Source organism: Mobula birostris, chromosome 10 (assembly GCF_030028105.1).
Source record: "Mobula birostris isolate sMobBir1 chromosome 10, sMobBir1.hap1, whole genome shotgun sequence".
Classification (NCBI taxonomy): Eukaryota; Metazoa; Chordata; class Chondrichthyes; order Myliobatiformes; family Myliobatidae; genus Mobula; species Mobula birostris.
Window position 1 is genome coordinate 46,877,059 of NC_092379.1, and position 67,926 is coordinate 46,944,984.

A 67,926-nucleotide genomic window follows, 5' to 3' on the forward strand; every position below is an offset into this window, starting at 1 on the left:
GTTGATGGAGAAGATCCTGAGAGTCAGGATTTATGAACATTTGGAGAGATATAATATGATTAGGAATAGTCAGCATAGCTTTGTCAAAGGCAGGTCGTGCTTTACGAGCCTGATTGATTTTTTTGAGGATGTGACTAAACACATTGATGAAGGTAGAGCCGTAGATGTAGTGTATATAGATTTTAGCAAGGCATTTGATAAGGTACCCCATGCAAGGCCTATTGAGAAAGTAAGGAGGCATGGGATCCAAGGGGACATTGCTTTGTGGATCCAGAACTGGCTTGCCCACAGAAGAAAAAGAGTGATTGTGGACGGGTCATATTCTGCAGAGAGGCCAGTGACTGGTCGTGTGCCTCAGGGATCTGTTCTGGGATCCCTACTCTTTCTGATTTTTATAAATGAACTGGATGAGGAAGTGGAGGGATGGGTTAGTAAATTTGCTGATGACACAAAGGTTGGGGGTGTTGTGGAGGGCTGCCAGAGCTTACAGTGGGACATTGATAGGATGCAAAACTGGGCTGAGAAGTGACAAATGGCGTTCAACCCAGATAAGTGTGAGGTGGTTCATTTTGGTAGGTCAAATATGATGGCAAAATATAGCATTGATAGTAAGACTCTTGGCAGTGTGGAGGATCAGAGGGATCTTGGGGTCTGAGTCCAGAGGAGACTCAAAGCTGCTACACAGGTTGATTCTGTGCTTAAGAAGGCATACGGTGCATTGGCCTTAATCAATCATGGATTGAGTTAAAGAGCCAAGAGGTAATGTTGCAGCTATAAAGGACCCTGGTCAGACTGCACTTGGAGTACTGTGCTCAATTCTGGTCACCTCACTGTAGGAAGGATGTGGAATCCATAGAAAGGGTGCAGAGGAGATTTACAAGAATGTTGCCTGGATTGTGGAGCATGCCTTATGAGAATAGGTTGAGTGAACTCGGCCTTTTCTCCTTGGAGTGACAGAGGATGAGAGGTGACCTGATAGAGGTGTACAGATAATGAGAGGCATTGATCGTGTGAATAGTCAGGGGCTTTTCCCCAGGGCTGAAATGGCTAGTCCGAGAGGGCATAGTTTTAAGGTGCTTGGAGGTAGGTACAGAGGAGATGTCAGGGGTAAGTTGTTTTTTGTTTTGTTTTGTTTTTTTTTAAAATGCAGAGTGTGGTGAGTGCAAGGAATGGGCTGCTGGCGGCGGAAACGATAGGGTCTTTCAAGAGACTCCTGGATGGCGCAATGGAGCTTAGAAAAATAGAGGGTTATGGGTAAAGCCTAGGTAGTTCTAAGGTAGGGACATTTTCGCCACAACTTTGTGGGCCAAAGGGCCTGTATTGTGCTGTACGTTTTAATATTGGATTTCAGTTGGTGCAGTTAATGTTGAAATTGTTGTGGGGTTATTAAGTTTGTGAGGTGGTATCAGAGGTGGTATGTTTGTGGTGCCTTTGAGGCCTTCAATATTTATGTATTTGCTTGCAGCAATCCAACAAATGATTGAGGTCATCAGGAAGGTGCAAACAGACCACTCCCAAATGCATATCAATGGCTTCTCCATGGAGAGAGTCAGGAGAACCACAATGCACTGAAAACATAGTCAATGATGCCTCAACAATATCATCAAACTTCACCAGCAAAGTAAGTGAATCAATAATGGTATCCTCTTCCAGGCCTAATCCAGCACCGAGCCACTAATTTCCTATTCAATGAATGGACCCTATTCAACATCAAACCTTGAAGTGGGTGGCTACATCAGCAGAAGACTATGAACATACACTCAGTGGACTCTTTATATTAGGAATGTTCTCTCCTAATGGTGGCCACTGAGTGCAGAACATCATTGCTTAGTACAGCCCCTTAGGCACACGATGATGTGCCGATTATTCAACCTTCTCTTAGGTCAATTAACCCTTCCCTTCCTATATTGTCCAATATTTTCTATAATCCATGTGTCTAAGAGTTTCTTAAATGCTTGTAATATATCTGGCTCCACCACCACCTCAGGCAAAGGCCACCTTGCACCTATCAATCAGTTTCTTTGAAAAAAAAAAACAAACGCCAATCATTTTAAAATAATGCTTCCACATAGTAGCCATTCCTGTCTTTATAAGAAGTCTCTGACTATCCACTTGATTTATGCCTCTTACCATCTTGTACAGTTCAGTCGTCACCTCCCATTCTTCTTCTCTCCAAAAGATCGGGATATGGAAGGGAAGGGCTTGGAGAGTTATGGAATGAATGCAGACAACTGGGACTAGCAGGGAGTATGATATGGTTGGCATGAACCAAAGAGTCTAATTCCATACAGCATTACTCTATAACTATCTCACTTCCAACAACCTTCCTAACGATCTGGAACTAGTGTACTCAAAGAATGAGAAGCTGTTCAGCCTTCAACCCTTCCACTGTAGAACCAACATTACCCAATCTCAGCCATTAAGTTGCACTATGCAGAGAGTGTCGAGGCTAAGTCCTACATTATAATTAACTCAATCAGCAAAGCACAGGAAAGAAAGGGCCTTAAGCTTAGATATGCAATAAACAAAATGCTGCCTATCAAAACGTCCCTGCTGTAAAACACTCTTAATCTGTTTGAATGGTGCTATAACAATAAACACTTGCTCAACATCAGAAAAAACAAAGAGATGATTATTAATTACAGGAGCAAAAAGCCAGAGACCCGTGAGCCAGTGCTCATTAGGTGATCTGAAGTAGCAAGTGTCAGTAACTTTAAATTAATCGGCGCTACCATATCAGAGGATCTGTCCAGAGTCTGGCATTAATGGTAAGACTCTTGGCAGTGTGGAGGATCACAAAGAAAGCATGGCATTGCCTCTACTTTCTTAGAAGTTTGTGTCAAATCAGTATGTCATCTAAAACTTTGATAAACTTCTATAGATGCACAGTGAAGAGTTCCCTAACTGGTTACATCATGGCCTGATATGGAAACATCAATGCCTTTAAATGGAAAGGTGTACAGAAAGTCATTGATACAGCCCTATTGATTAGAAGCAAAGCCCTCGCCACCATTTACAAGGAGAACTGCCACAAGTGTAACGCCATGGTTCACATTTTTACTGTTATGCCGTAGGTATTTCATTTAGCAGTTCTGCAAGAGTTGCTGTTCTGCCTTCAACCTGTTTGGGTTATCTTTGAAGACGAGGGATGATGTGGAATGTGTGCCATTCAACTAGTGGGAGGTTTTCTTGGTGAGAGACAGTAAGGTTGGGCTTGAGGTTTTTTCTTGTTCGAGAAGAGATGAAGAGAGAAGACACTGGGGAGAACCGGTCGTAGCATACGATCAGTGGGAGACCCGTTTGTTCAAGATGGATTGCGACTGACGTTTGGAAGGTGGTGTGCCCTTTCACGTGGACCAAGGGCCCAGTGCATGAGTGACAGAGAAGTTCAAGGTGAGTTCTCTGTCACTCACGCACTGAGCCCTTTGGTCCACGTGAAAGGACACACCACCTTCACAAACCGAGGTTTGGGGTAGGATCAAGCACGCCTCAGTCTCATGAGTTTGGCAGGGCTGGTGTTGTCTTCCCTTGACTTACACAGCCAAGGAAACTGGGATGTTTCACAACAAAGCAGCATCCACCATCAAGGATCCTCATCATCTATGCTATGCTCTCTTCTCGTAACTACCACTGGCAGGAGGTACGGAGCTTTCAGTCCCACTTCAGGAACAGTTGTTACCTACAAGCATCAGGCAGCTGAACCAGTAGATAACTTCACTCACCTCAGTGGTCGATGAACTCCACAACCTATAGACTCATTTTCAGGTACTCTACAATGCATGCACACCCAAATAAAAGTTACTGTTCTGTTTTTGTTGCTTTTAATACAGTAACTATGAGAATAAACAGTTGATATTATGGGCTGAGGCCCTTCATCAACATCACACACACATTTAATGGATGTTTCTCTTCATCGCTTAGCATGAAGAATATGAAAGAAGCGAAGGAAATGTGGAAATTAGTGGTGCTGTTTTGGATCAGCAGGGAGACGAGCTATTGGAGACATTAAGGTGCTTTATGGTGGATAAATCCCCAATGGCTAGTCTGGTAGATTCTCAGGCCTTGTGGAAAGCTAGGAAATAAATTGTGAGGGCCATTGCAGAGATTTTTATTTCATCTTTGGCCATGAGTGAGGTTCCAGGGGATTGGAGAATGGATAATGTGATACCATTGTTTAAAATTATAGTAAGATAAAGCAAGGAAACTACAGGCCAGTGATCCTGACTTTGATGGCAGGGAAATTGCTGAAGGGAGTTCTGGCGGACAGGATCTATCAACATTTGGAGAGCTAGGATCTGAATTAGGAGAGTCAGTACAGCTTTATGCATAGAACGTAGTATCTTACAAATCTTTTGCATTGTTTTGATGTTACTAAATGTATAGCTAAGAGTAAGAGTGGATATTGAGTAGATGGACTTTAGAAAGGCCTTTCACAAGGTCCCTTATGACAGGTTGTTCTGGAAAGTCTGATTGCATGGGCTCCTGGGCAAGACCATGGATCGGATTCATTATTGCTCAGTGGTAGGAGAAAAGGACAATGACTGAGGGTTGTTTCTCAGACTGGACACTTGTGCCTAATGTCTAGTGGTGTCCCACATGGGTCACTGCTGAGACCATTGTTATTTATAATTTATATAAATGATTTGGATGTGAATGTATGATGCATTGCTAGTATGTTTGTGAATGATACTAAAACAGAAGGTGTAAATAAGGTAGGTTATGAAAAATTACAGAAAGATCTTGAGCAGCTAGCTATGTTACAATGGGTAGCAAAAATAAGGCAGTTGTATAAGACATTGGTGACGTTGCATTTGAAGTATTTTAGTTTTTCTGTTATACAAAAGGTGTCATCAAACTAGAAAGAGTGCAGAAAAGATTTCACTGGATGGTGCCTGTACTTGGGGAGAGGAGAGTGGGGTGTGCAGGGTTGTGGGGAGAGGTTGTGTTGACCAGGACTCACTCTATTCTCTGCAATGTAGGAGATTGATGAAGTGACCTGACAAAAATATATAAGATCATGAGAGACAGATATGGTGAAAGCACATTGTCCTTTCCTCAGGAAACTGTGCTAAAAACAATAGATGATAGGTGCAGTATGCCATTCAGCCCTTTGAGCCAGCACCACCATTCACTGTGATCATGGCTGATCATCACAATCAGTACCCTATTCCTGCCTTCTCCCCATATCCCTTCACTCCGCTATCTTTAAGAGCTCTATCTAACTCTTTCTTGAAAGAATCCAGAGAATTGGCCTCCACTGCCTTCTGAGGCAGAGCATTCCACAGAACCACAACCCTCTGTGTGAAAAAGATTTTCCTCAACTCCGTTCTAAATTATCTACCCCTTATTCATAAACTGTGGCCTCTGGTTCTGGACTCCCCCAACATTGGGAACATGTTTCCTGCCTCTAGCGTGTCCAATCCCTTAATAATCTTATATGTTTCAATCAGATTCCCTCTCATCCTTCTAAGTTCCAGTGTATACAACCCCAGTCTCTCCAATCTTTCAACATATGGCAGACCTGCCATCCCGGGAATTAACCTCATGAACCTACGCTGCACTCCCTCAATAGCAAGAATGTCCTTCCTCAAATTTGGAGACCAAAACTGTACACAATACTCCAGGTGTGGTCTCACCAGGGCCCTGTACAACTGCAGAATGACCTCTTTGCTTCTATACTCAACTCCCCTTGTTATGAAGGCCAACATGCCGTTAGCTTTCTTCGCTGCCTGCTGTACCTGCATGCTTACTTTCAGTGACTGATGAACAAGGACACCTAGATCTCATTGTACTTCCCCTTTTCCTAATTTGACACCATTCAGATAGTAACCTGCCTTCCTGTTCTTGCCACCAGAGTGGATAACCTCACATTTATCCACATTAAACTGCATCTGCCATGCATCTGCCCACTCACCCAACCTGTCCAAGTCACCTTGCATTCTCATAATATCTTCCTCACATTTCACACTGCCACCCAGCTTTATGTCATCTGCAAATTTGCTAATGTTACTTCTAATCCCTTCATCTAAATCATTAATGTATATTGTAAATAGCTGCTGTCCCAGCACCAAGCCTTGTGGTGCCCCACTAGTCACTGCCTGCCATTCTGAAAAGGACCCATTAATCCCTACTCTGTTTCCTGTCTGCCAACCAATTTTCCATCCATGTCAGTACCCTACCCGCTATACCATTTGCTCTAATTTTGCACACTAACCTCCTATGTGGGACCTTATCAAAGGCTTTCTGAAAGTCCAGGTACACTACATCCACTGGCTTTCCCATGTCCATTTTCATAATTACATTCTCAAAAAATTCCAGAAGATTAGTCAACCATGATTTCCCCTTTGTAAATCCATGCTGACTTGGACCTATCCTGCCACAGCTATCCAAATATGCCGTTATTTCATCTTTTATAATTGATTCCAGCATCTTCCCCACCACTGACTTTGATCAGACTAACTGGTCTATAATTGCCTGTTTTTGCTCTCCCTCCTTTCTTAAAAAGTGGGATAACATTAGCTACCCTCCAATCCATAGGAACTGATCCTGAATGTATAGAACATTGGAAAATGATTACCAATGCGTCCACGATTTGTAGAGCCACCTCCTTAAGTACCCTGGGATGCAGACCATCAGGCCCTGGGGATTTAGTCCCATCAGTTTATCCAACATCATTTTCTGCCTGATGTAAATTTCCTTCAGTTCCTCTGTTACTCTAGGTCCTCTGGCCACTATTACATCTGGGAGATTGTTTGTGTCTTCCCTAGTGAAGACAGATCCAAAGTACCTGTTCAGCTCGTCTGCCATTTCCTTGTTCCCCATAATAATTTCATCCGTTTCTGTCTTCATGGGCCCAACTTTGGTCTTAACTATTTTTTTCCTCTTCACATACCTAAAGAAGCTTTTACTATCCTCTTTTATATTCTTGGCTAGCTTACCTTCATACCTCATCTTGCCCCCCGCACCCCCATATTGCCTTTTTAGTTATCTTTTGTTGCTCCTTAAAAGTCTCCCACTCCTCTGGCTTCCCACTCATCTTTGCTATGTTATACTTCCTCTTTTTTATTTTTATACTGTCTTTGACTTCCCTTGTCATCTACGGTTACCTCTTACTCCCCTTAGAATCTTTCTTCCTCTTCGGAATGAACTGATCCTGCATCTTCTGTATTATTCCCAGAAATACCTGCCATTGTTGTTCCACTGTCATCCCTGTTAGGGTATCTTTCCAGTCAACTTTGGCCAGCTCCTCCCTCATGGGTCCATAGTCCCCTTTGTTCAACTGTAATACTGACACTTCCAATCTTCCCTTCTTCCTCTCAAATTGTAGATTAAAACTTATCATATTATGGTCACTACCTCCTAATGGCTCCTTTATCTCGAGTTCCCTTATCAAATCTCGCACATTACACAACACTAAATCCAGAATTGCCTTCTCCCTGGTAGGCTCTAATACAAGCTGCTCTAAGAATCCATCTCAGAGGCACTCCACAACTCCCTTTCTTGGGGTCCAGTACCAACCTGATTTTCCCAGTCTACCTGCATGTTAAAATCCCCCTATAACAACCGTAGAATTACCTTTGCGACATGTCAATTTTAAATCTTGATTTAACTTGCACCCTATATCCAGGCTACTGTTTGGGGGCCTGTAGATAACTCCCATCAGGGTCTTTTTGCCTGTACAGTTTCTCAGTTCTATCCATACTGACTCTACATCCCCTGATTCTATGTCCCCTCTCGCAAGTGACTGAATTTCATTCTTCACCAAGAGAGCCACCCCAGCCCTCTGCCAACCTGTCTGTCCTTTTGATAGGATGTATATCCCTGAATATTCATTTCCCAGCCCTGATCCCCTTGCAGCCATGTCTCTGTTATTCCCACAACATCATACTTGCCAATTTCCAACTGAGCCTCAAACTCATCCACCTTATTCCCTGCATTCATATATAATACTTTTAATCCATTTAAAGTAATACTTTTACTCCCCTCACCTTTCACATTGATTCCTATTGCACTAGGCCATACTCTCCGATCCCTTCCTGAGCTTTCTGCCCCTTTAATTCTGTGTCTTTCTGAACTTTTCTTATTCCCTCATTCCCTTCATCGCCTTTCTTATATTTCCAGTTCATCCCCTCCTCCCCCAACCACCACTTAGTTTAAACACACCCGTGTAGAGGTGGCAAACCTGCCTGCCAGAATGCTGGTCCCCCGCCTGTTAAGATGCAAACCATCCCTCTGTACAATTCATCCTTACCCCAGAGCAGATCCCAGTGGTGCAAGAATCTAAATCCCTGCTTCCCGCACCAGCTCCTCAGCCACACGTTCAGATTCCAAGGAACTGGAAGCAAACCCGAGATCTGGAGGTCCTGCTTTTCAGCCTTCTTCTGAGTTCTTTGAAGTCACGCTGCAAAATGTCTATCATCTTCTTCCCGACGTCATTTGTGCCGACATGCACCACCAGCTCCAGCTGATCACCTTCTCCTTTGAGGATGCCCTGCAATCGGTCTGTGACATCCTGGATCCTGGCACCAGGGAGGCAACACACCATCCTTAAATCCCACCTGTTGCCGCAGAAACCCATATCTGTACCTCACACTATGGAGTCCCCTACTACCACGGCTCTGCCTGACGTCTGTCTCCTCGGCTTGTTTCAGCGCCAATTGTTGACTCGCAGACCCGTCCACCTCTCAGACTGGCACTGTCTTCTGTCCCGACAGCTTCCAAGAGGGTGAACCTATTTTCAAGAGGCACATCCCCCAGGGTCTCCTGTACTCCAAGCATCCATCCCTTCCTCATTGTCCGCCCCCCCCTCTTCCGGTATCTTCAGTGTAACAATCTCACTGCAGGTCCTGTCCAGAAAAATCTCTGTTTCCCGGATGAACCTGAGGTCATCCAGTTGCCTCTCCAGTTCCTCAACACGGTCCTTCGGGAGCTGAACCAGGACACACTTTCCACATTTGTAGCAGCCAGAGGCACCATCAACATCCCTGACCTCCCACATCATGCAAGCAGCACACTGAATCAGTTGACCTGCCATTTCCTCACCACTTCTCACCCTCACAACTGTGGCATAGTCTCCTCCCTCAGCCTCCTCGCCAAAGACTCGCACTTTTCTCACAAGGCACTTCCCAGACAAGGCAGCTCCCCTAGAGCGAGCCTTGATTATATTGGCTGATATTTTGACTAATTCATTTCACTTGTCGCACCTCGGCCGACCTTGAACATCTGTCTTGCAGGCTGGTCTCGACCGGGTTTTAAATCAACCGCTCCTTCTCAGCCAATGCCACTCACTCCTTCAATTGTCGCACCTTGGTCGACCTCGAACACTTGTCTTGCAGGGAAAACAAGAGTGAAGCAGAGGTGAGAGATTTAAAAGGGGCATTACTGGTTCGGATTTGGAATGAGCTGTCAAAAAATGTTGAGGTGACACATTAGCAACATATAAAAGCATCTAGATAAGTACATGGATACAAGTTTAAAAGGGCTACGGGCCAAATGTGGGCAGCTGAGACTATCTCATTGATTAACACAGTCACATGGAGGAGCTGGGCTGAAGAGCCTGTTTCCTTGCTGTACAGTATGTCTTTTGACTCATAGCAAGTATAGACAGTAGATTTGTTTTCATGGATATGCATAAGGTGAGAAGAGGAAACTGGAAGGGAGATATGGATGATAGAAAAATAGAGGGCTATACAGGTGGGAATGATCAGATTGATCTTAGAGTAGGTTAAAAGGTAAAGACAGCATTCTTCCCCAAAAGGACCTGTCCTGTTTTGTACTGTAATGTTCTCTATAAGATGTGTGGGGCACGTCCAGTCTTACAGAGAGTAGTGTTCCTGAAATATGCTTCCGGAGTTGGTGGTTGAGACAGCTATGATAGAGGTGTTTAAGAGGTTCTCAGGTAGGCAGATGAATATGCAGAGAATGAAGGCACACAAACTATGTTCAGGTAGAATGGATGTTTTTTTTTCCCTTCTTCCAAAGTTTAATGGCAGCCAGTAGACTAACCAAAGGGTTCTTTTACCATAAGCTTAGGAGTACTTGTGCAGGATTCCTTGAAGGTTAATTTGCAGGTTGAGTCAGTGGTGAGGAAGACAAATGCAATGTTAGCATTCATTTCAAGAGGTCTAGAATATAAAAGCATAGGTGTAATGTTGAGAATTTACAAAGCACTTGCGAGTCCTGACTTGAAGTATTGTGAGCAGTTTTGGGCCTCTTATCATAGAAAGGATGTGCTGAAACTGGACAGCGTTCAAAAAGAGTTCGCAGAAATGATTCCCAGATTGAATGGATTGTAATATGAAAAAGTGTTTGATGACTGTGGGGCCTATATTCACTAAAATTCAGAATAATAAAAAAAGATAAGTGTTATCTTATTGAATCCTATCGAATGTTGAAAGGCCTCGATAGAGTGGATGTGGAAAGGATATTTCCTATGATGAGACAGTATTCGACCAGAGGAGAGAGTTTCAGAATGGAGTGACATCCTTTTAGAACAGAGATGAGGAGGAATTTATTTTACCAGAGAGTAGTGAATCTGTGGAATCCATTGGCACGGATAGCTGTGGAGGCCCAATCATTGGGTATATTTAAGGCAGAGGTTGATAAATTCTTGATTAGTCTGGACATGAAGGATTAGGGGGAGAAGGACAGAGATTGGGGCTGACAGGGAAATGGATCAGCCATGATGAAATGAAGGAGCAGACTCAATGGGCCAAATGGGCTAATACTGCTCCTGTATCTTATGGTCTTATTGTATTTTGACCCTCTTCCAAAAGTATAAGTTTGCAGCATTACATGTCTTTGATTCTACCTACTGCCTCGCGATCATATTCAGCTTAACTAGAGTGTAGCAAGAATACAAAGAGCACAGCTTTTTTAATTCACTATTGCTGAGTAATCTACCACTTCCTCTATTAATAAACAGGCTTACGAAGAGAGGTCAACAGGAGACCTTCATTCCTCAAGTGATGTGGGTTTTCACAAAATGTGTTAAAAATGTTGTAAAGCCAATACATTGCTTTTGATATCAATTCTCATTTCAGTTTCTTGATGATTAGAATGTGGAGTTGCACAGGACTTAACAGCCTTCTGAATGCTGTGCTGTCCTTCAAGCAACTGAGTTGGTCTTTTCAACATCTTATTAGAGCATATGACCCTTTTCAGCCTAGTATTAGTTACCAAAGGCAGGAACTAACCCTGCCAGGAAGGTAGGCTGGCATCTTGCCATGAATAGCTCAAATATCTTTCGAACAAAAAGCTGTTCAATGCACAGTGGACATATTAGGGAAAAATCCTGAGCGTCAACCTGCAGCAGCTATTAAGACTTGTTTACAAGCAGAAAAGCTGATCTCCAAACCAGCCCTGCTTTCACCGATCCACACAAGTCTGGAACTTGCACAAGATATTGGCCAGACCAAGACCCTTAGAACAATACTACCTTCTAACTATAGTTCAAAACTTGGCCCACTCCCCATATCTTAAGTTTCCTTGGTAAAGAATGACATCAAGAAAAAAAGTGCATTATTTTTATTAAAGAAAACTAATAAATTGTTCTTTGCAATTACCCCAACTTGCAGAATATCAAGCTGCATTGATGCCCTTCCCTCCAGATGCTTTGAGTACTAAGCCACCTATAGTAGTCCTATCAAATGCCACAATACTGTCTCCATAGCTCGCTTGCTAAACTCTTAGCCACTCCCCAACCACTGAAATCTATGACAGGTAGAGAATCCTAGGATTCTATAAATGAAGAGCAAAGTTGTCTAGAAAACAGTGGGTCCCCTTGTGTATCAATGGTTGGTTTAGAGCGTTGTGACTACTGGGATTTTGTTGAAACTGTAACCTTCAGTTTTCAACTTCCCATGATTATAACCTGATCTGGCATGTCTGTGGGAATTTAATCTGGTTCACTGATTCTGTAATCATTTGGCCTGGTACCTACATGTTGTTAAGTGTTCTTGCCCAACTTCACAAGTACATTCAGATATTCATGGCCTGCCAGTACTGAAAACTCCCATGGGTCAGACAGCATCAAAAGAAAGGTAACTTAATCTTTGATCAGAGTTTTTCCTGGCAACACACAAATGCTGGAGGAACTCAGCAAACCAGGCAGCATCCATGGAAAAGAGCACAGCTGACCTTTTGAGCCGAGACACTACAAAAGAACTGGAGAGAAAAAATGATACGGAGTCAGAGTAAGGTGAGAAGAGGGGAGGAAGAAACACAAGGTGACAGGTGAAACTGGGAGGGGGTGAGAGGGTTAAGTAAAGAGCTGGGAAGTTGATCAAAGGAGATACAGGACTGGTGAAGGGGAATCTGGTAGGAGAGGACAGAAGGACATGGAAGAAAAAGGGGGAAAGGCACCAGAGGCAGGTAGGGAGATAAGGTGACAGAGGAAAATGGAAATGGAAAATGGTGAGGGGGTGGGGGGATGGAGAGTGGTATTACCAGAATACAAAGTGTTGCACCTCCAACCTCAGTGTGGCCTCATGACAGTAAGGGAGGAGATGGGCTGGCATGTCGGAATGGGAATGGGAAGTGGAATTAAAATGCGTGGCCACTGGCAGATCCTGCTTTTTCTGGTGACTGGAGCGAAGGTGCTAGGTGAAGCTGTCGCCCAATCTATGCCGGGTCTCACCAATGCACAGGAGGCCACACTGGGAACCCGGATACAGTAAGTGACCCCAACGGACTCACAGGTTGAGTGTCGCCTCACCTGGAAGGCATGTTTGGGGCTCTGAATGGTTGTAAGGATGGAGGTGGAGGGGCAGGTGTAGCAATTGTTCCGCTTGCAAGGATAAGTGCCAGGAGGGATATCAGTGGGGAGGAACGAATGGACAAGGATATTGCCTACAGAATGATCCCTGTGGAAAGCAGAAATTGGGGTGAGGGAAAGACATGCTTGGTGGTGGGATCTCATTGGAGAAGACAGAAGTTACGGAGAACTATGTGCTGGACACGGAGGCTGGTGGGTTGGTAGGTGAGGACAAGAGGAGAATGGGGTGAGGGCAGACGTGTGAAATGAAAGAGATGCGGTTGAGGGCAGCATTGATGGTGGAGGAAAGTAAGCTGCTTTCGTTGAAGGAGGACATCTCCTTAGTTCTGGAATGAAAAGCCTTATTCCTGAGAGCAGATATGCTGGAGACAGAGAAACTGAAAGAATGGGATGGCATTTTTACAGGTAACAGGATGGGAAGAGATATGGCAGGGGTAAAGCAGTTTTTACAGCACTACCTTTCTGTACATGAGCAGGGATTAACTGTGGCAAGGAATATGCCAGAGCATGAGATTAGGGTGTTTTGCACATACTCCTGCTCACTGGGTCATGGATGCCTGGGTCCTTTCCATTTCTTCCTGCTGCAGATTGTCTTGCAGTTCATTAGTACTTAATCAGCATTAATACAAAGCTCTTTCCATTAATGTTCATTGTGTTATAAATATATTCTGCACCCTATTTGGTTCTTTGTTGAGCATGAGCACTAACCCATCAGCTAAGGATGGCAAATGATCTGGGTTTGTTCATTTGACCTGTGATCACGAGCCTTAGATCCTGGAATAAAAAATACCTGATTGCAAATTGCCATACCAGCATTAGACCCTGATACGTCAATCTTGCCAGAAGAACAGCATATCCTCTACATAATGCTGTCTGGTATTAAATGTAAAGCTGGATTTAAGTAATTGTTGAGATCACTTGACAAGTCCACAACAGCACTCCCAACACTTCAGTGTGAACAGGACTGCAAGTGATTACCATGGTAGAATATTGCATAGAAACATAGAAACATAGAAAATAGGTGCAGGAGTAGGCCATTCGGCCCTTTGAGCCTGCACCGCCATTTATTATGATCATGGCTGATCATCCAACTCAGAACCCCGCCCCAGCCTTCCCTCCATACCCCCTGATCCCCGTAGCCACAAGGGCCATATCTAACTCCCTCTTAAATATAGCCAATGTACTGGCCTCAACTGCTTTCTGTGGCAGAGAATTCCACAGATTCACCACTCTCTGAGTGAAGAAGTTTTTCCTAATCTCGGTCCTAAAAGGCTTCCCCTTTATCCTCAAACTGTGACCCCTTGTTCTGGACTTCTCCAACATCGGGAACAACCTTCCTGCATCTAGCCTGTCCAATCCCTTTAGGATTTTATACGTTTCAATCGGATCCCCCCTCAATCTTCTAAATTCCAACGAGTACAAGCCCAGTTCATCCAGTCTTTCTTCATATGAAAGTCCTGCCATCCCAGGAATCAATCTGGTGAACCTTCTTTGTACTCCCTCTATGGCAAGGATGTCTTTCCTCAGATCAGGGGACCAAAACTGCACACAATACTCCAGGTGTGGTCTCACCAAGGCCTTATACAACTGCAGTAGTACCTCCCTGCTCCTGTACTCAAATCTTCTCGCTATAAATGCCAGCATACCATTCGCCTTTTTCACCGCCTGCTGTACCTGCATGCCCACTTTCAATGACTGGTGTATAATGACACCCAGGTCTCGTTGCACCTCCCCTTTTCCTAATCGGCCACCATTCAGATAATAATCTTTTTTCCTATTTTTGCCACCAAAGTGGATAACTTCACATTTATCCACATTAAATTGCATCTGCCATGAATTTGCCCACTCACCCAACCTATCCAAGTCACTCTGCATCCTCTTAGCATCCTCCTCACAGCTAACACTGCCACCCAGCTTCATGTCATCTGCAAACTTAGAGATGCTGCATTTAATTCCCTCATCCAAGTCATTAATATATATTGTAAACAACTGGGGTCCCAGCACTGAGCCTTGTGGTACCCCACTAGTCACCGCCTGCCATTCTGAAAAGGTCCCGTTTATTCCCACTCTTTGCTTCCTGTCTGCTAACCAATTCTCCATCCACATCAATACCTTACCCCCAATACCATGTGCTTTAAGTTTGCACACTAATCTCCTGTGTGGGACCTTGTCAAAAGCCTTTTGAAAATCCAAATATACCACATCCACTGGTTCTCCCCTATCCACTCCACTAGTTACATCCTCAAAAAATTCAATGAGATTCGTCAGACATGATTTTCCCTTCACAAATCCATGCTGACTTTGTCCGATGATTTCACCGCTTTCCAAATGTGCTGTTATCACATCTTTGATAACTGACTCCAGCAGTTTCCCCACCACCGACATTAGGCTAACTGGTCTATAATTCCCTGGTTTCTCTCTCCCTCCTTTTTTAAAAAGTGGGGTTACATTAGCCCACATTAGGTGACATTGCACTCTTAGAAAAGCTGAATTTGACATATTTTGAATGTATTCCATTCCGACGTGTCAATCCATGGCACCCTCTTGTGCCAAGATAAGGCTACCCTCAGGATGGTGGAACAATACCCTATATTCCATCTGGGTACCCACCAACCTGATGGAATGAAAATTGATTTCTCCTTCCAGTAAGCAAATTACACCCCTCCCCAACTCTGACCTTTACTACTTCACACCTGTCTATTACTTCCGAGTCCCCTCCTTCTCCTTATAAGGTCCACTCTCCACTCCTATCAAATTCTTTCTTTTCCAGCCCTTGATCTTTCCCACCCACTTGGCCTTCCAAATAACCTCTCCCTCCCCAACTTTTTATTCTGGCATCTTTCCCCCTTCCTTCCCAGTCCTAAAGATGGGACTGAGCCCAAAATGTCGACTTTTTATTCTTTTCCATAGATGCTGCCTGACCTGCTGAGTTTGTGCTGTTTTGAATGTACCATTTAATGTTTTAAAGATCATGGCAAAGTAGATACTTAATTTTTGCTTCAGTTTTCACTGTAACATTCCTTGCCAGAATGAACTGGAGGATCATTGGGTCAAGCTGTATCATTAGTGCAAATGTTTGTTTCTTCAGCTTAAGTTTCAAGCATCCGCAGGTTTGTCACCATTCTAATGATCAACAACACCCTGGCGAAGCTACAGACCGAGCTGGAGACCACCGCGCCAGAACTGCTTCTTAAACTCCGGACCACACCTGGACCCGACCAACGAGGCCCACCACGTTCCCGGAGACCCGCGGTCTGCTACCATGCCAGAGCACTTGGAGACACGGCCCATTCCGACCAGCAACTCTCTGGAGCAGACGACCACACAGAAGTGACGGCGGAGACCTCAAGGAGCCCCAGACGGTTCCCTGGAGCGACCACCATAAAGCCCCACTGGTGGCCATCCACAGTTGCCAGAAGTGAGGCCTCCGCCGCCGACCTCAGAAATCGAGCCCGAGGCTCGGCTGGAGTGGAGGCTCCGCAACCATGACTTGGCTTAAGGACTTGTTTCAGCCAGCAGCCTGGCCATCCAGGATTAAGTGTCGGCTTCGGGGCCCGACCCAATCGACAGCCCGGGCCCCCGGCAGCTGGAAGTGGCAGCGGAACCTCCCCCGTCACTCCGCCCGACCCGGAGCGCATAACGACACAACCCACCGATCAATTCCCGTGGGACGCATCCACCAACATCACAGAGCTGCCAACAACACGCTGCATCAATGGAAACCTGGAAAGATGCACTACTTACCGAGGAAGCGTGGGAAAAGAGCTGGGCTGTTGGTCGATTGAAGCTGAGGGGCTTCAGGGTCCCTATGCCCACCATCCTACTCGCTAATGTGCAAGCCATAGAGAACAAGGTGGATGATCTTAAAGGGAGACTCACCTACTGCAGGGAGATGCAGAACTGCCGTGTATTCTGTTTCACCGAGACCTGGCTCTCCCCTGCCACCCCCGATTGTGCCATCTGACCAGAGAGATTTTCCATCCATCAGGCATCTTCCGGCAAGACAAGGGGAGGTGGTGTCTGCCTACTGATCAACACTGGGTGGTGCTCGAACACAGTGGCACTGACAAGCTCCTGCAGCCTGGACCTGGAACACCTGTTGGTGAAGTGTCATCCCTACTATCTGCCACGGGAATTCACCTCGGTCATACTGACAGCGGTGTACATTCCCCCCCAGGCGGAAGTGGAGTGTGCTCTGAACATACTGAATGCCAACGTCAGTGAATTTGAGACCAGGTAACCAGAGGCTTTGCTCAATACAGCCAGGGATTTTAACCAGGCCAACCTCAGAAAGGCGCTGCCAAAGTTATACCAACATGTCTCCTGCCCCACTAGAGGCCCGAATATACTTGACCACTGCTACACAGTAGTCAAGGATGCCTACCGTTCCGTCCCACGACCTCACTTCGGAAAATCGGACCATCAGGCCGTACTCCTCCTCCCGGCTTACAAACAGAAACTGAAGCGGGAGGTCACAGTATCAAAAGTAGTGTCATGTTGGACAGAGGAAACGGATGAGGTCCTCCGTGACTGCTTTGAATCGGTGGACTGGTTAGTATTCAAGGACTCGGCAGCTAACCTCAATGAGTATGCCTCAGCCATCACAGACTTTATTTGGAAATGCACGGAGGACTGTGTGTCTCGCAAGATGATCCGGGTATTCCCTAACTAGAAACCTTGGATGAATTATGAGCTCAAGACCCTTTTAAAGGCTAGAGCTGCGGCTTTTAAGTCCGGGGATACCAGTCGCTACACGGAATCCAGGCGTGAACTCCAGAAAGCCATTAAGGGCGCCAAGAGGCAATATCAAGCCAAGCTGGAAGCCCAGGCTAACCAAAGGGATGCCAGTAGACTATGGCAGGGTCTAAATGAGATCACTGGGTGCAAAGAAAAGGCTGGGAATATCAATAACTGTGGCGCTTCTCTTCCTGACAAACTTAATGTATTCTACGCAAGATTCGAACAGAAGAGGAGCGTCCCACTCCCTCCGGATGAACCGGACCTGGTGGCATCGAGATTCATCGTCACCGAGGAGGACGTCAGAAGGGCCTTCCTGAAGATAAATCCAAGGAAGGTGACGGGCCCAGATGGCGTCCAGGGACGGGTTCTCTGGGCCTGTGCAAGCGAGCTAGCTAGAGTGTTTGCTGACATCTTCAACTGCCTCTTGCTTCAGTCTAAGATCCCCTCGTGTTTTAAGAAGGCAACGATAATCCCAGTGCCGAAGAAGAGCAAGGTGGCATGCCTGAATGACTATCGACCTGTGGCTCTGACATCAATTGCTATGAAGTGCTTCGAGAGATTGGTTATGGCACACATCAACCACAGCCTACCGGTCAACCTCGACGCTTTGCAATTCGCCTACCGGAGCAACAGGTCAATGGCAGATGCCATCTCTCTGGCCCTACATTCCTCCTTAGAACACCAGGAGAATAAAGACGCATACGTAAGGCTCCTTTTCATTGACTACAGCTCTGCTTTTAATACCATGGTTCCAAATAAACTGATTCCTAAGCTCCGGAACCTGGGCCTTAGCACTCAGATCTGCAGTTGGATCTTCAACTTCCTCACAGACAGGACCCAGACTGTAAAAATAGGGGACAAGCTCTCCTCTACAATCACTCTGAGCACCGGTGCCCCACAAGGCTGTGAACTCAGCCCCCTACTGTACTCACTGTACACCCATGATTGTGTAGCCAAGTTTCCATCAAACTCAATATATAAGTTTGCTGATGACACAACAATTGTAGGCCGTATCTCGGGTAATGATGAGTTTGAGTACATAGAGGAAATTAAGAACCTGGTGGCATGGTGCAAAGACAATAACCCATCCCTTAACATCAGCAAGACGAAGGAATTGGTTGTTGACTTCAGAAGGAGTAGCGGACCACACGACCCAATTTACATCGGTGGTGCGCAAGTGGAACAGGTCAAAAGCTTTAAGTTCCTCGGGGTCAATATCACAAATGACCTGACTTGGTCCAACCAAGAAGAGTTCACTCCCAAGAAGCCCCACCCACGCCTTTACTTCCTGAGAAAACTAAAGAAATTTAGCCTGTCCCCTGAAACCCTCACTAATTTTTATAGATGCACCATAGAAAGCATTCTTCTAGGGTGCATCACAACCTGGTATGGAAGTTGTCCTGTCCAAGACCGGAAGAAGCTGCAGAAGATCGTGAACACGGCGCAGCACATCACACAAACCGATCTTCCGTCTGTGGACTCACTTTACACCGCACGCTGTCGGAGCGGTGCTGCCAGGATAATCAAGGACACGACCCACCCAGCCAACACACTTTTCATCCCTCTTCCCTCCGGGAGAAGGTTCAGGAGCTTGAAGATTTGTACGGCCAGATTTGGGAACAGCTTCTTTCCAACTGTGATAAGACTGCTGAACGGATCCTGACCCGGATCTGGGCCGTACCCTCCAAATATCCGGACCTGTCTCTCAGTTGTTTTGCACTACCTTACTTCCCATTTTTCTATTTTCTGTTTATAATTTATAATTTAAATTTTAATATTTACTAATTTTAACTATTTTTAATATTTAATATTTGTAATCCAGGGAGTGTGAAGCACAGAATCAAATATCGCTGTGATGATTGTACGTTCTAGTACCAATTATTTGGCGACAATAAAGTATAAAGTAAAGTAATTCCTTGGGTTAAGCCTATGTGCTCCTTAAGGTACTTGTGTACTGATGAGGGATAATAGGCCCTCAACCTTTATTCCACAATAGTTCATATATGCCAATTGACAGAACTTCATACTTTTTAAGAGGAAATATTGCAGGTGGATTATTGAAGTGACAGTACTGTAGAAATTTAGTAGTTGGAAACATGAAAGTTGGCATTAAAGGTACGTGAAAAAAGTGATATTGAACTTGACATATCTTCAGCATTCTGTATTGTAGACATTTAAAGGAGTAACTACAATGAAGAATTGTTTGGAACAATGTTCCCAAAAGACCAAGTGGCTGTCTCTATTGTTGAGTCTTGAATTCAGAATGGCAGCTTCTGCATTATTTGTTCCAGATACAAATGCAGAGTGTGGTTTTAGTACTGCACATATTCTCCCTGTCTATAAATACAAAGTGAAGGTGCAGAAAGACACTTCTCAATTAATACATCTCAGTGGCAGTGTACATTAACAAACTTCAAAACTATGTACAGCTAAGAAGCTGCAGATGTCCCATTTGCCAGGAAACATCAGCTACTGCACTTAACTCTCTCCAGGCTCTGGTTCCTGATATGGCACCTGACATCTGATCTAACTAGTGTTTACCATTAAGGCATCAAATATATAAGGTTGTATGTACAAACTGACGTAGGCAAGAAGACTCATGGCATTGACAGGTAGGGTAATCAAGTCCTGCTAAGTGAATTCAGGGTGTTAGCTCTGTCTCTCCACCAGCCTAAGACAAAACTCTCTTCCCCCATTTTCTGCCTTTAATTTTCCTTCAAAACATATCATTATCACCTCAGAACTTTCCCATCCCCTGGTGATAGCAGCTGCACCTCCTTATCGCTTGTGACCTTCAAGCCAGACACACAATTTAAGGAAAACAGGGATAATAGGACGTAGGGAGGAAAATATCATTCACTATCTAACCTTGGGGAGATGCACTCTTCCCATCCCCAGACTATCAACTGACATCATTTCAGCTGTGAAATTCCCTTTTGTTCTAGCACGTACCAAAGAAGAAATACAATTAACCCTTTCCTTACACTCCACCCCTTGATTCCTCATTGATACATTAGGGTAATTACAGTTTACAATAATTAAGGTAAATGTGCCAACACAATTCAATTGGAAGGAACACATCATTTTACACCCTGAAACTTTAATACCGCCTCTTAAAATTTGGAAATATTCTAAACTTATTGTTTATGCTGATAATTTAACTACTTTCATCTCAAGCTCCCAAGCCTTCACATATTTTCTCTGGGTCAGACAATAGTTACAGTACTGAGGAAGGTGCATTGAGTCCCAACTGGCTCTGTGTGAGCTAGTGCCACTCGCTCAACCTCTTCCCAATAGTTAGCAAATTCATTCATTTCAGGGATCTATCTAGCTCAATTTTACATCTACAACAGATCACAGGATGAATTAATGTGGTTGCTTCTTTTTAGAGATACAGCATGGAAGCATCTCTGGCCCAATGAGTTGACCACCCAGCAACCCAGCCTAATCACAGGACAATAGGAAGACCATTGGACCATAGGAAGAAGAAATCCGAGCTGTAATATCGTTGTGCTAACCACTACGCTACCAATTCGACAGACTCCTAATGCTGAAGTGTCATCTTCCTGTGAGTGCAGTATCAAAAGTAGAGCAGGGTTGTTCAGGGTAAAGTATGGAAGCATTTCCTACAAGGTGGCATGTAACTCCATCTCACCACCCACCCAATACATGGGCTCATCTCCCCATAGACCTGATGAGTGGAGTGTGAATGAAAAACATACATGTGGCTATATTCAGTTAGGCAATTAAAGGTGCAGCATTTAAAATATGGTCTGTGGCATACTGTCCATGACTTAATTAGTAGCATACCAAGTGAGGGAACAGATGAATTTTGCTCCATTGTCCAAGTCTGTTTAGCAGCCATAAAACCAATTCTGAAATGTAACAGATCATTCAATGTCAGTCTCACCACTAAACTGAATGGGAGCCCAATTATTTTACAAGGAAGTAGAAAATGATGAAATCGACATAATGGAATACCACCTGTCAGTTTCCCAAACACCTTCTCCTTACTACAAGCAACTTCACACAATTCTTTACCCTGACACTCTCAAACTTTGGCATACTGCTAGTGTCTTCCACAGTGAAGACCAATTCAAAATAAGAAAATCAGAAAATAGTTAAATTATCAGCATTGACAATAAATTAAGACTGCAGGCCAAGTTTTTCCGTATATTTAAGGCAAAGGTTGATAAGTTCTTGATTGGTCAGGGCATGAACGGATACGGGGAAAAAAGCAAGAGATTGGGGCTGAGAGGAAAATTGGATCAGCCATGATGAAATAGCAGAACAGATTCAATGGGCCAAATGGCCTAATTCTACTCCTGTATCTGATAGTCTTATAAAATACTTATCCAGTTCTTCCACCAATACCATGTTTCAAATATTTTAATCTTTGTTGTGATTACTTAAATAACAAATTGATATCTTATGAATTATAATTTAAGGAACACCGGAAAATAAAACAGTGTGCCATTAATGAAATAAATCAATAGACCCATCTGAAATGTCATCTAATAATCTTCCTACAGGCATTAATCCAGAGGGCCTGATCCCACCCATTTTTGGTTCAACTGCTTGATATCTTGCTATCCAATCAGCTGAAATGTCATAAGAACATAAGAAATAGGAGCAGGAATTGGCCATCTGGCCCATCGAGCCTACTCCACCATTCAATAAGAATCATCTTGAAGCCACGCTTTCCTGTTTTCTCTGTAACAAACTCCATTCTCCAAGTGTGGTGTCTCAAGTTCTTGCTAGGACCATTGCATTGAACACTTCTCCAAACTTAACAGCAGGCTTCATCATATGTTCGGCGCTAGGTTTACTTCCGATATCTTTTCAAAAAATCACCCAGCTTACAGTTATTTTGGAGCACCACACATAAAAGTTGCTGGTGAACGCAGCAGGCCAGGCAGCATCTCTAAGAAAAGGTATAGTCGACATTTCGGGCCAAGACCCTTTGTCAGGACTAACTGAAAGAACAGCTAGTAAGAGATTTGAAAGTGGGAGGGGAAGATCCGAAATGATAGGAGAAGACAGGAGGGGGAGGGATGGAGCCTCTTGGGGGAGGGACGCTTGCCTCTCTTTTACACTTTATGTATCTGAAGAAACCTTTGGCACCTCTAAGATTATTGACTAGCTTACCTTTGTATTCCATCTTTTCCTTCTTTTATGGACATTTTTAGTTGCCTTCTGTTGGTTTTTAAAAGCTTTCCAATCCTCTAACTTCCCGCAAATATTTGCTCTATTATATATGCCCTCTCTTTGGCTTTCATGTTGGATTCGACTTCTCTTGTCAGCCAGTTGCATCATCCTGCCTTTGGAATATTTCTTCTTTGGGATGCATCTATCCTGCACCTTCCAAATTGCTCCCAGAATTTCCAGTTATTGCTACTCTGCCATCAACTCTGCTAGTGTTCCCTTCCAATCAATTTTAGTCAGCTCCTCGCTCATGCCTTTACTCCACTGTAATGCTTATAAATCTGACTTTAGCTTCTCACTTCTCAAATTTCAGGGTGAATTCTATCATATCATAATCACTATCCCTTAGAGTTCCTTTATCTAAACTCTAATCAATTCTGGTTCATTACATAACACCTAATCAAAAATATCAGATCCCCTAGTGGGTTCAACCACATGCTGCTCTAAAAAGCCATCTTGTATGCATTCTACAAATTCCATCTCTTGGGGTCCAGCACCAACAAAATTTTCCCAATCCACCTGCATACTGTATTGAAATCCCTGGTGACTATCATAACATTGCCTTTTTGACATGCATTTTCTATCTCGCATTGTAATTAGTAGACCAAATTTTTATTACTGTTTGAAGGTCTGTATATGGCTCCCATCAGGATCTTGCAGTTTCTTAGCTCTACCCACAATGATTTTACTTCAGATACTATGTCACCTCTTTGTCATGATTTGATATCTTTTTTTTTATATAAACAGAACTCCCCCCTTGACCTTTCAATACCATGTGTATCCTTGGACGTTAAGTTCCCAGCTATAATCTTCTTTCAGCAATAATTCACTGATGCCTACAATGTCACACATGCCAAACTGTAACTGTGCTACAGGTTCATCTACTTTATTCCATATACTGCGTGCATTCAAACATAACACCTTCAATCCATATCCATCACCTTTTTCAATTTTGTCCCATTTTTACTACAATGTTGCCCCATCTTCAGCCTCTCTTTGCTAGTAGTCTCACGACACACTGCCTCTGTTTGTAAACCAAGTACCCCATCCTCAGCCCCATCACTCTGGTTCCTATCCCCCTGCCAAATTAGTTTAAGCCCTCCCAAACAGCTCTAACAAACCAACCCGCAATATTAGACCCCCTCAGGTTCAGATGTAATCTGTCCATTTTGTACAGTTGTACCTTCCTAGAAGAGATCCCATATCCAGAAATCTGAACCCCTGCCTCCTGTACCATTTTCTCAGCCATACATTCATCTGCCAAATTATCCTATTCCTACCCTGAGGGTTCTGCTTTTCAATTTGCAACCTAGCTCCGTAAAATCTCTCTTCAGGACCGCCTCACCTTTCCTACCCACATCATTGGTGCCAAATGTACCAAGAGGGCTACTTACCCTCACCCCTTAGAATACAGTGGACCCAGTCTGAGATATTCCTGGCCCTGGCCCTGGAACCTGGGAGAGACTAGATCATCCAGGTGTCTCTATTGTATCCACAGAATCTTGTTTTTATTCCTCTAACTATGGAACCTCCTACGACTACTGCAGTTCACTTCACCTCTCTTCTCTTCTGAGACTCAGTGTCAGAGAGATGATAGAAATATTACAATTATAAGAGACATGGACAGGGTAATCTGACTTGTTTTCCCAACTCAGAAATATTGAAATGAGGGGTGGGGTTTAAAAAAGGATTTACAGATTTTTTTTTGCAGTGAGTGGTAGGCTTCTGGAATAACCTGACAGAAAATGTGAAGGAAAAGAATGTGAAAGCAACATTTGCCAGCATGCAGACAGATAAGTTCAAAGCAAATTGATTATCAAGGCGCATATATGTCACCATATACGACACTGAGATTTATTTTCTTGTGGGCATACACAGCAAATCCGAGAAACACAATGGAATGAATGACGGTCACAACCAACAGGGCAGGCAAACAACCAAAGTAAAAGGACAACAAACAGCACAAGTACAAAGGAAAAAATAATTGTTCATATTAGAATTATGAAAATTCTAATGATCAAAAATACATAACAAATAACGAAAAAAATAAAAATTATAAATGCAGAAAATACCAAAAGAAGCTAGAGACAATCCAAATCATTACAGCAATTTAATTCAATCTGATTACTTACATCAATCACCAAAATCTTGCTTTAAAATATAAGACACCATACCTGACTATAAATACAGGGTTGATCCAGTTTTAAAGAGTCAGAATCCTACAACTTATATTATGGCTGATTGATTGATTATTATAGGTAAGACAATCCATCTGGATATAATATTACAGAATAAACAAGCAAGGTCAACCTACTTAGTAGCTATTCCAAATGCACATAACATACAGAAATCAATAAGTGAAAAACACCAGAAATATGCTGAATTAAGAGGAAATTAAAATACTATGGAATATTAACAGGGTATATATTCTCCCAATGAAATATCTACAACTGGTATCATCCCAAAGTCACTACACAATAGCATTAAAACAATTAGGCCTACACAGCAATATTTATGTAAAGCCACTAAACTAAACACCACCAGAATAGTCCAAAGGTTTCTAGCAAATAAGAAATGAGTGTGCTTGGCTATGCCCATACCTCAGGTTTTACTAGCATGAGCTCAGAAAATATAAAAATACAACAATTATAATAATTTAAATTATCAAAATAAATAATTCATGTTGATATATTGCCTACCAAAAAAGGGTTTGGTTCTGTCTCTCTCTGTCTCACACGTACAAACTACACCACATACATGTGAAATTCCTACAACATTTGATGAGGCATTAATGTACTGTAATTACCCTGTCCTAATGATGAAGAAGAACCACCATTATCAAAATAAACCAAGGCATTTTCCAGGGCAACTCTCTAAGCCCATGATGTTTTTGTCTAGTTTTAAACCTGCTCTCTAACTTACTGAATTGGACTGAAAATAGGAAGTCAAAGCAGAAACAACTAAACGAGCCTGACACACCTTCTATACATGGACAATTTGAAATTATACACACATGCATCAGTAAAGATAAAGCAATTATTTCAAATATTAGAACTAGTTTTGAAAAATATAATCTCAAACTTTGGATGGGATAAGTGCACATTCTTAAACATAAGGGAAGTTGCAATAGGGCAGCAGGATACAATACAACTGATGGATGAATTTGAAACATATTTTTTGGGATATTAATAACCAAAGAAAATAGATCATACTATGATAAAGGGAAAACCTCCAACTGAATTTATTTTAAGGCTTAAGAAAATCTGCCAAACAGAGCTCTACAGTAAAAATTTAACAAAGGCAATAGACAGTTTCACTATACTCATATTAACGTATTGTTTTGGCATAATATCTTTGCTCTGAAATCAATCTAGAAAATTTACAAAAAATAAGAACCAAAATGACAAATATTAGAAAACACTGTACTCTTGAATGCACTTAGATTGACACTACCTAGGACAGAAGGAGGAAGAGAAATAACAGACATAGGAAAAAAACTACACAGTCAGATAAAACTTCTAAGGATATATTTTCATCAATGAAAAGAGAATTCAGCACTCCATGCAAGTAGATGCAATTCTGATAAGAAATACATACCACTGAACTTAAATGAAAGCACAACCCAGAAAAATGAAGAAATTATCACTATGGAAGTAACAGCATGAAACACCATGGAAGACATCCTCACAATCTGAGCAGATTAGATGTCAACAAAGATGCACTGAATGCCTAGCTCAGAGTTGGAAAGCTCTTCCCAGATGCAGGGTTTCCTTGTGGTAATACAGGACCAGATGGTTAACAGAGAATTTTATTTTAAAAAGAAACAAAAAAATGACCAAGAAGAAGCTAAGATGGTGCCATAGGGTGACTTCTTTGAGTCTATCTGCAAAACAGCTTAAATTCTTCGCTTTAATATCTCTTCTTTCCTTTTTGAGGTTCCTGGGGTTCTGTTGAAGTCCATGATCAACGCCTGGACTCAAAGTGCAGTTCTTCATGGCAATGGGCTCCCGCTCTCCGTAAATCACCAACCAGTCATTTTTCGATATCTCCAGCTCAGAGTTGGAGTTTTCTTCCCAGAAACAGAAGGGTTCCTCATGGCAATACAGGACCAGGTGGTTTACACAAAAAAAAATCAAAAATACATAAAACACCAACAAATTCAGGACAATAAATGCAGAAAATACCAAGAAAACCCAGAAACAATGCAACACTTTACAGGATCCTGCAAGCATTTTAAATCGATCTGATTACTTACACAAACAAGTGGCAAACATCATTCACCAAAATCTTACTATAAAATACAAACTCATAGAAGAAATTATACCCTACGGTAAATACAAGCCTGATCTAGTTTTTGAATCAGAGTCTGACAAATTGTATGGGGAGGTATGACCAGTTCAAAAGTGACGGGTTGCACCTGAACCCGAGAAGGACCAATATTCCAACATTCTTGTGGGCAGATTTGTCAGCACTGTTGGGGAGGGTTTAAACTAACTTGGAATGGGGTTGGGAACCGGAGTGAAGGGACTCAGGAAAGGACATATGGTACAAAGATAAAGATAGTATACAGTCAGGTTGTCAGGAAGGGCAGGCAGATGATGGAACTTAGTTGCAGCCAAAGGCTGAGTATCAAATCATTAGGGATGCAGAGTCAGAAAGGACAGCAAATACAGAACTCAAGATGTTGTATCTAAGTGCACGTAGTACGAGAAATAAGGTGGATGATCTTGTTGCAATATTACTGAATGCCAGGTATGATGGTGTGGCCATCGTGGCTGAAGGATGGTTGTAGCTGGGAATTGAATGTCCAAGGTTACACGTTATATCAGAGGGATAGGAAAGTAGCCAAAGGGGGTGGTGTGGCTCCACTGGTAAAGAATGGCATCAAATCAGTAGAAAGATGTAACATAGGATTGGAAGATGCTGAATCCTTGTGGGTTGAGTTAAGAAACTGCAAGGGTAAAAGGACGTTGATGGAAGTTATATACAGGCCTCCCAACAGTGGCTGGGAGGTGAATCACAGGTTGCAAAAGGAAATAGAAAGGGCGAGTCAAACAGGCAAAGTTATGGTAGTTATGGAAGACTTTAATGTGCAGGCTGATTGGGAAAATCAGGTTGGTAATGGATTACAAGAGAGTGAGTTTGTTGAATGCCCAAGAGATAGCTTTTTAGAGCAGTTTGTCATTGAGCCTACTGGGGAGTCAGCTATACTGGATTGGGTGTTTAGATTAGATTAGATTATGAGAACACACTTTCCTCTTTATTGTCATTTAGAAATGCATGCATTAAGAAATGATACAATGTTTCTCCAGAGCGGTATCACAGAAAAACAGGACAAACCAAAGACTAACACTGATAGAACCATATAGTTATAACATATAGTTACAGCAGTGCAAAGCAATACCATAATTTGATAAAGAATAGACCATGGGCACGGTTAAAAAAAGTTTCAAAGTCCCTATTGACTCCCCAGTCCCCGATAGCAGGCGGCAAAGGGAGAAACTCCCTGCCATAAACCTCCAGGCACCGACAACTGCCGATGCACTTGGAAGCAGCCGACCACAGCTGACACTGACTCCATCCGTCTGAAAACTTCAAACCTCCAACCAGCCCCTCCAATACAGCCTCCCGAGTGCCATCCTCTGCTGAGCGCCTTTGACCTCGCCCCGGCCACCGAAACAAGCAAAGCCAAGGATTCAGGGCCTTCTGCTCCGGAGATTCCGGTTACCACACAGTAGCAGCGGCAGCGAAGCGGGCATTTCAGAAGTTTCTCCAGATGTTCCTCCGTACTCTCACGTCTGTCTCCATCACATAATGAATCAGAGGCGATTAGGGAGCTTAAGGTAAAAGAACCCTTAGGAACCAGAGATCACAATATGATTGTGTTCAGCTTGAAATTTGATCGGGAGAAAGTAAAGTCTGATGTAGCACTATATCAGTGGAGTAAGGGAAATTACAGTGGTATTAGAGAGGAGTCAGCCAAAGTAAACTGGAAGGAGCTGCTGACATGGATGTCAGCAGAGAAGCAATGGAGTGCGTTTCTGGGAAAAATGAGGAAAGTGCAGGACATGTGTATTCCAAAAGTGAAGTAGTACTCAAATGGTAAAATAATACAACCGTGGTTGTCAAGGAAAGTCAAACCTATCCGAAAAGCAAAATAATGGGCATACAACAAAACAAAAATTAATGGGAAGATAGAGGATTAGGAAGTTTTTAAAAGCCTACAGAGAACAACCAAAAATCATTAGAAGAGAAAAGCTGAAATATGAAAGCAAGCTAGCAAATAATATCAAAGTGGATAGTAAAACTTTTTTCAAGTATGTTCAAAATAAAAGAGAAATGAGAGTGGATATGGAACCGCGGGAAAATGAGGCAGGAGAAATAATAACAGGGGACAAGGAGATGGCTGATGAACTAAATCAGTATTTTGCATCAGTCTTCACTGTGGAAGACACGAGCAGTATGTCTGATGTTGTAGTGTGTGAAGGAATAAAGATAGATCTGGTCCTAGGGTTGAGGTTCTAATCTGGAAGAAGGCCAAATTTGAAGAAATGAGAAAGGATCTAAAAAGCATGGATTGGGACAGGTTGTTCTCTGGCAAGGATGTGATTGGTAGGTGGGAAGCCTTCAAAGGAGAAATTTTGAGAATGAAGAGCTTGTATGTTCCTGTCAGGATTAAAGACAAAGTGAATAGGAATAAGGAACCTTGGTTCTCAAGGGATATTGCAACTCTGATAAGGAAGAAGAGAGAGTTGTATGACATGTATAGGAAACAGGGAGTAAATAAGGTGCTTGAGGAGTATAAAAAGTGCAAGAAAATACTTAAGAAGGAAATCAGGAGCACTAAAAGAAGACGAGGTTGCCTTGGCAGTCAAAGTGAAGGTCAAAGTCAAAGAGCTTTTACAGGTATATTAAGAGTAAAAAGATTGTAAGGGATAAAATTGGTCCTCTTGAAGATCAGAGTGGTCGGCTATGTGCGAAACCAAAAGAAATGGAGGAGATCTTAAATGGGTTTTTTGCGTCTGTATTTACTAAGGAAACTGGCATGAAGTCTATGGAATTAAGGGAAACAAGTAGCGAGATCATGGAAATTGTACAGATTGAAAAGGAGGAAGTGCTTGCTATCTTGAGGCAAATTAAAGTGGATAAATCCCCAGGACCTGACAGGGTATTCCCTTGGACCTTGAAGGAGACTAGTGTTGAAATTGCAAGGGCGCTGGCAGATATATTTAAAATGTCAGTGTCTATGGGTGAGGTGCCGGAGGATTGGAGAATGGCTCATGTTGTTCCGTTGTTTAAAAAAGGATCAAAAAGTAATCCGGGAAATTATAGGCCGGTAAGTTTGACATCAGTAGTATGCAAGTTATTGGAGGGAGTACTAAGAGACAGAATCTACAAGCATTTGGACAGGCAGGGACTTATTAGGGAGAGTCAACATGGCTTTGTGCATGGTAGGTCATGTTTGACCAATCTATTGGAGTTTTTCGAGGAGGTCACCAGGAAAGTGGATGTTGTCTACATGGACTTTGGTAAGGCCTCTGACAAGGTCCTGCATGGGAGGTTAGTTAGGAAAATTCAGTCGCTAGGTATACATGGAGAGGTGGTAAATTGGATTAGACATTGGCTCAATGGAAGTAGCCAAAGAGTGGTAGTAGAGGATTGCTTCTCAGAGTGGAGGCCTGTGACTAGTGGTGTGCCACAGGGATCAGTGCTGGGTCCATTGTTATTTGTCATCTATATCAATGATCTGGATGATAATGTGGTAAACTGGATCAGCAAATTTGCTGATGATACAAACATTGGAGGTGTAGTAGACAGTGAGGAAGGTTTTCAAAGCTTGCAGAGGGATTTAGACCAGCTGGAAAAATGGGCTGAAAAATAGCAGATGGAGTTTAATACAGACAAGTGTGAGGTATTGCACTTTGGAAGGACAAACCAAGGTAGAACATACAGGGTAAATGGTAAGGCATTGAGGAGTAGAACAGAGGGATCTGAAAATACAGATACAAAATTCCCTAAAAGTGGCGTCACAGGTAGATAGGGTCGTAAAGAGAGCTTTTGGTACATTGGCCTTTATTAATCAAAGTATTGAGTATAAGAGCTGGAATGTTATGATGAAGTCGTATAAGGCATTGGTGAGGCCGAATCTGGAGTATTGTGTTCAGTTTTAGTCACCAAATTACAGGAAGGCTATTAATAAGGTTGAAAGAGTGTAGAGAAGGTTTACAAGGATGTTGTCGGGACTTGAGAAACTCAGTTACAGAGAAAGGTTGAATAGGTTACGACTTTATTCCCTGGAGCATAGAAGAATGAGGGGAGATTTGATAGAGGAATTTAAAATTATGATGGGTATAGATAGAATGAATGCAAGCAGGCTTTTTCCACTGAGGCAAGGGGAGAAAAAAACCAGAGGACATGGGTTAAGGGTGAAGGGGGAAATGTTTAAAGGGAACATTAGGGGAACTTCTTCACAAAAAGAGTGGTGGGAGTGTGGAATGAGCCGCCAGGCGAGGTAGTAAATGTGGGTTCTTTTTTAAACATTTAAGAATAAATTGGACAGATACATGGATGGGAGGTGTATGGAGGGATATGGTCCATGTGCAGGTCAGTGGGACTAGGCAGAAAATGGTTTGGCACAGCCAAGAAGGGCCAAAAGGCCTGTTTCTGTGCTGTAGTTTTTCTATGGTTTCTATGGAAGAGAAGGTGCTCAAACACCTGGAAGACCTAAAGGTACATAGGAACTAAAGGACCAGAGGAACTGTAACTTGGGGTTCTGAAAGAGGTAGCATTACAGATTGTGGTGGCATTAGAAATGCTCTTTCAAAACTCATTGGACTCTGGCATGGTGCCAGAGACTGGAAAATTGCATATTTTACTCCACTCTTTAAGAAAGGAGGGAGGCAGCAGAAAGGAAATTATAGACCAGTTAGCATGACCTCAGTGGTTGGGAAGATGTTGGAGTCAATTGTTAAGGATAACAACATAGAAAACCTACAGCACAACGGAGGCCCTTCGGCCCACAATGCTGTGCTGAACATGTACTTACTTTAGAAATTATCTAGTGTTACCCAGAGCCCTCTATTTTTCTAAGCTTCATGTAACTATCCAGGAGTCTCTTAAAAGACCCTATTGTATCCTTTTTATCTGTTAAAAACAATGCAATCCTAAAGGATGAGGTGATGGAGTACTTGGTGACACAGGACAAGATAGTACAAAGTCAGTATGGTTTCCTTCAGGGAAAATCTACCCTGACGAACCCGTTGGAATTCTTTGAGATTATAAGTAGGATAGATAAAGGGGATGCAGTAGGTGTTGTATATTTGGACTTTCAGAAAGCCTTTGACAATGTGCTACACATAAAGCTGCTTACCAAGTTAAGAGCCCATGGTATTACAGGAAAGTTACTAACATGATAAGAGCATTGGCTGATTGGTAGGAGGCAGCATGTGGGAATAAAAGGATCCTTTTCTAGTTGGCTGCCAGTGACTAGTGGTATTCCACATTGGTCGGTGTTGGGACCACTTATTTTTATGCTGTATATAAATGATTTTGATGATGGAATAGATGGCGTTGTTGCCAAGTTTGCAGATGATATGAAGATTGGTGGAGGGGCAGGTAGAGTTGAGGAAACAGATAGGATGCAGAAGGACTTAGACAGATTAGGAGAATGGGTAAGAAAGTGGCAAATGAAATACAATATTGGAAAATGCACAGTCATGCACTTTAGTAGTAGAAATAAATGTACAGACTATTTTCTAAATGGGGAAAGAATCCAGGAATCTGAGATGCAGTGGAACTTGGGAGTCCTTCTGTAGAACACACTGAAGATTAACTTGCAGGTTGAGCTGGTGGTGAGGAAAGCAAATGCATTTTAGCATTTATTTCAAGAGGTCTAGAATACAAGGGCAATGATGTATTACTGAGGTTTTATAGGGCACCGGTGAGGCCTCACTTTGAGTATTGTGAACAGTTTTGGGCCCCTCATCTTAGAAAAGATACGCTGGCAATGAGGGTCGAGGAGGTTCACAAGGATGATTCCAGGAGTGAAAGGGTTATCATATAAGGAATGTTTGATGGCTGTGGGTCTGTACTCACTGGAATTCAGAAGGATGAGGGGGGATCTCATTGAAACCTTTTGAATGTTGAAAGGCCTAGACAGTAATGTGGAAAGGATGTCTCCCATGGTGGGAGAGTCTAGGACAAGAGGGCACAGCCTCAGGATAGAGGGGCACCCTTGCAAAACAGAGATGTGGAGAAATTTCTTTAGCCAAAGGGGGGTGAATTTGTGGAATTTGTTGCCACGTGCAGCCATGGAGGCCAGGTGTATTTAAGGCAAGAACTGATAGGTTCTTGATTGGACATGGTGTCAAGGGTTATGGGGGCAGGGCCAGGAAGTGGGGTTGAGAAGGAGATAGGAAAAAGGGATCAGCCATGATTGAATGCAGAGCAGACTGGATGGGCCAGATGGACTCCCATGACTTATGGTCTTATATTACGACCGATCCATTATTACTGATAGGACAATCCATTATAACCATCCAGATATAATAGTACAAGATAAAAAAGCAAGAACAACTTACTTAATAGACACAGTATCTCTACTTTCATTACCCAGCATGGAGACTATCTTTTTGCCAAGTAAAGTCTTCAAATGTAATGCCTTCTCACACCATTTCTTACTCTTACAAATGATTAACACATTACCTCTTCTTAAAGTACGAATACAATCTATATTCCCTATAGCCAATTTTAACTCTGCAGTCAATTTAATGGGATTGATGGAAGGCGGCTGCTCTGGGTCAAATTTAAACAATACAGTACCTTAAAGTCTTTTTTTTCCCCAAATATCCCATACTTCCTTTCCATCACTTGAAATCATTTCAATATTGTGTCTTTTCCCGTTTTCAAGATCTAGATTCAACTTCATTCCAACATCCTACCAACGCGCACATACTCGAACCTCCCATCTACAGCCTCTTTTCCAGATGCCTCCCCCTACCTAAACCTACACTATTTCCCAACATCCCCACACCATTCACAGCCAGCACCACTCCCACTCAAGCCGGCGCACGAACTTTGTACAGACAGAATGGTATTTGTTTAATTAGACGCCATTAACTAATTATTTTGCACAATTAAGTGAGCCGAAGGAAATATTTAACATTCAGACCCTTTGATAGAACCTGGTTAAGGTAGTTCGCAGAAGAACAGAAGGGAAAGGGTATGTACTAAAATAAACGACTTACTTGACGATTTGATTAAATGATCACTTTGCAATCCTGGGAGTTATTCTAGATTGCTCGATAACATTATTAAGGATCTAACTAAAACTCATGTGCGCCGATTTATAAAGCAAATCATCTCCTCAATTAATTATTTCTCTTTTTTGAGGTATGGAGTGGTTGTGTTCGATATTGATAGTAACAGTAGAAACGTTATAGTACTTTTGGTCCTGTTTCAAGTCTCGATTTTGCTGGTTGGGAACGAATTGAGCAACGAATCTTGCATACTATAAAGCGATATTTCAACTGGAACTCTTGTTTTTTTTTTAACTTTCTATTCCGGCCGGGTTATCATACTTGCCACGACCTTCGTTGGAAAGGAGAATTGTTGATTGCACTGTTTCTTTACAGATTAAACTCGATCACTAGAGGTCCCTCAACCGACAAAGAAGTAAACATGGAAAATAGCGCCAAAATAATTCTGCCTGTTGGTGGTGTAAAACGCGGAGTTCCGATGGTTGCCGTGAACCCCACCCTTCGAATTGAAGAAAATGATGGTATAAGTTTAAATAGTTTTTAAATCGTTTTATTTCAAATCACTTCCTTAATTAAACGTCTCCGCGTTCAATGTAAACAGCTGAGAGATATAATACTACCTCACACAACCTTGTCGGCGTGGACGGGTTGAGGGGACAGTGTCTGTGCTATATAACCGTTTCTAAAGCAACTTCATATTTCTGCAATATTTTTACCGTAATGTTGTCCTTTGTGGTTTACAATAACCTGTTCCTAGAGAATAGAGGAACTTCCGCTAAGATGGCGGCGCGAATGCACGCAGCGGCCTCCCGGCGGGCCAGCAAAATGTCTTTCAACTTCGTTACATATTTCTATACACAGTAAGACTCCAATAACTACATGTACGGAAGGTCTACTGCATCAGTGAGCTGCTTATTGTTGGGAGTAGCCTGCTGGCTCTGCGGTGCAGAGAAGGCGAGTTGGTCCATTGGGCTGAGAGAATCATTTTGGGCCGTCGGGCTGCAGGAAGAGATGGATTGGGTTTAGTGTCGATCATGTGGCTTCCTGCTACTCGAAGGCACCAGAGTTGGTGTGTAGTGAATTCATGAGTGACTGTCTTGGACACTTCTTTTCCAATTGCAAGACCATGTTGTTCATTGCTGCAGACCTGTTTCCCTTATTTGGTGGGGAGATAGGCGGCAAGGCAGCAGGGTTGTCTCAGTTATGTTGAGGACTAGGCCTCAGTTATTGGGCTTGTGTTGTACTGCGGTGCCTGGGCTTGGTTGGGGGTTGGCCTCCCCCTTCACTACTGCCCTCCAGTGTTGGGTCAGTAGAATTACAGGCTGGACTGCCAGGAACAATCAATTTGCGGGACTTGAAGGGTCTTGGCCTGAAACATCAACTGTACTCTTTTTCCACAGATGCTGCCTGGCCTGCAGAATTCCTCCAGCATTTTATGTGTGTGTTAATTTGTTGGAACTTGTTGCTTCGGGTCTGGGACTAAAATTGTGTTTTCTTGTGTGACTCTGTTCCTCTCTCTCTCCCCCCCGTTGTTTTGAATGTGTGTGTGTTTTGAAACTTACCTGTCTCATTTGGCTGTATCTATTTATGGTCTGAATAATAATTAAACTTGATTTGATTCTACTAAACAGAAAACTTCCAAAAGCTCCCACTGTCTTGGACTGAGTTATGTTGGAATTGAGCGTGGTCTGCTGTCCAGTGCTGGAGCTCTGGTTAGCATTCAACCCCTTAATGTTTTAGTCACTTTTTTCTCTCTAAGTTTGCTAACACCATTTAAATTATAACCCACTTGAAGGGTTCCATGCATTTTTCCCCCCTCACACGAAGCTATAAATGAGCAAATTTAAAAAGTAGTATCTATATCAACTGTTTGGAAAAAATGAATATTGATCTCTAATAGGAATATCAACTTATTCTAAGGTAATTTCTGGAGACTAGAATTGTACTGTTTGAGGTTAGATCTTGCATAATCGGCAACCTGGAACTACAGCAGTCAGACATCTGCCCTCGCCCCATGTTCCCATTACCTTAACAGGGATAGAGTTTCTCTTGTCCTCACCTACCACCTCATGAGTCTTTATATCCAACTCATCATTCTTCACAACTTCTGCCATCTTGAATGGGATCCTACCGCCAAACAAATATTTACCTCCCTACCACCCGCTTTCTGCAGGGATCGGACCCTCCGTGATTCCTTTGTCCATTTGTTCCTCCCCGCTAATCTCCCTCCTGGCACATATCGCTGCAAGCGACAAATGCAACACCTGCCCATTTACCCTCCTCCCTTGCCTCCAAATACTCCTTCCAGTTGAGGTATAAGAAAAATGTGAAGGAGAAACTTCAAACTAAAATATTTTAATATCTGGAATGGGCTGCTGGGGTAGTGGAGGAGGCAGGAACAGTAGCAATTTATTTGGAGAATTGCTTGAATGGGGCAAGACAAGAAATTAATTCCGGGGGGTGTGATTAATATGGTTCAGCATAACATGTGGCATAGATGTATTGGACCAAAAGATCTTCCTATGCAGTACAAGTAACCATCTTAGACATCTGGAATGGTATAATCCTGGTAGCATGTTTACTTAAATAATAATGTGCATCTCCACAGTTTACTGTTATCTTTGAAAATTATCCCATTAACTAGCCTGCCAACATTCTAAACCTGCCCTAGATTTAGGTATTGAATATTTTGTAACTGTTAAATCTCCCAAGCAGTGCCTTTGAAACTTGGGCTCTTGCCAAAATCACTGCTACTTGCAATCTAACATCTTTTAGAAAATGTCAGTATTGGCTTCCCCTTGCCCAATTGTCACAATGAAATTAGCTCCCAGACTAAAGACAAAAGTAAACCCATACCCTGTTCAGCTAAAGCCTCTTGGATTGCCTTTCAGCTCCCATTTTTGTCACTGACCTGAAGATTGGTAGGCAACTGGATACATCTTGGTGCAAGATTGAAATTTGGTCTTGACATTATTTCATAACTAACTACTTGTACTCCCTCAGTCACAGTTTGACTAATCATTTTGTGTTTTCTTTGCAGAGGATGCAGCAAGTGATGCCAGTGAAATGTCTTTTGTCCGTGTTGACTCTCTATCATTTACATCCTCGGCAGAGGTCACAGAAAACTCCTCCCATCTTGACGGTGCTGCATTGTCTTCAGACTTATTGGATGCTGAGAATATTTCAAACTCTAGGTGAGAGCTAATTGGCCAGTACTTTTTCTGTTAGCCAAGTGATTAGATGACGCCTTTTGAAAGGATTGAAGGAAATTAGGCCTTCACAAAATGGGGAGCATATATTTTTAAAAATTGAAGTAAGATTTCTGTTGCTTTGTGTTCTTCCCTCAAACACTGGATATTTCAAAGAAGAAACTCTCCACAAGCTCTAACTCCACAATAAGTTTTAATGAAATTACCCCTTGATGTTACTTTGTGTTGAAGCATCAGAATGAAACTTCTCTGCACTACATATCCCCATTCCCTCCCACAAATCTTCCCACCACCAGTAAGACAGTCGGTTTAACCATATCCTGTGGGGTCCTTGCACAATCACAGAAAGATATTGTGAAATATCAGTATATACATTTTCTTAATTGCATGAAGTCATGTTGGCCGTCTGAGCACAATTTAAAGGGACACACCAGTCCTTCTAAATAAACATTACCTCATCTGTCAACCATTCCCACTTAAAGGTAATTGCTTTGTTCACTTAAAATAGGGAATACTTTTTCCAACCTGCATCTGTACTGTATTTGTTCTCCTGTTTGTGGTTGTTCCAGGATACTTGTACAGTGGTCTGAGATTCAGTTAGAGCTGTAGCTAATATTCATAAATAAACTAATCTTGCCTTTGCTGTATACTGAAAGCAAGCTTTCTGACCTTCATGTTGGCCTTGTTTCATTTAATATTTGAACATCCTGAACAAATTAATACTTGATGGTAGGCCTCAGTTTCTTCAACACTGATTAAAAAATAAAGCCACATGATGTGTATGCTTCATCTCTTATCTTATCACTACTGTCAGGGAAGATGTACAGGAGCCTGAAGAGCCAAACTCGACATTTATAAACTGCCTGTTCCCCTCTACGATCAGACTTCTGAATGGTCTATGAACACTACCTCTTGCATTGCATTTATTTTAACTTGGAGTTTTTGTTATGCCTACACTGCACTACTGACAGAAATCAACAAATGCCATGACTTGTACCACAAACATTAAATCTGATTGTGGAAATCCTGCAATAAAAACAATATTGGAAATATTCAGCAGGTAAGGCATAATTTGTGGAAATGAACATGATAAATACTTCAGAGTTCAAAGTAAAAATTTATTAGAGTACATGTCACATACAACACTGAGATTTTTTTCTATGGGCACACTTAGCAAATCTATAGAACAGTAATTGTAAACAAGATAAACTGTACAAATGTAAATGATGAGCACAATACAAGCACAACAAACTGAAGTGAGACCATCGGTTGTCGGATCACCAGGAATACAATGAGTGTACCTATCCCCTTTTGTTTAAGGTGGTTGATGGGTAGTAAATATTCTTGAGTCTGGTGGCGTGAGGCCTGAGGCAATTGTGTCTCTACCTGAGGGTGGTAGCAGCAAGTAAAGAGCATAGCTTGGGTGGTGAGGTTCTCTGGGTCCTGCTTTTCTACGGCAATGTTTCATGTTGACATGCTCAATGGTTGGGAGGGTTTTTACTGGTTGATGTGCTGGGCAGAGTCCACTACCTTTTGTAGTGTTCTCTGTTCAAAGGCATTGGTGTTCCAATACCAGGCTGTAATGCAGCCAGTCAACACACGTTCCACCACATCTATAGAAATTTATCAAGATTTTTGTTGACATGCCGAATCTCCACAGACTCCCGAGGGAGTAGTGGTGCCTTCTTTGTAATTGTATTTAAATAACATGTCCATGATGCATGATTCTAAACTTGTCTGATTCCTAAATGTACATGCATGATTTGAGACCTCTGCTTTCACTCTGCGCCTTTAGTGAATACTAAGATCCCAATGTTAACCTTTCTGTGCCTCATGCTGGCTGGCTTTGGCCGGAAGTCTATGTCTCAGACTGTGGGACTTCCTCATCTCCCAGAATCACTTCTAGTATTTAGGTTTCTCACAATCCAGCAATATCTGTTGATGCAATATTGCTATCATTTCTTGTCCCCTACTAACTTGCACCAAATACTGCACCCCTGAAATTGCAGCATTTAGTTCTGATCAAGATTTATGATTCAGAACAAACTTTATTCTCTCTACAGATGCTCCTTTCACAAGTGTTTCCAGCATCACCTTTGATTTCCAATTCCTTTAATTCAGATGCCTGGAAACTGTTCAATAAATGTCTAATGTGGGAAGATTCCTGCAATCAGTTGACCACTTTGGCATTGTCCTGAATCCTTGCTTTGATTAAAATAAATCCTATTTCATCAGGGGCACCACAACTCTCACATCAGGGAATCGTGAGGAATTTGTGATTCACCAAAGGCCAAGGCTGACACGACCCAAGACTCCCATGGTACTCAAGTAAGTTTAAGACCAAAATTCACTTGTTCCTTATATAAATAAGCATTGCATTTAGCTAATACTAAGATTGAAACAAGTAGTTACATAGCACTTACTTCATCCTCTGAACACATGAAAAAAAATTATCCTTTATACTCAACAAAAATGAGGTTTGGTTCTAATTAAACTCTACAGTAAATCTCTTGGTATGGAACGGCATTGTCTTCTGAATAGGAAAATAATCGGAATTGGGCTTATTATCACCGGTATATGTTGTGAAATTTGCTAACTTAGCAGCACAATGCAATACAAGATGATAATAGAAAGAATATATAAGGAACTCAATTATGGTGAGTATGTATATTAAATAGATTAAAAATAGTGCAAAACAGTTCTTAAGTGAGATAGTGTTAGTAGATTCAATGGTCATTTCAGAATCAGAAGGCAGAAGGGAAGAAGCTGTTCCTGAATCGCTGAGTGTGTGCTTTCAGGCTTTTGTACCTCCTTCCTGACAGTAACAATGAGAAGATAGCATGTCCTGGGTGATGGGGGTCCTTAATCATGGGTGCTTCCTTTCTGAGGCATCACGCCTTGGAGATGTTTTGGATACCATGGAGGCTAGTATCCGGGATGGAGCTGATTAATTTTGCAACTTCTTTCAGTCCTGTGCATTAGCTTCCCTCCTCCTCATACCAGATAGTGATGCAGCCTGTCAGAATGCTGTCCATGATTCATCTATAGAAGTTTTCAAATATTCTAGGTGACAAAATCTCTTCAAACTCCTAATGGAAATATAACCACTATCTTGCCACCTTTATAGCTCCATTGATATGTTGGAGATTCAAATTTGTCATTGCATTTGGCTTCGGAATTCATTGTAGGAACAGACCCTTCAGCCCCTGAGTCCACTATCATTAGCATTCCTTCTACATTTTTAATTTGCTTGTTCCATGTTCAGATTGTCAGAATAGCTTGCACTATTCTGTGATGGTGGAAAGTTCTGCTTTCTGCTGTCACAGATGGCCGAACACACACCTCAATCATCTAGTATCTATCTGACTTTGTTTCAAGTATCTACAGTGCTTTGCTTTGAGTTTCTAGGAATACACCTCCTCTACCACTCATCTGTTGATTTGAAGCCATCAGGATTGCACAAACTTATCAATGTCCACATTGGAATTGCTCTTTAAACGTCTGTGTTGCAACCATCACTTGACTAGATTCACCTTCCTTGAGCCAGTGCTCCAAGCATCCAGTCCTTCATGCTCCCCGGCACTGGTGTGCTGATTCCGGTTTGATTGCTGACTTGGATCGGCCTACTTGTTGTCTCAGCTTGAATTGCTACTTTGATCTCTCAAATAATTGTAATGGTATATACCTAATATGGGCAAACTATTGGAAAAGATGGGCAAAATCATCGATTTGATGGGCCAAAGGTCCTACTTCTGTGGTGCATGATTTTGATACCAAACTGCTGCCATAGGACAAGACTTTGAATGATTTGTGGGTTGAGACTACCCTTTGGAACTAGTTTAAAAATGACAATTGATAGTCTTGGCATTTCAGGGCAGGATGGTCTTTGGTAGACTTTGTATTGAATTACAGTTGTGGCAGCTGAAAACTGACTCTGAAACAAATATGTCTCCTGGAGTTGTAATTGTGCAGTCTCTTGGTCATTCTGTTAGTAGTATTTAAATTTTCAGGAATACACATTTAGGATGGGGGGGGGGGGGGGGGAAAGTAAGAATGACCTAACTAGTCTTGATGTAATTAATGTCAATTGCCAATGCATCAAAAAGCTGAACTGTTATTTCTGTTGCCTTCAGCAGAAGCAAAACAAACCGAAGATCAATGAGTTCTGAAGAACGAGAGCTGTTACTAATTTCTCAGTTACAAAGGGAAACAGAAGAGCACAGAAAGCTCAATGAGGCAATGTACCTTTCAATTTTTGTCAGAGGTAAAGCATTAGCTTATGATTGTTAACTGCCTGCTCAGTTCTACCTGCAGTGATTATAAAAATTACTTGTATACATGATATTTCACATCATTTTAATGGTATCTGTACTTGGTGTAGTTAAGCTGGTCGTCAGATGGGGTTGGTTGAATATGTGGGGACATATTGACATAAAACGATGTCAAGTGAGCTTCAATCATATGCAAAATTGAAATTTATGGTGCAATGGACTAGCTCAGATTAAGTCCATTGTTCCAACTTTATGCTTTGCTGAACAAATTATTTTTGTTATCAGTGTTTCTGACCTAGGTCTGGTTTAGAACTGTACTGAAGATCAAACTTGTGCAAATCAGCACTCGGTTATTGAGAGGCTAGTGTTCAAATAACATTGATTCACCATGTCCTCTATTTTCCATGGTTCCTCCTTTACTGCCAATCATCCTGTCAGAATAAGCTAGAGGAGATTTGTCTTTGGTTCAGTAATAATGCAATGTGATAGATGCGCATAAATGATATAGGCTACCTCTTATCTTTTACACCTATCACCTTCCAGCTTCTCACTTCATACTCCTCCCCACCCACCCAGCTTCCCCCTCACCTGGTTTCACTAATCACCTAGATTGTATTATCTCCCCTGCCCTCCAGCGTCTTATTCTGGCTTCCCCCTACTTTTCCAGTTATGAAGGGTTTCTCCCCAGAACATCAACAGATTCTCCATAGATGCTGCCTGACCTACTGAATTCCTTCATTTTGTGTGCTGCTCTGGATTTCCAGTATCTGCAGACTCTTGTTTATGATGACTAAATAGCTAGTTTGCTATGGTGGGAGTAGTGTACAATAGGTATTTTGCATCATTCTTCACTGCGGAAGACACACCAGATGTTCAAGAGTGTCAGGGAGCAGAAGTGAAAGCAGTTGCTATTATTGGGGAGAAGATGCTTGGGAATATGAAAGCTCTGAAGGTAAATGTCACCTAGACCAGATGAACTACAGCCCAGAGTTCAGAACGAGATAACTGAAGAGATTGTGGAGCATTAGTAATGATCTTTCAAGACTCACTAGATTCTGGAATAGTCCCAGGGGACTGGAGAATTGCAAGTGTCACCTCGCTCTTTAAGGGAGGGAAGTAGACGAAGGAAATTTTAGGTCAATTAGCTGAAATTCAGTGGTTGGGAAGAAGCTAGAGTCAATTGTTAAGGATGTGGTTTTGGGCTACTTCGAGGCCTGTGGTACTATAGAAAAGGATATATAGCATGGCTGATTGGGAAGAGGCAGAGTGGGAATAAAGGGAGCCTTTTCTGACTGGCTGCCGATGACTAGTGGTGTTCCATAAAGTTTGGTGTTGGGGTTACTTTTTGTGTTGAACGTCACTGATTTTTGATGATGGAATTGATGATTTTTGATGAAATTGATGCTTTTGTAGTGAAGTTTGGACAATGTGAAGATAGCTGGAGGGGCAGGTAGTGATGAGGAAGCAGGGAGGCTGCAAAAGGATTTGGACAGATTAGAAGAATGGGCAAAGAAGTGGTAAATGGAATACAGTGTCAGCGAGTATGGTCATGCACTTTGGTAGAATGAATAAAAGCATAGACTATTTTCTAAACAAGGAGAAAAGTCAGGAATGATTCTGATAGTGGTAACAACCTACATTTTCTAGTTTGTGCATCTTGATATTGGAAAGGTGCATTTGGATCACAGGAGTATTCTCTTATTAATCCTTCTATTGCTCTCTTTGATCTGATCTCTCCTCTTGGTCTCCTCTAAAACAGCATCTGATGAATCCTTTGCTTTCATAACGCCATTGACTCTTTTGGGCTTCCATTCATCCAGCTGGGCTTTGGTCTTTGCATCTATCTTTACAAGCAGCTTTTTGTCTTGCACTTGAAGTTCATGCAATGACCTTAATGTACACAGATTCTGGTTCTTCACACTCACAGAAACCAAATGCTTGCAACTTTTCTAAAGCTCCTTGAACTCTCTTCCAGCTTAAGAACCAAGCCATATTTTGCAAGTAACTGCATGATTAACAAATCAGAAGCTTTCTCAGATATGTTGCCTACAAAAACTGTTCTAGTCAGACCACCATTTTGTCACTTTCAAGCATGGTCCAATATGCTTTCCAATTGGGCACAGGGGTTGGCACCAACACCTAGTTAGTCATTGAAAAATGCAGCACAAACAAGCCCTTTGGACCATAGTCTGTACTGAACCACTTAAAATGCCCATTCCCATTGATTTGCACTGGGTAATAGCACTTCATACCCCTACCATCCATGTACCTATCCAAACCCCTCATAGATGTTGGAATAGAGCTTGCATGCACCACGTGCTGTCAGCTAGTCCCACACGCTCATGTCTCTCTAAATGAAAATGTTCCCCTTGAACTTTTCACTTTTCACCCTTAACCATAACTTCTATTTGTAGTCCCACCAACTTGCTTGCATTTAACCTAACTGTACCCCTCTTAATTGTGTATACTTCTATCAAATCTCTCAATCTTCTATGCTTCAAGAAATAAAGTCTTAACATATTCAATCTTGTAACAAAGGTCCTCCAGACCCAGCAATGTTTTTGTAAATTTTCTCTATTTTATCAAACTTACATCTTTCCTGTAAGTAGGTGACCAAAACTGCACACAATTCTCCAAATTAGGCCTCACCAATATCTTGTACAACTTCAACATAAATCAATTTGTATATGAAGATGGGATGTTATGAAAGCAATGTGCCATAAACTTCCTTTACAACCCTATATAACTGTGATGCTACTGAGATTAGATTATGAGGACACGCAGTCCTCTTTTTATTGTCATTTAGTAATGCATGCATTAAGAAATGATACATTATTCCTCTGGTGTGATATCACAAAACACAGGATAGACCAAGACTGAAAAACTAACAACCACATAATTATAACCTATAGTTAGAACAGTGCAACATTACCATAACTTGATGAACAGACCATGGCACAGTAAAAGAGTTCAAAGTCTCTCGAAAGTCCCACATCTCATGCAGATGGGAGAAGGAAGAAAACTCTCCCTGCCGTGCCCGACCACAGTCCGACTCTGAGTCACCTGAAAACTTCGAGCCTCCGACACTGAGTCCAGAGCACCATCTCTATCCGATGGTGATTTGATCTCAATCTCAGTCGCCAGCAGCAGGCAAAACTAAGGATTTTGGGGCCTACCCTCCTGAGATTCTCAATCATAGAAAACATAGAAAATAGGTGCAGGAGTAGGCCATTCGGCCCTTCGAGCCTGCACTGCCATTCAGTATGATCATGGCTGATCATCCAACTCAGAACCCTGTACCTGCCTTCCTGCCATACCCCCGATCCCTTTAGCCACAAGGGCCATATCAAACTCCCTCTTAAATATAGCCAATGAACTGGCCTCAACTGTCTCCTGTGGCAGAGAATTCCACAGATTCACCACTCTCTGTATGAAGAAGTTTTTCCTAATCTCGGTCCTAAAAGGCTTTTCCCTTTATCCTCAAACTGTGACCCCTCGTTCTGGACTTCCCCAACATTGGGAACAATCTTCCTGCATCTAGCCTGTCCAATCCCTTTAGGATTTTATACGTTTCAATCAGATCCCCCCTCAATCTTCTAAATTCCAACAAGTATAAGCCTAGTTCATCCTGTCTTTCATCATATGAAAGTCCTGCCATCCCAGGAATCAATCTGGTGAACCTTCTTTGTACTCCCTCTATGGCAAGGATGTCTTTCCTCAGATTAGGGGACCAAAACTGCACACAATACTCCAGGTGTGGTCTCACCAAGGCCTTGTACAACTACAGTATTACCTCCCTGCTCCAGTACTCGAATCCTCTTGCTATAAATGCCAGCATACCATTCACTTTTTTCACTGCCTGCTGTACCTGCATGCCCACTTTCAATGACTGGTGTATAATGACACCCAGGTCTCATTGCACCTCCCCTTTTCCTAATCAGCCACCATTCAGATAATCTGTTTTCCTGTTTTTGCCACCAAAGTGGATAACTTCACATTTATCCACATTAAATTGCATCTGCCATGAATTTGCCCACTCACCTAACCTATCCAAGTCACCCTGCATCCTCTTAGCATCCTCCTCACAGCTAACACTGCCGCCCAGCTTCGTGTCATCCGCAAACTTGGAGATGCTGCATTTAATTCCCTCCTCCAAGTCATTAATATATATTGTAAACAACTGGGGTCCCAGCACTGAGCCTTGTGGTACCCCACTAGTCACTGCCTGCCATTCTGAAAAGGTCCTGTTTATTCCCACTCTTTGCTTCCTGTCTGCCAACCAATTCTCTATCCACATCAATACCATACCCCCAATACCGTGTGCTTTAAGTTTGCACACTAATCTCCTGTGTGGGACCTTGTCAAAAGCCTTTTGAAAATCCAAATATACCACATCCACTGGTTCTCCCCTATCCACTCTACTAGTTACATCCTCAAAAAATTCTATGAGATTCGTCAGACATGATTTTCCTTTCACAAATCCATGCTGACTTTGTCCGATGATTTCACCGCTTTCCAAATGTGCTGTTATCACATCTTTGATAACTGACTCTAGCAGTTTCCCCACCACGATGTTAGGCTAACCGGTCTATAATTCCCTGGTTTCTCTCTCCCTCCTTTTTTAAAAATTGGGGTTACATTAGCCACCCTCTAATCTTCAGGAACTAGTCCAGAATCTAAAGAGTTTTGAAAATTATCACTAATGCATCCACTATTTCATGGGCTACTTCCTTAAGCACTCTGGGATGCAGACCATCTGGCCCTGGGGATTTATCTGCCTTTAATCCCTTCAATTTACCTAACACCACTTCCCTACTAACATGTATTTCCCTCAGTTCCTCCATCTCACTGGACCCTCTGTCCCCTACTATTTCCGGAATATTATTTATGTCCTCAGTGAAGGCAGAACCAAAGTAGTTATTCAATTGGTCTGCCATGTCCTTGCTCCCCATAATCAATTCACCGGTTTCTGTCTGTAGGGGGACCTACATTTGTCTTAACCAATTTTTTTCTTTTCACATATCTATAAAAAGCTTTTACAGTCAGTTTTTATGTTCCCTGCCAGTTTTCTCTCATAATTTTTTTTTCCCCTTCCTAATTAAGCCCCTTGTCCTCCTCTGCTGAACTCTGAATTTCTCCCAGTCCTCAGGTGAGCCACTTTTTCTGGCTAATTTGTATGCTTCTTTGGAATTGATACTATCCCTAATTTCCCTTGTCAGCCACGGGTGCACTACCTTCCTTGATTTATTCTTTTGCCAAACTGGATGAACAATTGTTGTAGTTCATCCATGCGATCTTTAAATGCTTGCCATTGAATATCCACTGTCAACCCTTTAAGTGTCATTTGCCAGTCTATCTTAGCTACTTCACGTCTCATACCTTCAAAGATCTTGCAGTAACAGCAGTGAACGGGTGTTTCAGAAATTTCTCCAGATGTTCCTCTGTGCTTTCACGTCTGTCTCCCTCAAATCAGAATTGTCCACGGCCCCTATTTAACAGAGACAATACCATATTCACTGGAGAGCTGCACGCGCGTGGTATGCTGCTATCTTCTCCTTTCAATGAATTATGGGCCTGTATTCCCAGATCCCTTTGTTCTACCACACTCCTTAGTGTCGTGCCATTCACTGTGTAAGACCTATTCCGGTTGGTCCAACTAAGGTGCAACACTTCACATTAAATTCCATCTGCCATTTTTTCCAGCTGATCCAGATCCCTCTGCTAGCCATGATAGTAGTCTTCGCTGTACATTGTACTCATTCTTGATGTCATCAGCAAATTTGCTGATCCAGTTAACCACATTATCATCCAGATCATGGATATAGATGACAAACCACAACGGACCCAACACCGATCCCTGCAGCACTCCTCTAGTCACTGGCCTCTGGTCAGAGAGGCAACCATCTACTACCACTCTCTGGCTTCTCCCATGAAACCAACTTACTGCCTCATCTTGAATGCCAAGTGACTGAACCACTTTCACCAATCTTGTCAAATGCCTTGCTAAAGTCCATGTACCCAACATCTACCGCCTTGCCTTCAACTTTCCTGGCAACTTCCTCAAAACTAAGATTAATTAGGCATGACTTTGGGGGAGTCTAGTACGAGAGGGCATGACTTAAAGGATTGAAGGGTGCCCATTCAGAACAGAAATACAAAAAATTTTTTTAGTCAGAGGGTGGTGAATCTATGGAATTTGTTGCCACAGGCAGCAGTGGAGGCCAAGGCATTGGGTGTATTTAAGGCAGAGATTGACAGGTATTTGAGTAGCCAGGACATCAAAGGTTATGGTGAGAAGCGGGGGAGTGGGACTAAATGGGAGAATGGATCAGCTCATAAAATGGCGGAGCAGACTCAATGGGCCAAATGCCCGACTTCTGCTCCTTTGTCTTATGGTCTTATGACTGACCACTCAAAGCCATGATGCCTGTCCTCAATCAGTCCATCTCTATCCAAATACTTGTATATCCAGTCCTTTAGAATACCTTCTAATAACTTTCCACTACTAATGTCAAGCTTGCTGGCTTATAATTTCTTGGTTTATCATCTTGGAGCCTTTCTTAAACAGCAGAACAACACTGGCTATCCTCCAATTCTTTAGTACCTAAACTGTCACTAAGGATGATTTGATTATATCTGCTAGGGCCATGACAATTTCAGCATTTCCCTCCTGTGGTGTCTGAAGGAGCACTTTGTTGGGCTCTGGGGATTTGTGCACCCTAGCTTGCCTCAAGACAGTGAACATCATCTCTGTAAACTGTAGTCAATGAATTTGATGCCATTTTGCTTGCTTCTATAGACTGTCGGCCAGATGCAAAAATGTATTTAAGATCTCCCCCAGCTCCTTTGGCTGCACACATGTATTACCATTCTGATCTTCTGGAAGACCAACTTTGTCTGTTGTAATCCTTTTGATCCAACATACCTGCAGAATCCCTTAGGATTCTCCTTCACCTTGTCTGCTAAGGCAATCTCATGCCTTCCTGATTACTTAAGTGTTCTCTTGAATTGAATTACTTGTATTTTGTAAGTACCTCATTTGTCCTATATGCCTTTACCTGCAGTGCACCTCCCTTTTTTTCTTAAGCAGATCCTCAATATCTCTTGAAAACAAAGGTTTCCTACACCTAGGAGAGAAAATCTGCAGATGCTGGAAATCCAAGCAACACATACAAAATGCTGGAGGAATTCAGCAGGCCAGGCAGCATCTATGGAGGGATTTTAATTAATAAAAAAAAAAAAAATACTGTTGATGTTTCTGAGACCCTTTGGCAGGACTGGAGGGAAAAAAAAGAGGAGTAGATTTAAAAGGTGGGGGAGGGGAGAGAGACACAAGGTGATAGGTGAAACCGGGAGGGGAAGGGTTGAAGCAAAGAGATGGGAAGTTGATTGGTGAAAGAGATACAGGGTTGGAGAAGGGGGAGCCTGATAGGAGAGAAAAGAAGGCCATGGAGCACCAGAGGGAGGCAATAGATGAGTTGAGAGAGGAAAGTTGGGTGGGGGGGGTGGGAGCGGGACAATTACTGTAAGCTCAAGAAATCTATGTTCATGCCATCAGGCTGGAGGCGACCCAGATGAAATATAAGGTGTTGTACCTCCAACCTGAGTGTGGTTTCATCACGACCGTAAAGGAGGCTATGGATTGACATCGGAATGGGAATGTGAAGTGGAATTAAAATGGGGGACCACTGGGAGATCCCGCTTCTGGTGGATGGAACATGGGTACTCAGCGAAACAACTCCCTACACCTGTTATCTTGTCTTGTTGTTCTAATAGACACATAGAAGTTTTGTGCTTTAGAATGCTTCCCACTTCACAAGTACATCTTTGCCAGAAAACAGCCTGCCCCATCCACATTTGCCAGATCCTTTCTCCATTGGCCTTTCTCCAATTTAGGATCTGTTTGTCCTCTGGGCAATGGTTCGTGGAGTTTGAGATGGAGACATTTTAGGCATGATCCAGTACCTCAATTCATTTTCAGTTGGCTTCATTGCAGGGAATTGTGGCATGCAAATTGTGGATGGATCTCCAATCAAGTTGTAGTTGTCTCAGCCAACCAGGCCCTCACAAGGCTGAACTTTGTTTTTGCCACAAGCTCAATGTGGCTTGTTGGTTGTTGTATTTCACTGTCATGAATGTCACTCCCACAGGAATTGTCTTTTCTCCAGTATAAGTTCTTAGTTGGATATTTGCAGGCTTCAGTTTAGTATCTTTGAAATACAGCTCAAACTCTATTTGTGGAATGTGTGAAATAGCTGAACCAGTCTACTTCCCCACTAATTAATTGTTGTTCACTTCTGTTGTAAGCATTGTGCTTGTTTCCTGTTAGTTTTCAAATTGTAAATCTCAAGGCTAGCCAATCCTGTCACTCGTCATTATCAGATTTTCTCTTCAGCATGAACTTTTTGAAACTGCAACTTTGATCTTCTCAGCAGTCCATTTTTTTTTTTTAATCTGCCCAACATGCTGTTTTTGTATGTGACCTACTTTGTTGTATTTTCTTCAAGTTTCACCATTTGTTGGGTGCCATATGATGTAGGCAATCATGGTCCATCCGTGACCTTTCCTGGCAAATTTTTCTACAGAAGTGGTTTGCCATTGCCTTCTAGGCAGTATCTTGAGAAGACAGGTGACCTCGGACACAAGACTGTCAGTAGCCACATAACCTTGATTTGTGATGTGCACCAGATGTTCAAACAACCACCCACCACCTGCTCCCATGACTTCATGAGATCCTAATCAGGGGACTAACAGGTGCTACACCTTGCCCAAGGATGATCTACAATTTAGCAGAGGAACACGCATCTTCTACCTCCTTTGGCAGCGAAGAATGCTTTCTTTTAAAATTTCACAAACTAAATGATCTCTTATTTCATTAGTCTCATTACCGAACTGACAAAGCTCATTTCCATTGGTTTGGTTGGAGTAGTCAAACTTTGAAGAAAGTTGTGCTTTTTAAACCCAATGCACTTAGTAAAATTGGTATATTCCTCATTGACTATTACATTTGCTTCCAGTAGCTTGGTACATATGAACCAATTACCTGTTGTGTAATCAAATTTGTAAATCTTTCTGACATAGCCAGCCATTTTGCTTTTATCTGATTATCATCACCCGGTACTCTTTATAAACCCATGAATTCCTCCCTTTACTGACTTTTTTTTAAAAGCTCAATCATGCCTTCCCTTCTGAAGAACATGCACTATGCTGCTTTTTTTAAGCTTGACCCATCTCTGCATGTGCTGGGTTTTTTTTGTTTTAATTGAACCACTCATCACTGCATGTCTTTTTCAAACATCTCAGTGCTTTAACAAGTTTGTTAATGGGTTCATTTTAAAAGTACCTCTCCACCAATGTTATGTTTTGTAACTTCAAAACATAAAACTAATTAAAAGGAAGACATAGGAGTGAAATGCAGGTTTTAGTTTACTTAACAAAGTGTGCATGTATCACTTGGTAGCATGATAACATGTGCAATTCATGTATTTGTACTTGTAATCTGTAATGAATTATTTAAACTAAAAGAATGCTTAATCAAACAATATATATGGTTACTCAAATATTACTGGAATGTTGCACAACAGTAAGGAGGGTAAATGCAATTTTAGCATTCTTTTTGAGAGGACTGGATTATACAAAGCCTCTGCTTTATATTTTTAGCTTTTAACAGAACATAGAATAGTACAGCACAGTACAGGCCCTTCGGCCCACAATGTTGTGCTGACCCTCAAACCCTGCCTCCCATATAAGCCCCCACCTTAGATTCCTCCATATACTTGTCTAGTAGTCTCTTAAACTTCACTAGTGTATCTGCCTCCACCACTGACTCAGGCAGTGCATTCCACGCACCAACCACTCTCTGAGTGTTTTTAAAAAAAAAAAAAAAAAAAAAAAAAAAAAAAACCTTCCTCTAATATCCCCCTTGAACTTCCCACCCCTTACCTTAAAGCCATGTCCTCTTGTACTGAGCAGTGGTGCCCTGGGGAAGAGGTGCTGGCTATCCACTCTATCTATTCCTCTTATTATCTTGTACACCTCTATCATGTCTCCTCTCCTCTCCTTCTCCTTCTTCTCTCCAAAGAGTAAAGCCCTAGCTCCCTTAATCTCTGATCATAATGCAACTTTCTAAACCAGGCAGCATCCTGGTAAATCTCCTCTGTACCCTTTCCAATGCTTCCACATCCTTCCTATAGTGAGGTGACCAGAACTGGACACAGTACTCCAAGTGTGGCCTAACCAGAGTTTTATAGAGCTGCATCATTACATCGCGACTCTTAAACTCTATACCTCGACTTATGAAAGCTAACACCCCATAAGCTTTCTTAACTACCCTATCCACCTGTGAGGCAACTTTCAGGGATCTGTGGACATGTACCCCGAGATCCCTCTACTCCTCCACACTACCAAGTATCCTGCCATTTTCTTTGTACTCTGCCTTGGAGTTTGTCCTTCCAAAGTGTACCACTTCACACTTCTCCAGGTTGAACTCCATCTGCCACTTCTCAGCCCACTTCTGCATCCTATCAATGTCTCTCTGCAATCTTTGACAATCCTCTACACTATCTACAACCCCACCAACCTTTGTGTCGTCTGCAAACTTGCCAACCCACCCTTCTACCCCCACATCCAGGTCGTTAATAAAAATCACAAAAAGTAGAGGTCCCAGAACAGATCCTTGTGGGACACCACTAGTCACAATCCTCCAATCTGAATGTACTCCCTCCACCACCACCCTCTGCCTTCTGTAGGCAAGCCAATTCTGAATCCACCTGGCCAAACTTCCCTGGATCCCATGCCTTCTAACTTTCTGAATAAGCCTACCATGTGGAACCTTGTCAAATGCCTTACTAAAATCCATATAGATCACATCCACTGCACTACCCTCATCTATATGCCTGGTCACCACCTCAAAGAACTCTATCAGGCTTGTTAGACACAATCTGCCCTTCACAAAGCCATGCTGACTGTCCCTGATCAGACCATGATTCTCTAAATGCCTATAGATCCTATCTCTAAGAATCTTTTCCAACAGCTTTCCCACCACAGATGTAAGACTCACTGGTCTATAATTACCTGGACTATCCCTACTACCTTTTTTGAACAAGGGAACAACATTCGCCTCCCTCCAATCCTCCGGTACCATTCCCGTAGACAACAAGGACATAAAGATCCTAGCCAGAGGCTCAGCAATCTCTTCTCGCCTCGTGGAGCAGCCTGGGGAATATTCCGTCAGGCCCCGGGGACTTATCTGTCCTAATGTATTTTAACAACTCCAACACCTCCTCTCCCTTAATATCAACATGCTCCAAAACATCAACCTCACTCATATTGTCCTCACCATCATCAAGTTCCCTCTCATTGGTGAATACCGAAGAGAAGCATTCATTGGGGACCTCGCTCACTTCCACAGCCTCCAGGCACATCTTCCCACCTTTATCTCTAATCGGTCCTACCTTCACTCCTGTCATCCTTTTTTTCTTCACATAATTGAAGAATGTTTTGGGGTTTTCCTTTACCCTACTCGGCAAGGCCTTCTCATGCCCCCTTCTTGCTCTTCTCAGCCCCTTAAGCTCCTTTCCTGCTTTCCTATATTCCTCAATAGACCCATCTGATCCTTGCTTCCTAAACCTCATGTATGCTGCCTTCTTCCACCTGACTAGATTTTCCACCTCACTTGTCACCCATGGTTCCTTCACCCTACCATTCTTTATCTTCCTCACCGGGACAAATTTATCCCTAACATCCTGCAAGAGATCTCTAAACATCAACCACATGTCCATAGTACATTTGCCTGCAAAAACATCATCCCAATTCACACCCGCAAGTTCTAGCCTTAGAGCCTCATAATTTGCCCTTCCCCGATTTTAAAAAAAATTCCTGTCCCCTTTGATTCTATCCTTTTCCATGATAATTATAAAGGCCAGGGAGCGGTGGTCACTGTTCCCCAGATGCTCACCCACTGAGAGATCTGTGACCTGACCCGGTTCATTACCTAGTACTAGATCTAGTATGGCATTCCCCCTGGTGGGCCTGTCCACATACTGTGACAGGAATCCATCCTGGACACACTTAACAAACTCTGCCCCATCTAAACCCTTGGAACTAATCAGGTGCCAATCAATATCAGGGAAGTTAAAGTCACCCATGATAACAACCCTGTTATTTTTGCACCTTTCCAAAATCTGTCTCCCAATCTGCTCCTCTGTATCTCTGCTGCTACCAGGGGGCCTATAGAATACCCCCAGTAGAGTAACTGCTCCCTTCCTGTTCCTGACTTCCACCCATATTGACTCAAAAGAGGATCCTGCTACATTACCCACCCTTTCTGTAGCTGTAATAGTATCCCTGACCAGTAATGCCACCCGTCCTCCCCTTTTTTTGCCCCCTCTATCCCTTTTAAAGCACTGAATTCCAGGAATATTGAGAATCCATTCCTGCCCTGGTGCCAGCCAAGTCTCTGTAATGGCCACTACATCATAATTCCATGTATGTATCCAAGCTCTGGCACTGGTGAGGCCTCACTTGGAGTATTGTGAGCAGTTTTGGGCCCCTAAACAATGGATGTGCTGATGAGAGTTCAGAGGATGTTCATGAAAGGTTCTGGGAATGAAAGGCTTATCATATGAGGAGCATTAATGGCTCTAGACCTTGCTTGCTGGGGTTTAGAAGAATGATGGCATCTCCTTGAGAGGCCAAGATTGTGCATGTGTAGAGCATGTTTCCTACTGTGGAGGAATCTAGGACCAGAGGACACGATCTTGGTCAAGAGGGATGTTAATTTAGAATATAGATGATGAATTTCCTTAGCCAGAAGATGGTGCATCTATGTAATTTGTTGCCACAGGTGGCATTGGAGGCCAGGTCATTGGGTATATTTAAGGCGGAGGTTGATAGGTTCTTGATTAGTCAGGGTGTGAAAGTTTACAGGGAAAAGGCAGGAGAATGGAGTTGGAAGGGAAATGGATCAGCCATGATGCCAGACTCAATGGGCCAAATGGCTTAATCCTGCTTCAGTGGTCTTACTATGTATTGATTAGACTTCTGAGATTTGAAGTAGGAAATGTTACAATAACATTAATCTTCTGCCCTTCACCACACTTTGACCCTCCCCCAAAATTATTAGGTTGCATCATAACAAGATCTTCAATTCCAGCTACTGACACTCTATCTAAAGCTAGCTTACCCAGAGTGCAACAAGAATACAAAGAGTATAACTTTGTCAATGAACTCCGCAAATATCCACTACTGGTGAGTAATCTATCACTTTCTATACTGATAACTGGAACAACTTAGCTTAAAGGTGCCAGTAGGTGTCTGAGGGTTTACTCCTCACATTATGTGGATTTACAGAATGTGTTAATGATTTTGTAAATAAGATTGCATTTGACTTCAATTCTCATTTTGGTTTCCTACTTGTATACCTACTGGTGATATTTTCAAGCATTATGCCCTTAAGAATAAATCCATTATCACTTCAAGGAAAGACCACTGAACTGGGTTCTGATTAAACCAAATCGACAATACATTCTAGAGTATCTAAGGTGTATTCCTCTACCTCATAATCTTTGTTCCCTGATCAACTTGCTGAATGATGGGCTGACCCAACTGATGCAGCGTAATGTAGTTGTCCAATGGCCAAAATGACCTTTTGCGATTAAATATCATCCCCAGATATTAAGTGCTGACTTTCTTTCATACAAAAACTGTTTTATTGACCATACAATTTTCTGAACTGTGGGTCTTTAAACAATACTACAAGGTTATGTATTTACCAGTAATGAAGAGTATCTCCAAATTTGGATGATACTTGGAGAACAGGCACATGACTGTGCATTTAATGCTTTCTACTTCATAACCAATTAATACTTTGTGGTCTTTGAGTAACTAGTAGGTGCCATGGAGATGGGATCATAAATGTTGGAGCAAAAATAAATTGGCTAAAGATCTCAATGTGTCAAACAACATCTCTAAAGCCAAAGGAAGGTGTCTGCTTCAAGGTCTCAATCCAAAATGTCTACCATTGATTTGCATAGTAGATGCTGCTTTACTTTACAGCAGTGTAATTTTTGTAACAATCTTCTATGTTTCTATACCCTAGGTAATATCTAAGGTAAGGACATGCTTGTCACAGCTTTGTGGGCTGAAGAGCCTGTATTGTGCTGTAGGTTTCCTGTGTTCCTCAGCGTTGATGCTTGGAATGTAGTTTTGCACAGGATAATAGCCTTTTGAATGTTATGCTGTCAGTCAAGCAATAGAGTTGGTCTTTTCCTACTGCTTGTTAGAGGGGGGTATCCCTTTCCAGCCAAATATTAGTTACCAAAGGCAGGAACTATTCCTGCTAGGAACATATGTCAACATCTTGCCTTGGCTTGCTTGACTTTCAGTCTTTAGAATAAGAAGCTGTTCAATGCACAGTGATCATACTAGAAAATGTATTTCCCAGTCCTTTAAGTGTGAAACACTTAGCAACTGCTAAGACTTGTTCACAGACACTTTTGAATGTGCTATTGAAGGTTCTCAGTCATGGCAATGTTAAAGTAGATACTTAATGTTTGATTCAGGTTTCCACTTTTTTTTTTGCCAAAATAACTTTTGAAATCTGTGTCAAGCTGTGCTATTGGAGCAAAAGTTTTGTTTCTGCAGCTTAAGATTCCAACACCTGTAGTTTTGTCTCTATTGTAATTCCTCGGGCTCCTTTAAAGTTTTGAATAGATGACTGTGTAGTGATGAGAGGCAATAAGCTCTCAACCTTTAAGTCCCAGAGTGGTTGTACTCCAACTGGCAGGTGTTCACACTTTAAGAGCAAACATTCCAGGTCAACTATTGAAGTGACAATACTTTATTCTGAGAAAATTTAGTAGTTGGAAATGAGTGCAGGCATTAAAGGTATCTCAGTGAACAATGTGATATTAGGCTTGACATTTCTTTAGCATTATATATTGTATATATTTAAGAATAATCACAGTGAAGTATTGTTTGGAAGAATGTTCCCATAACATCTTATTGAATCTTGAATTGAGCTGTATTATTTGTTCCAGACACAAACGAAGCAAGAGTGCACAGTACCAAAGCCATTCTCCCTGTCAACAAGTGCAAAGAAAGAGGGCAGAAAGATGTGCATCAACCAATATGTCTCAGTGGCAGAGTACATTAACAAATTTCAACACTATACACAACCAAGAAGCCGCAGACGGCCCATTTGCCAGGAAGCGTCAGCTACTGCACTTGACTCTATCCAGGCTCCAGTTCCTGATATGCCATCTGAAATCTGATCTAACCAGTCCTTCCATGGTTTGGTCCTTTTCAAAATCAGGTTCATCGATGAATACTTGAAATGTCTGGATTTTTGAATGAAGTTACATCACACTATTCAGGTTAACCAAGTCAGGCTTTTTACTGGGCAGTACTGTAACATTTTATATATTGTGCTATTTTTACCCAATGGGTGAATTCACACTTGTTAAAGCAATAGATTTTTTTCTCACAATAAGACCTCTGCTGTTGTAATGAATTTTTAGATTAAAAACATTTGAATAAAGATGATAATATTAGACACTATATAGCTGGGATTTGTTTTAAGCTATTAGAAATGTATACAGTGATTGAGACATGCAGATAAATGAGTCCCAATTAGTATAGTTTAACTTGGATCATGTTGCACTTTTTGAGATAATTAATCAACCTTGCAAGTAAAACAGATACCCTTGCCCCCATTGGGGGGGGGGGGTAGAGATGAACTGTTAAGGTATCAAATATTGTCAGTACAGTCTGACATGTGCAAAAAGACCAATGATGAGATCCTACTAAGTGAATTCAGGATGTCACGCGCCAAGCTCAAGAACACAAGTTCCAGGGTTGTAATCTCACTATTGATACCCATGCCACGTGCTGTAGTAAGGGTCTTTTTTTTTTTAATGTAAGGATTAGGTAAGGCTAAACAGTGTGGATCACCACAGGGAATTGTGACTCTGTACTCAAGTGAGATTTGTTTGCATAAGTGCCAGGACAGGCAGCTCAATATTCCAGGGCTCCATTTCAGAGTTGATAGGGTGGGAGGGATTAAAGAGAAAGGGTGGCATTATTCATTTGTGGAAAATATGGTAGTGCTCATGCAGAACAGATGAAGTCTTGTCTACTGAGGCTATTTGGGTGGAATTGTGGAATAAGAAAGGGATGCCCAAGTTAATAGGATTATATCATATACCACCCAACAGTAAGATTCAGAGAAGCAAGTTCGTAAAAAGGTGTTGCAGACAGTTACAAGAAAAATAAGTTTGTGGTAGTAGGTGATTTTAACTTTTCATATTGACGGTGGCTTTGATTCTATAAAAGAGCTGTGTGTAATAGTTTCCCCTAACAGTGGTTACTTTCTAAAGTGTGATGCTGCATCTCATCAGAGAAAGAGGCAGGGCAGATGACAAGTGTGCATAGCATCTAGTGATCTTAATTCCATTAGTTTCTAGAATTATTGAAAATAGATCTGGCTCTTGTCTGTCAAGCAGTAGTTGGTCTTTGCTACTCTTTTTGAAAAGGAGTGTCCCTTTCCAGCCAAATATTACTTACCAAAGGCTGGAACTAATCCTGAACTATGCAGCATCTTGCCTCGGCTGGCTTGACTCTGTCATTAGAACAGAAAGCTGTTTGATGCACAGCAATCACATGAAGAAATGTCTTCAGTCTACAAGGGTCAACCTGCAGCAGCTGCTAAGACTTGTTCGCAGGCACCAAAGTTGAGCTGCAAGCCACGACTGCTTTCATTGATCTACACAATGGTGGGCCTTGCACTGGACACTGGTAAAATCAAGCCCCCTTGGAACAATATTGCCTTCTGACAATAGTTCAAAAATTGGCTCTCTCCCCATTGTTTGAGTCTCCTTAGCAAACAATGACACCCATGAAATGCAGTGCAGCCTTTTGATTAGAGTATTAAAGTGAACTTGTGCATGATCTATCTAACATAGCAGTGCTCCCCTTCCTCCAGCTGCTTTGGGTACTAGGCTGCCTGTAGCAGGCTTATCAAGTACTACAATACTGTTTTCATAACTTGTTTGCTAAGCATTCCGCAGCCAATGAAGTTCTGGACAAATGGAGAATTCCAGGGTTTTATAAATGAAGAGAAGGTTGTCCGGAAGACAGTGGTTCCCCTTGTGTATCAGTGGTTGGTTTAGGGCTTTGTGATGACTGCCAGGAGTTGTCTTGAAACTTGCAGAACTTCAATTTTCAACTTCCCATGTTAAAACCTGATCTGGTGTGCTTATGGGACTTTAATCTGGTACATCAGGGGTTCCCAACCTTTTTCGTGCCATGGACCCCTATCATTAACAGGGGTCTGTAGACCCCAGGTTGGGCACACCTGTGGTACACTCATTCTGAGATCATTTGATTTGGTGCCTTTGTGCTGTTGTGTACTCTTGTCCAACTTCACAAGAATATTTTGCAAATTCATGGCCTGTAGGTGCAGAGAACACAAGGTATCAGACAACAGCAAATGGGGGGGGAAAAACCCTGATTCTTTGACCAGAGTTTCTCCTGCATTGCTTTTGTATTTGAGCAGGGATTAGCCATAGTAAGGGATCTGATTAGATTGTTTTGCACATAAATCCTGCTCACTCGCTCACAAATGCCTGGGTCTGGTTTATTTGTGTACTTCCTGGTAATGATTATCTGGCAGTTCATAAGTACTTATTCAGTACAAATCAATGCTCAATCCATTACTGGTCACTGTCTTTTGTGAATATTCAATCTGCTTTATACAGGACTACTGACACACAAATTAAGGATGATGAATAATCTGGGTTTGTTAATTTGAGATCGTGAGCCTTTTGAGATGGGATTGCAAATTTCCTAGGGGATAATTGCCATGCCAATACTATCCACTGATGGATCAGTCTTGCCAGTAAAACAGTTCATCTTCTGCATAATGAGGGCTAGTATTCAAAGGAAGGCAGATTTGAGTAACTATTCAGATTGCTTGACAAGCCTAGGACAGCACTTCCAGTCTGCGAGCACTTGAATGTCAACAGAATTGCAAGGCAGTGGATATTGTGTACAGGGACTTTTGCAAGGCCTTTGACAAGGTCTCACAAGGGAGGCTTATCAAGAAGTTTCACTCTTGTGGCATTCAAAACAATGTAGGGAACTGAATTCCACACTGATTTCACAGATGAAACCAGAGAGTGGGTAGATGGTTGCCTGTGACTGGAGGCCTGTGTTTAGTGATGTGTTGCAGGGATCGATGCTGGGTCCAATTTTGTTTGTCATCTGGATGATAGTGTGGGGGTAAACTAGATCAGTAAATTTGTGAATGACACCAAGATTGTGGGCATAGTGGACAGTAAGGAAGGCTAACAGAGCTTGCAAGTAGCATCTGGACCAGCTCAGAAAGTGGTCTGAAAAATGGCAAACAGGAAAATCTAGAGATACTGGAAATCCAAGCAACATGCACAAAGTGCTGGAGGAACTCAGTATGCCAGGCAGCATCTTAGGAAAAAAAAGTAAACAGTTGATGTTTTGGGCCAAGGCCCTTCACCAGCACCCAGATTTGAAGTTTTCTAAATTGAGTGGTATAGATCAGGTAAATACTGGCTATTTCCACTGAGGTTGGGAAAGCTAGAACTAGTAGTCATGGGTTAAGGGTGAAAGATGAAAGGATAAACACTTTCACTAGCACAATGGTGAGAGTGTAGAACAACCTGCCAAATAAGGTGGAGGATGCAGGTTCGATTTCATATTTTAAGAGGAACTTGGATCATGGTTGGGAGGTGTATGAACGCCTATGGTCCAGTTATGGAACAATGGGGCTCGGTTCAGCAAGGACTAGATGGACCGAAGGCACAGGTTCTAATCTTTAGTGCCCTGAACTCTGGATAGCTGACCTTTGACCCAGGAGCATTCCCACTTGCGCTCTGAACACAGGGTACACTGACTCTTCATTTTTCCTCTTACTCATTCCTGTCCCCAAATGGTAACCTGACCCCTAACTCCCTGCATTATCCACCAAACCATCCCTACAAACCTAAAGAAAAAGAATTATGTCTGAGGACATCAATGGACATTGCAGCTTGGCACCATCTTACCCGAACACTGGCTCCTTCATTTACTACCACTAACCTGGAACCCTCCCTCATCCCTGTCCCTAAACCTTAACCCTGACCCTGATCTCCCTGCACTCTTCCCAAAACTATCGCTACAAACCAAAAACAACTGGGTCCAAGCCACCACATCAATGGACATCACAACTGATAGCAACTCCAATTACAGAAGCTACACAGCCTCAGCCTCTGTACCTCCATCTGCAACTAGATCCCCTACTTCCTAATTGGAAGACCACAATCTGTGCAGATTGGAAATAACATCACCACCTTGCTGACAATCAACACGGGTGTGTGCTTAGCCCACTACTCTACTTTCTCCACACCCATGGCTGTATGGCTAGGCATAGTTCAAATGCCATCTATAAATTTCCTGATGATGGTCTTTATTGGCAGAATTTCAGATGGTGATGAAAGGGCATACAGGAGCAAGATATACCAGTTATTTGAGTGGTGGTGCAGCAACAACCTTGTACTCAACTTTACAAGTAGATGATGGTTGTAACATGAATGTAAGGAAGGACAAGCCAATGATTGGGTACAAATGCAGAAAGAGCAAAGAGTTAAATTGTACCACGAGGCAAAATTCGAAAGGGTAATGAATGCAGGACTGAAGATGCTATATTTATTAGTAGTGGTAGTCATACTTTATTGATCCTGGGGGAAATTGGTTTTCATTACAGTTGCACCATAAATAGTTAAATAGTAATATGTAAATTATGCCAGTAAATTATGAAATAAGTCCAGGACCAGCCTATCGGCACAGGGTGTCTAACCCTCCAAGGGAGGAGTTGTAAAGTTTAATGGCCACAGGCAGGAATGACTTCCTATGACGCTCTGTGCTGCATCTTGGAGGAATGAGTCTCTGGCTGAATGTACTCCTGTGCCCACCCAGTACATTATGTAGTGGATGGGAGATATTGACCAAGATGGCATGCAACTTAGACAGCATCCTCTTTTCAGACACCACCATGAGAGAGTCCAATTCCATCCCCACAACATCACTGGCCTTACGAATGAGTTTGTTGATTCTGTTGGTGTCTGCTACCCTCAGCCTGTTGCCCCAGCACACAACAGCAAACATGATAGCACTGGCCACCACAGACTTGTAGAACATCCTCAGCATCGTCCCGCAGATGTTAAAGGACCTCAGTCTCCTCAGGAAATAGAGACGGCTCTGACCCTTCTTGTAGACAGCCTCAGTGTTCTTTGACCAGTCCAGTTTATTGTCAATTCGTATCCCCAGGTATTTGTGATCATCCACCATGTCCACACTGACCCCCTGGATGGAAACAGGGGTCACCAGTACCTTAGCTCTCCTCAGGTCTACCACCAGCTCCTTAGTCTTACTCACGTTAAGCTGCAGATAATTCTGCTCATACCATGTGACAAAGTTTCCTTCCATGGCCCTGTACTCAACCTCATCTCCCTTGCTGATGCATCCAACTATGGCAGAGTCATCCGAAAACTTCTGAAGATGACAAGACTCTGTGCAGTAGTTGAAGTCTGAGGTGTAAATGGTGAAGAGAAAGGGAGACAAGACAGTCCCCTGTGGAGCCACAGTGCTGCTAATCACTCTGTCGGACACACAGTGTTGCAAGCACACGTACTGTGGTCTGCCAGTCAGGTAATCAAGAATCCATGACACCAGGAAAGCATCCACCTGCATCGCTGTCAGCTTCTCCCCCAGCAGAGCAGGGCGGATGGTATTGAACGCACTGGAGAAGTTAAAAAACATGACCCTCACAGTGCTCACTGGCTTGTCCAGGTGGGCATAGACATGGCTCAGCAGGTAGATGATGGCATCCTCAACTCCTAGTCGGGGCTGGTAGGCGAACTGGAGGGCATCTAAGTGTGGCCTGACCATAGGCCGGAGCAGCTCCAAATGTGTGTAGCATTCAGAATAAGTTGGATGAATTCGTGGCACAATTAGAGATTGATCAGTATGACATTGTGGGCACCACAGAGTTGGGAGCTTAACATCAAAGCATATACTTTGTATCAAAAGGACAGGCAGGGAGGCATAGGCAGTGTTGTTGGGAAGAGATAGAATTAAATCTTTACAAAAAGGTGACATACTGTCAGAGAATGTTGAATCTTTGTGGGTGGAGTTAAGAAATTCCAAGAGTAAAAAAATCATTATCGTAATCATATATAGGCCTCCAAATAGCAGCCAAGATGTGGCATTGAGATTGCAACGGGAGCTGGAAAAGGCATGTAATAAGTGTACTGACACAATTGTAATTGGAAACTTCAATATACAAGGGGATTGGGAAAATCAGGTTGGTGTCAGATAGTAAGAGAGGGAATTTGTCGAATGCCTACAAGATGGCTTTTTAGAGCAGCTTGTGTTTGAGCCTACATGGGGAATGGCTATCTTAGATAGGCTATTGTTTAATAACCCAGATCTTATTGGGGAGCTTCACATAAAGAAACACATAGTGGTCATAATATGATTGAATTCTTACTGCAATTTGAGAGGGTGAAGCATAACTCATATGTATCAGTATCGCAATGGAATAAAGGGAATTAGAGGCATGAGAGAGGAGCTTGCCCTGGTGGACGGGAGGAGGATACTGGCAGGGATGACGGCAGATCAAAGATGGCTGAAGATTCTGGGAGTAGTTCACAAGGCACAGGATAGATATGTCCCACAGAGGAAGGAGTTCTCATATGGCAGGGTTAGGCAACTGTGGCTGACAAAGGAAGTTAAGGACTGCATAAAAGCCAAGGAAACAGCTTTTGAGGTAGCAAAAGTGAGTAAGAAGTTGGATGATTGGGGAACTTTTAAAATCCAACAGAAGGCAACTAAAAAATCTTTAAGAAGGGAAAAGATGAAATTTGAGGGCAGACTAACTGATAATATAAAGCAGGATACAAAAAGTTTTTTCATTATATAGATTAAAAGGGAGATGAGAGTTGATATTGGACAACTGGAAAGTGTTGCTGATGCAGACAAAGAAATGGATACTTTGCACCTGTCTTCACTGTGGAAGACACAAGCAGTGTGCGAGAGGTCCGTGGGTGTCAGGGATCAGGAGTGAGTGTCATTGCTCTTCCAAAGGAAAAAGTGCTAGGCAAACTCAAAGGTCTTAAGGTGGATGTCACCTGGGCCAGATGGATTATATCCCAGAGTCCTGAGAGAGGTTGCTGAAGAGATAACGGATGCATTGGTTATGATCTTTCAAGAATCACTTGATTCTGGCATGGTCCCTGAGGACTGGAAGATTGCAAATGTCACTCCACTCTTTAAGAAGAGAGGTAGGCAAAAGAAAGGAGATTATAGACCACAAACAAGAGAAAATCTGCAGATGCTAGAAATCCGAGCAACACACACAAAATGCTGGAGGAACTCAGCAGGCCAGGCAGCAACTATGGAATAAAGTACAGTCGACGTTTCGAGCCGAAACCCTTCAGCAGGACTGGAGAAGAAAGGCTGAGGAGTAGATCTGAAAGGTGGGGGAGAGGAGAGAGAGAGAGAGACACCAGGTGATAGGTGAAACTTGGAGGGGGAGGGATGAAGCAAAGAACTAGGAAGTTGATTGGTGAAAGAGACAGAGGCCATGGAAGAAAGAAAAAAGGTGAGGGGGAGCACCAGAGGGAGGCAATGGGCAGGCAAGGAGATGACATGAGAGAGGGAAAAGGGGAGGAGAAATGGTGAAGGAGGGGGTGGGGAGGCATTACTGGAAGTTTGAGAAATCGATGTTCATGCCATCAGGTTGCAGGGTACCCAAACGGAATATAAGGTGTTGTTCCCCTACCGAAATGTGGCCTTATCCCGACAGTGGAGGAGGCCATATAACCATATAACAATTACAGCACGGAAACAGGCCATCTCGGCCCTTCTAGCCTGTGCCAAACTCTTACTCTCACCTAGTCCCACCAACCTGCACTCAGCCCAAAACCCTCCCTTCCTTTCCTGTCCATATAGCTGTCCAATCTAACTTTAAATGACATGGATGGACATATTGGAATGGGAATTAAAATGGGTGACCAGTGGGAGATCCCGCTTGTTCTGGTGGATGAAGTATAGATGCTGGGTGAAGCGGTCTCCCAATCTACACCGGGTCTCACCGATATACAAGAGGCCACACCGGGAGCACTGAACACAGTATATGACGCCATCAGACTCACAGGTGAAGTGTTGCCTCGCCTGGAAGGACTGTTTGGAGCCCTGAATGGTAGTGAGGGAGGAGGTGTAGGGGCAGGTGTAGCACTTGTTCCATTATTATAAGTCAGTTAGCCTAACCTCAGTGGTTGGGAAAGAATTGGATTCTATTATTAAGGATGAGGTTTCAAGGTACTTGGAGAATTATAATAATAAGTCAAAGTCAGCATAGTTTCTGTAAAGGGAAATCTTGCCTTATAAATCCATTAGAGTTCAAAGGAAAGGCAGTGGATGTTGTTTGCTTAGATTTTCAGAAGGTGTTTGATAAGCTGCCACACACGAGGCCGCTTAACAAGATAAAATCCCACGGTGTTACAGGAAAGATAGTGGCATGGATAGAGGAGTAGCTGACAAACAGGAGGCAGTGAGTGGAAATAAATGGGGCCTTTCAGGATTGCTGCCGGTGACTACTGGTGTTCCTCAGTGGTCAGTATTGGGACTACTGCTTTTCACATTGTTTTTCAATGACTTAGATAATGGAATTGATGACTTTGTGACAAAGTTTGAGGATGACACGAAGATAGGTGAAGGGTTAAGTAAGGCTGAGGCAGCAATGCGATTGCAGCAGGACTTTGACAAATGGAAAAAATGGGCAAAAATGTGGCAGATGGAATACAGTGTTGGGAAATGTATGATAATGCATTTTGGTAAAAGGAACAATGGTGCAAACTATTATCTACATGGCGACAAGGTTCAAAATCAGAGGTGCAGAGGGACTTGTGCAAAACTCCATAAGGTTAATTTACAGGTTGAACCTGTGGTAAAGAAGGCAAATGCAATGCTTGCATTTATTTCAAGGGGAATAGAATATAAAAAGAGATAATGCTGAGCCTTTATAAGACACTAGCCAGGCTGCACTTAGAGTATTGTCAACAGTTTTGGGCACCGTATCTCAGAAAGGATGTGCAGTCATTGGAGACTGTCCAGAGGAAGTTCACAAGGATGATTCCAGGAATAAAATGATTAACAGATGAGGAGCATTTGACAGCTTTGGGCTTGTACTCATTGGAATTTAGAAGAATGTGGGGGGATCTCATTGAAACCATATGGTCAGGCCCAGGGGCTTTATCTGCCATAAAGTACTTTATAACCACTAATACCTTGTCTTTGGTAATTAATATGTGGTCCAAAACATAACAATTCACTCCCCTCAGTTCCTCAGATTCATTAATCTTCTTCTCATTAGAAAGTATTAACTACCTCATCTATTTGCAAAAGCAGACAACCACATTGGTCTTTAAAGGGTACTATTCTCTCCCTAGCCATCCTGATTGACTGTATATCCTCTTTGGGTCCTCCTTAAGAAAACAAAGATCTTATAAAAGGAGCAGATGCTGATTAGTGGAAAGATTCCTGGAGTGAGAAACTATTCAATAGGATGAGATCAGCATCAGTTTTCTGAACAGTCCATGACCACCATCTTGCTTTATACTATCTATTTATTGTAACTTACAGTAATTTTAATGTCTTGCACTAAAAGGAAGACATTAAAGAGGAAAGTATCGAGAGTGGGATATGTAGGACTTTTGGGTGCAGGAGATTCTGTGATGCCAGTCTATGGCACCAAGAAAGGAGCAAAGCAAGTGTTGTAAATGAGTTGTGCAGAATGCTTGCCTTTACTGGTCAGAGCATCAAGTATAAAAGTCAAGAAATTGTTGCCATTGTATCAGACATTAGGGTGCACTTAGACTATTGTGTGCAGTTTTGCTTGCTGCCTTACAGAGAGGAGATGGAGGCTTTGGAGAGGGTTCCTGTATTGGAGTATTAGCTATAAGAAGAGGCTTTTTTATCTAATATCATCCAGGTTATTCCTATTTACCAGAGTTGGGTCTGTAGCTTTTTATTTCCCGTGCTCACCTCATTACAAATGTTGTGACTACCAGCCTCCTCCACCACTCAATTTTATTATGGTCTCCCATGTTTTCTTTTTCACCCTTCCTTCCACAAAGTGGAATCTCCACATTAAGTTTATCAAGACCTTATATAATATTAAAGATTGTGACTTGGTCACCCTCTGCATGCTCATGAGTGTTTAAATGACCGATGGATACAAAGGTAGCCTCTCCCATGACCTAACTAGCAGTTGGCTTCTGTTCCATATTTGGATAAACCCAGAGTTGATGAAAATCTCACACTTCTGTCAGAACTCAAACAGTAATTTATTACTGAATTGGTATTACCTGATGTAATAAATCTTTGACAGCTGCTAGTAAGTTATCAAGTGCACAGGGCAGTTTTGTAAATTATTGGACATATAACAATTGTAGAAATTAGATTACATCATTCTGCTTCTGATCTTGAACCTTTCAGTGTCCACCTGCAATATGGTTGATCTGTATCCTACCTCCACTTACCCATTGTGCATCCCCACCCCTTCATCTGCATGTATCAACAATTGATTCAAATATGTTTATGTTTTAGCTACCTATTAACATAGAACAGCTCAGGAACAGGCCCTTCAATCAGTGATATCTGCAGCAAACACATTGCTGAATTAACTAAATCTCTTTTGCTTGTGTATTCTCCAGATACTTCCATTCCCCACATATTTATGTGTCTGCCTAACAGTCTCATATACATGTAATTATCGTATTAGATTCCATCACTACATCTGCATATCTGCTTTGTTTTTCCCTCTCCCTGTAAATATTCTATACATCCTCTTTGTCGTTGACATTTCTACCTTTGCTAAAAGATTCTGGCTCTCTACCCTATCTAAGCCTCTAATGATATTGTGAACTTTTATCAAGTCTCCCCTCAGCATAACACTCTGGAGAAAACACCCCAAGTTTGTCCAACCTCTCTTTTATCACTCATATTCACTAATGCAGGCAGCATTTTTGTAAACCTGTTCTGAACCCTTTCCAAAATCTCCACCTTTCCTGTAAAGTCATTCTGAATTTGACACGTGCAGAGTACACAAAGCTTTATATCTGCAACGTGATTTCCTTATTCTTATAATCAGGGCCCCAATTAATGTAGGCAAGCATGCTATACATCTTATTTCCCGCACTCTCCACTTGTACGACAACTTTCAGTGAGCTCTGGACTTGGACCACCAAATCCCTCTGGATATCAATGCTGCTAAGGGCCCTGCAGCCTAAATAACACACTCCTACCAATACGCTCTGTCATCTAGTAGTAGTCATAGTCATACTTTATCGATCCCGGGGGAAATTGGTTTTCATTACAGTTGCACCATAAATAAT

The 67,926-nt window shown here is 42.4% G+C and overlaps 1 protein-coding gene across 1 annotated transcript; it reads left to right on the forward strand.

Annotated features, from left to right (window-relative positions):
- The first annotated feature begins 34,389 nt into the window (after positions 1 to 34,389).
- LOC140204503 (targeting protein for Xklp2-like) lies at positions 34,390 to 56,922 on the forward strand. Its single transcript, XM_072271205.1, has 6 exons — positions 34,390 to 34,499; positions 37,019 to 37,172; positions 39,423 to 39,515; positions 41,321 to 41,451; positions 54,582 to 54,706; positions 56,497 to 56,922. Exons 1-6 carry the CDS (start codon positions 34,400 to 34,402, stop codon positions 56,728 to 56,730), a joined length of 837 nt encoding a protein of 278 aa, XP_072127306.1. The 5' UTR covers positions 34,390 to 34,399; the 3' UTR covers positions 56,731 to 56,922.
- Positions 56,923 to 67,926: the final 11,004 nt, after the last annotated feature.

What these genes read in the sequence shown, in the direction of transcription:
- LOC140204503 (XM_072271205.1), top strand. Translation starts at nt 34,400, where the DNA reads ATGGAAAATAGCGCCAAAATAATTCTGCCTGTTGGTGGTGTAAAACGC. An exon ending in GAGAATATTTCAAACTCTAG is followed by an intron (nt 37,173 to 39,422) that starts GTGAGAGCTAAT and finishes CTATTTCATCAG; the next exon opens with GGGCACCACAACTCTCACAT. An exon ending in AAGACTCCCATGGTACTCAA is followed by an intron (nt 39,516 to 41,320) that starts GTAAGTTTAAGA and finishes TGTTGCCTTCAG; the next exon opens with CAGAAGCAAAACAAACCGAA.